This window comes from Durio zibethinus, chromosome 18, assembly GCF_047325235.1.
Source record: "Durio zibethinus cultivar Kanyao isolate XHJ-2024 chromosome 18, ASM4732523v1, whole genome shotgun sequence".
Taxonomy (NCBI): domain Eukaryota; kingdom Viridiplantae; phylum Streptophyta; class Magnoliopsida; order Malvales; family Malvaceae; genus Durio; species Durio zibethinus.
Window position 1 is genome coordinate 3,588,400 of NC_143179.1, and position 72,089 is coordinate 3,660,488.

Below are 72,089 nucleotides of genomic sequence, written 5' to 3' on the forward strand. Positions count from 1 at the left end.
ATCAATATCTGAGGACTTATTGTCACACTGTTGAATTAGAGAAGAGTGACTTGGTTGTGGTAATTTTCTTTCTAATGCCTATAGTTGTTTAGTTGCATGCAGAGTTTTGTTTAATGAATCTAGTAAGCAACAGTGATCAAGTTCAATAAATGTTTCTGGCCTAGAGTCAGTCTAGCTTGGCTGCAAAATAGTTTTACCTCCAAGTTGTATGCTAGCTCAAGTTTGGAAATCTGCATAAAATTATGTTTTACAATCAGAACAGTAAAAATGATGAAGATTGATCCTCTATTTGGTTGATGCTTTTGCTTTTTTATTTTTTTGTTTTGAATATAGAAACCAAAAAGCAAAAAGTAAAAATGAATAGAAAACAAGATACAAATAGCAAAAAGTTAAAAAGCATCAACAAAACGAAGCCTAAGTATTTTGCCCATTGGAACTAGGGCAGTGTTTAGAGTGGAATGCAACTGCTACGTTTTTTCAGTCCTTTCTATTCTCTTTCCTGTCTTTCCATATATTGTGCTTTGGCCTTTATTGTGTGGCCCATTTGTCTAAGAAATATTCACCCTAAGCTTCAAATTTGTACTATTATAGGGTTTTTGAGGTTTAAATTTAAAGATTTTTGCAACCAAATTTTGGTATCTAATATCAGATTATCATATAGCTTCAATTTGCTTCAGATTTTAGGTTGTCATGATGATTTGTTGTGGCAGTTTTTTTAATAGGATTTTGTTACCACTTGGAAAAGAAGAGCATAACTGAAAATCTAGAGTTTGTCATTGCCAACAAACCATTTGATTGTTTATTAATGAAGTTTATTAAGAATGAAGCGCAGGCATAAATAAACATAAAAAAGATGTTCTGTAACCATGAGAAACTCCTGCTTTTGATATTGTTTCAATATTTCTAAAAATTCAAACCACTCATGTGCACAGTATTCTGGATTAGCCAACGAAGTTTGCAGTGGACGTGGGAAAGTACCAGTTGCAGATTATAAGGTTGTGCAGTATGTTAGTGATAAGGATGAAGATTCACCTTTCAAGTTGGAGTCTACAAGTCGTAGTTGTTATTCTTTCTGCATGTGCCCTGGTGGGCAGGTATGTTTGTCCTTTTGTTTATCTTATTCTTTCTGCATGTGCCCTGGTGGGCAGGAATGCTGTCCTTTTGTTTATCTTATTTGCTGATTGTTTTTAACGTCCTTAAATGGTGATATTTTTGCTTCTTATTTCACCTGTAAATGTATAGTCTAAGTATTGTATAATTGTTCCTCCTTGACAAATTAATACCTCTGTCCACAAAGGACATAATTGATGCCATTCCGGCTCAATACTTCAATATGTATCCAAAATCTAACAATACTTTGTAGACAGTAATGGATACATTAAACATGTGTTAAGATATAGGTCAAGAATGAGTTTATGGATAAAGTTAAGAAAGAGAATATCATAGAAGTTGTAGCTCATTTATGAGAAGGAAGTTTCACGAAATTAGTGTATAATATACTTTCAACTGAATGTGTACTTTTAATAGACAATAGGCTTTAATTTAATGAAAATTCTGTGTATGTTTAATTAAACAATCCATCTTGTGTTTTATCTTTAATCCTATATGTGCTTCATAACTCTTGATGGCCGGTTTTATAAATAATAACTTTTGAACTTTCTGATTAACTATGTTCTTGAGGAATTTGTAGTCCAATCAGTTAAAAGCCATGTAGGGCAGATTAGCATAATCTAATTAGATAGGTTTCACATACAGGCGGGAAGAGTTAGGAAGTCATCATAAATATTAGAAACTTTACTGAAATATCTGCTGATGGATTCACATATATTGGGAGTTGCAGGTTGTTCTCACTAGCACAAACCCATCGGAGGTCTGTATTAATGGGATGTCATTTTCTCGCCGTGCATCTAGGTGGGCAAATGCTGCCCTTGTTGTGACTGTTTCAACAAAGGATTTTGATGCATTGAATTTCCATGGACCTCTTGCTGGGGTTGAATTTCAGGTAGCCTTTCTGCCCTTACCTTTGTTATTTAAAGGAGTCAAGCTCCATGTAGGCACAATTTTGTGTTTGGCTTAACAAAAATGTTGAGAGCATCTGATATTTTTATCGGACTCTTCTTTCACCTCTATGGAGAGTTTTACTCTTCCATGGATGATAAAAGTACAAATGACACTATTTATTGAGTTACCTTTCACCTACTTATAGTCTGGAACTTCCATGAAAATTAAAGGATACAAAGATTGAGGCCTTATTTAAAATTCTCTAAATCTGTTTTATCATTTCATTGTTCAGAGGGAATTTGAGCGAAAAGCAGCTATAATGGGAGGGGGAAATTTTGTGGTGCCTGTGCAGACAGTTACTGATTTTATGGAAAATAAAGTATCAGGTAACATTATTTTTTGTCGATTTCTGCATTTGTTTTTGTCAAAGGTAGTGAATTCGAGAAAAAGTAGAGAGACAATGGTAGTCTCTCCGTGTATTTATATTAGAACAATAAGTGCATAGGACTAATATACCCCTTAACCTAAATGTTTAACAGTTTTGCTTTTACTTTTCCTAAGACTTGCCTTATTTTTTCAGTAACATCTATGCCACCATCGAGCTACCGGCTAGGAGTGAAGGCAGCAAGTCTCCATGAATTGTTCCCTGTATACATGACAGATGCTTTATGCTATTCTATCTCAATGTTTGATAAAGAGGTCTTTTATATTTCCCCAATTTATTATTCATCTTTCCAATTACCATGCCCATTTGATAATATCCAAACTAAACTCAAGAAGCTTTTCTTTTTCTCCAACCTTTGGAACTTTCAGCTACCTGGATTTATCTCCAAGGAGGCTCTTCTTCACGGAGTAGAGGTAACCATTTTTCTACTTACATGCTTCTCTCTCTTTTTTATGATGGAACTACACTTCTCTTTTATATTTAGTATTTTAGTAGGCATTTGATGTCAGATCAGATTCTTCTTCATATAATCCCTAAGCTCATCTTTTGGCTTTTTGTATGTTATATATTTTGCAAATGGATTATGGTCTCTTCGTACAAATTAATGTCCAACTCAAACTGATTGGGGTTTGCTACATGAACCTTCTTCCTATTTGGCCAGTCTAATATGGTCTCTCTGGCTCTCTGCAACTTGTCAATAAAATTAAATCCTTTTCACAACTTCCATCATAACATGGAATTTACATTTTCACCCTCCTCCCCACCACCACCCCAACTCATACACAATCATGCATTTGTCCGCAGCTTATTTATGTTCCTTCTGCACGGTGATTGATATGCTATTTAAGGTCAAAATTCAATTGAACTGTAGTTTCTTTGCATCAATTGTCTTTTCCACTTTTCTGTAAAATCTCGTTCTCTTTCTTTCAGACTAGAACTAGTTCTCCCATTCAGATTCCGCGCAATGGTGACACTTGTGAGAGCATATCTTTAAAAGGGCTCTACCCGGTTGGTGAAGGAGCAGGTTATGCTGGTGGGATTGTAAGCGCAGCAGTCGATGGCATGTACAGTGGTTTCTCTGTGGCAAAAAAATTTGATTTGTTTCATGGTGACATAGAGTCGGTTTTAGGAAAGGCTCAGAGTGCTGGATTGGTGAAGTACTAGAAGGGTTTTGGTTCCACTTATTTTATAAGCAATTCACTTCACATGAGTACTTACTCCATTATCATTTGGAGCTCTACAAAATCGAGGATGATGATGGGGGAACTTCAAATGCAACTCCAAATTTATTTCAGAAACTGTAAGTATGATTCATTTTACATTTGAATTAAAATCAGACAGTGATTCTTACTTCTTATCAATTACACTCCTCTCGTTTTTATGAATATGCAGCTAGATGAAAGGATAAGATTGCCATGCTTTGTTACCTTGTTGATCGTGAGCCTGTTCAAAACTGGTGTTTTTTCTGGGCACTCTCGTTAAACTGAACCTCAAGGGCAGCCATGGAAGAGCAAACAGAAGTCTATAGCGGTTAAACTAACCCAACATACTCTTTGTTTTCTAACTTGTTAATTAGAGGTAATTGATGGAAGAAAAAAATAAAAGGAAATTCACAATCATGCAGCCATTTATGAGACATCTAAAGGAAGAGCATAGCTGTGTTGCGGAATTAGTTTGAATTCTGGCATTTTAATCATGGAATTGTTTTTTCGGTTTTATTTAGCATGAAGGCAAATTTTAAGGTCTTTGGGGTTAGTATCCTGAAATGAAAAAGCATACGATGATCCAATATCAGACTTCTAGTTTTATAAGCTTTTGTACAATTGTAGAGAAGAAAGTTTTTCGATGGAGTTATATTTTCCATTTTTTAGATATCATATTCTAACAATCTTTATTCAGCCTGCTAGTAGAGTATCGGATTAGTTCATGTTGATAGGATTTTTAGTTTTAATGATTAAGATGGATTAGGAGTGTTGGTTGGATTTTTAATTTTTATGCTATATTTGGATGGATACTAATAAAAAAAAAAAAGTTTTTTAAGGGATACGTACTTTTTGTTTAAATGGTTAAAATTAATAAATAAATAAAATTTTAACATTGTTAAGATAAAGAATGGAAAGGAAAAGAAAATGATTTATTATAATATTTTTTTAAAAAATAACATATAATATAAAAAAATTTTATACTACTTTATATAAATAAATTATTTTTGTAATGACTATTCATTTATAATTGTTTATGATTTGCCATTAAATCTAAAGCGACTAGATGGTTTCGTGCAAAATCTAAAGTGACTTGATTGGTTTTATATTGTCAAAGTTATTTATGGTTAATTTTGAAATTTAATATTATTTTATTTATTCGTCATTGAACACATATAAACAAGGTACAATATATTTAACCTCGTTAATAATATATGCAATTTAGAAAGTTATACCAAATATGAAAGATTGAGATTTTTAAAATAAATCAAGCTTTAGCATTCATATAAAAATTATTAAATAAGAAAAAAAGTAATCACATAAAAATATTATATATTAACGAACTAAATAAAAACTAATAGCATATCACTATATAGTGTTTAACACAATTATTTTATCAACATAAAAAATAAATATTTTCATCCTAATAAAAAATTTATTTAAACGGATTAAAAACTTATGTAATAAAGATATTTTTGACAACTTTAATGATTAGATAAACCAAACACCAACCTTTCAATGACCTCTTTTTTTTTTATCCCATATGCATACAAATGTTGTTCTTATTTTCTCAAGATTATCAATAAAGTATAAGTTGTAAGTTAATTCGTATTTCTTCCAAAAGATTTCAATATTTTATTTTTTGAAATTTGATAAACATAAGGATTGAACTTTTCATAAATAGCATTTCTCACAATAAGTATATTAGCAACCATTTCAAATGCTTATCGAATAACTTTACCATCTTTGTTATCTTTTGATTTTTTAACTCTTATATTTGTTGAACTATTTGAAAGATCGAAAGGATTTTTAGAACAAGTCCCAAAGAATGTCATGAGATCAATGTCTCCTTACTCGAAATATCACAATTTTCAAATGTTACCTTATTTTGGGAGATTAAATTATCAATATCATCAATATTCTCTCTTTAACTCATCATCAATTCCAAAAGATATTGTTTCTTTCACTCATTTCTGCTACAGTCTCAACATGCTCCCAAGTGGCTCGATTATTATTATAAAGAATCGCCTTATTGTTATAATTTGAAATGAGTTTAGTCATACATTATTAGGCATGAGAATGTGCCTAAAATTTAATAAGTATTATATTGTGAGTATATAAATAATAAAATAATAATTAAAATTTTATTTTAATAAAATTAACCTCAATCAATTTTTGCTAAACTTCAAGTTTAGCACCCCATAATTGGTATTTGAATTTCAAGAAAATCCATTATCCTTGAGTGAACAAGTCATGATACTTTGATAAATCAGTTTTTATAGTCTTCCAACAATTTTTCACTTTTTCCTTCTTTGTTGATTTAAAAATACATCAACAAAAGCATTATCCATTATTAGTATTTGTGTCAAAACCTCATCCTTATTTGTCACTTCATCATTTTCAATAATGGTAATCACTTTTTTCTTTCTCTTCATAATTAAATTTACACAATAAAAAAGAAACATGTTAAAAATTTATAATAATAATTAAATATAATCATTGAAAAATAAATACTTTAGTTGTTCAAATGAAATAACATTTTATTTAATCAAAGAACTATATTTCTTTGAAATAAAGCAAATATAAATTCAAGAAAATACACAAATAATAATAACCATTTAAATTCTATAATCTATTCACATAGCATTAGCTATAGAATCTCTTAATTATTCTCCTCGAGCAGCATCTTCATTCTCATTTCTAAAAGCCTGATACTTTTGTTCAGTAGACCCAACATTTAGCTCACAATCAATCTCATCAATAAGAAAATCATTAGGATCTAGTGTTGTAAGTAATTAAGTAAAATACATTAAATTAAAATTATTACTTTTTGAGTTTAACTTCATATGTCGGTGCATTTGTGCCTGCTATAATGGGATTTTTTTTTTAGGATATCGAATACTCTTTCAATTGCATTATGCAAAAGATTGAATAATTCTTAAGAATTTTTTTATCAATTATTTTAATATTTTTTTCAAATCGTACTATACGCCTCTATACAGTGCAATTAATTCATTTGTCAACATAATCCCATCATCAATAAGATAATATTCACCTATTCAAAATTATAATCATATCACTATTTTGGTCTCATAAGTAACTAAATTAAATATAATATATTATATTCATTACCTTCTAGAATCATAAGTCTATTTTTTCTTGATAGTACATCTTTCATAATTCTTGAGTCAAAGGTAGTACCTTCTTACCATATAAGTGAATTTTAAATCAAATGAATATGTTGCCAATAAATTTTGTGTTGGATAATTTTTTCTACCATGATATTTCGGAGTATTTTTATTTGATACCTTTACTTAATGTGTTCTATTGATAGCTCTTACACAGTCTTAATATTGATTTTATATATTAATACTTAATAAATACAAACAATCTTGTGATTAAATTAAAGTAACTAATAATTTCTTACCTTAAAATATGCCTAGAATCTATTGTTTTATCTTATGATTAAATTAAAGTAACTAATGATTTCTTACCTTAAAATATGGGTAGAATATATTATTTTCAAGTATCTCAACTAGAATATTTGAGCCATTTGATTGTTTAAGGAATTTCTCCTCTAATTCTATTATAACTCTTAAAGCACGATGTAATGGCAACTTGTTTCTCCTGAACGTATAAATCAAAATTGTATCTCTCTATTTTTTGCATGATGAGATAATACATAAAAAGTTTTCGTAACTTGTTTTTCCATTGAAACTCGTCTTATTAGTTCTAGACCACCATATTTTGTAATATTGCAAATAAATGTAGAAAAGCTTTGGGTCTCATTCTTACAATATCTTTACCTTTCTCACTACTAACAATTTGACTCATTATTTTATCTTTAATCCGATGTCTTTCTAGACTCATATAATGATTAATAACTTTTCTTCATGATTTTCTTTTATGTACATACCAATAAATAGCTAAACAAATAATGTAGATGACTGCCCTTCGACAACTTTCTGTCCACAAATACTTAATCGTTGTCTCTTTTCTTTATTTATCCATCTATGATAGTAAAATATTAACAATAATTATTACTATCATAAAAATAAATACACTTAGACTTGTATATATATATATATATATATATTCTTGTATGTAAAAATAAATACATTTACAGTTGTATATATTCTTGTATGAAACAAATTAATAGTAGCATGCATTCATAAAATATAATGTGTTTATTTAATAGTTAACAACAAGTCAAAAATGAAATCAAATGTATAAGCATCCTAGAAAAATAAAATTATTTAATATAATTGAAACTAAATTTTCAACTTTGTTTAGTTTTATCAATTTTTTATAATTAAATTTTTATTACTAAAAATAAAATTAAATATAATATATTGTCTTAACCTCTTTGAAAATTTTCAATTACAAAATGATGAATATAACTTTTAGATATATTACAAATTGTTGCATGACTTTCTTTGAGTATTTTTTGCTTGTATGAAAGAAAAGAATATTGAAATTTCTCAATTTACTTTGTACTTCTTTTAGAAAGAGAGTTGACAAGAAAACTATTAGCTCTATAGTTGGTTTTTTTTAATGATTTTTCAAGTTAAAAACTAGTTCATTTATTACGATATTTGTCCATATCTTGTAGATCAAAATAATGTAACTTGATTGATATTCATCAGTCTATGTTACAACTTTGCTTAAGAATCTTGACAAATGTTGTTCATTGTCAAGAATATAGCCAAACTCTAAAGACCAATCTTCAATTTATCAAACATTAAAAACTCAAATAAACAAACTGTGTCTCTTTTATAGGTATTAGTTCAATTATCACATTCTTTGAATAAATTAAGAACTCATAAACGATTGATCTTTTTGGAAGAATACAACCTTTAGTAGTCAAATCTTGCTTTTATTTTGATTGGTCATTGAAATTTTAAAATTTTTTATTGATTTTACATGACTAATAAGAATACATTATGGTTCAACATTTAATCATCTCTTTTCTATTTGATAAAAAAGATTGAGTATTTTTTTATCAAGATAATTTTTTTTGACTAATACATCGATGGTATTTATATACCATTTTTTTGTATAACTAACATAAAAAAAGGTAAAAAATAAATATTCAAAAGATAAAAGTCGGTGAAGTTGTGAATAACTAGAAACAAGTACATGCACTTAAAAAAAGGTTATCTTATATACAGGGATCTAATATACTCAACACTTATATATGTCTAGATATGTCATCAAAAGTCAAATCACTAAAAAGATAAATCTATCAACAATCTAAAAATTAAAAAAGATATGTGAAATTTACTTAAAAAATAAATAATGAAAAAAAAATTACAAGATGATCATAAATGATACAGTTAAGTTTTTATTTAGGTAATGTTAATAAAAATATAGATATAATAATTTTTTTATAAAAATAAAATTTTTTCAACTATCATTTTCTAAACTTTTTCATCAAATTAAAGTATTAAAAAAGGTGAAATTAGAAGGGAAATGAAAAGTTATTAGGTCACTACCTATTTTTCATTTTTTAAATTAAAAATTTATCCAAATAAATTTTTTTTTTCTATTTTCTTTATGTTTCTCTATTTTCCTTCCTTTCTTTTTCTTTTCCTCCTTTCAATTCAAATGTACACTTAAGTTTAGTGATTAGGATGGATGAACCAAGTTGGTTAGATTTTTAATTTTAGAGGATAGAATTCAAATCATAATAATTTTCATTAAAAAAAAGTAAAGTTTAGTTGAAAACCATTAGTAGTCTTAAACTTTGTATCTATAGATAAATTGACTATGTAGCAATAATATTTGTACCTATAAAATAATAATACTCTTTCATTGGAAAATAATATATTAATTAGTATTTAAATACAAAACAATAATATTCACAACAACGTTTAACATCAATTAATGAAAATAACATCTTCCCCAATTTCGTGAACTTGATCTTTCTTTTTTCTTAATTTTTTTAATTGGTTATACTTTTGGAGTACATTCAATTATATGTTCAAAGACAGGTCAAAATTTTATTTACGGCTCATCGCTTTCTTTCCCATACACCACCATGTCCCTTTGTGGCCAAGTTTGCCATGGTATCCTATTTATGTCAAATAAAATTTTAATAAATTCCTCGAATAAAACAAAAATACATTCGGTGAGTCAATCAATGAGCATCAAAGGTTCATGGTACCTTTTCTGTCAACAGTCATGTAATTTTCTTAATAAAATGTTAAAATTTTAATTTTATTAACAAAAATTTAATTTCTAATAACCTCAAGCACTAAAAAATATATATTACCCTTTTTGTTTTTGAAATATATTTCTTCTAAATAAGAATAATTAAAAAAAACTTTTTAAATAAAAAATAATCTTAATCTATTAATTAAATTGTAAATTTTTTAATTATGAAAATTTTCTTACAAAATAAATTAATATTATTTCTATTATTTTGTAAAATATAAATAATATTTGATTGAATTATTGGTGCATGATTTATAAGCAAATAGTAAGATTTAAATTCTCATTTTTCAAATAAAAAATAACACTTAAATCTAGATTACATGTTTTCTTTCAAGTTTAGATACGAATGTTATTGTTTTAACTCAAAATTAACGCCATTTGTAGAAACAATAAATATCCAAAAATAATTGAAGAGATTGACACAAAATATAGAAAAACACAACAAACAAGTAGGACACCTCGTATCAGATTTTGCTTAGGAAAAACATTAAAATATAAATATAAAAACTATGAAAAAAAAAAAAGGACATGGTGAAGCACTGGCAAAACATGGAGGGGTATGGCACATGCATGAGGATTTATCACCATGATTATGTTGCATATTCTCGCACCTGATTGCCCATCATTTGATCTTTGAGTACATTCATTCGCAAACTAGTTCCTTCATATGATTCTCCACCATGTAATTGCATTTTTCTTTGTTATTACATATTTAAGTATTCCATAATAACATTTTTTTTCCAAAACCCTTGCGTTGGCTGCTCTTTGTGGTATAACTCAATGCTACAAATTAGTTTTATTTTTTTACAAAAGAATACACAACTTAAGAATAAACGAAAGAATTATAAATATTAAGATTTTAATTTAAACTACTAAAAATTCATAATTACATAAATATTTCCTTGGAATACAAAAAAAAATGTTGAAAACACATTGTACAATACCAACCAGGTTAGTTTTTCTAAACTTTTCTCTTTTATATTTCAAAGGGCATTCATTATCTTCTAATTATGATTATGTGCCATGTGATAAAAGACCCCATAATTAATAAAACGAAGTTAAAATAGCATCCATACTCATTAATTCATCATTTTTAATATAATCATATTCTCATTATCTTAAATTTTCCTTTATCTCAAATAAAAATAACCCAAGTTCATTATGGTAAAATGGCACAATATTTCGAACTACTTATTAATAATAATAGTAAGATAAAATATCTTATACATAAAATTTAATATCTTATATACCGACGATAAATATCAAATTAGAACTAGTGGTTCAATTCACTGTTTAGCATTTTATTACAGGAGAATGCTGTGGTCCAAAAAATTATAGGTTGCAAATGTATAGACGGTAACATAAGAATAAATTTTTGTCAGCTTTTAAGATAAAAAGTTTGTCTTAGCCCGCCAATTCCATGTAATTTATTAATAAAATATTAAATTTTTAATTTTAATGATCAAAATTTAAATTCTAATAATTATATATATATATAAACTTGTCCTAGCTCAGGACTCCATTGTAGTTCATTTTACTTCAAGTTCCAGCCGAAAGCTGTGGTCCATAAAAGTGTGCAAAGCCATCATCAAAGGGTAAAGGGACTCATGTCATGTGCAATGAATCATGGGGACCTTAAGGACACATTCATCTTTTGCCCTTAAACAAATAATGGATCGACCACATATGCCATAAACCTGTGTCTCATGGTTGCCTGGTTTGGCATGCATGATTATGATATTAATTGTCTTCTTGTAGTGTTTGAGATTGTTATAGATCGAAATCTGTTCACTGAAATTGATATTATCATTTAAAAAAAAAAAGAGAATCATTGCTTCTTTATACAATTGCTTGTTTCCTTTTTTCATATGAAACTGAGTTTATAAAGACATTTAGATTTTTTCCATTACTTTTTTATTCATTATTTTTCAATACCTTTGTTATTATCATTCACGTATGTGAAATCTGATCATTAACCGTAAACTTCAAATATATGAATGCTGATGATGAGTTTATCTAAAAAATAATATCAGCAATTGAACCCGATGATAACGAGTAGGAGCTTGAGTTGAGTTTTTTTTTTTTTTTTTAATAAATTTTAGTTGATATCTTAAAATTGAATCAATATGCTATCTCTTTTCTGGATAAAAAATCAATTAGACAAGTTATGAGTATTGGGTAATTAATGATAGATATTTAGGGATTAGTTAGGTATTGGATGAGTTATAAATGATGATTATAAATGATAATTAGCTAATGGATTCGATTATAGGGATTTTTTGTAGTTTAAAGGATAATAAGACATAATTAGAATTCATGATTTCATTCAATTGGTTCATACAATATAAGGTTCAAATCTTGTACCTACAACTTTTTTTTCTTTATCCTCGACTTGATCTTTTATTAAAAAAAAAAGCCACAATTATAGAACTTTGTTTGTGGATCTTTTTCTTATCAACGATAATGCTTATCAATCATATATTTAATGCGTGTCTTTATAATAAATTGTGAATGCACTTTATATTGCTTAAAGAGTTAAAAGGAAAAATAAACAACAAAAGAGGAAAAAGTGAAATGGCAAAATGATGCATTTGTCAATGAAAAATGATGTTTGTCTTTAATTTTTCCAAATTGTTTGTTAGTAATAAAGCTAGAAATGGACACTCTTAAAGCAAAATAATCAATTGGTAGCAAACACTTTCATGTAATTAGAAAGAGTAGGAGGCGAAGAAAAGTCCATATATGTCCCTTTGCTCGTAAGCATATTGCTTGGCTTTAATTTGTTTCAAAAAGTCTTCAATTTGCTATTATTAAAAGTTTCGTGCACGTAACTCAAGTCAACAAGACCATTTATTTAAATTTAATCATTTAGGGTTAAATATAACCTTCAATTTCATACATATAGCAAAATTCTAACACATTTTTTTTATAATGTAGTGAGGGATATCCCAAACTTTTGTTAGAAATAATTTCAAAATATGAAAATAATTTGATTAAGTAAAAACCTAATCATAAGAAAAATCATATTTAAATCTCTTTAAGGTAAGGAAATGTTCCATGACAAAAAAAAATATTGATTCTAAATTTAAAGAGTCAATGAAAGATGGTATATCATAGGAGCAATCGATTGACTTAGTAAGAGTAGCCAACTACCATGTTCTTACTTAGAGGAGCAATCGACTGGCTATGATAAAAGAGTCAATTGCTATGTATTCCCGAAAGATACCAAGTCTTGGTATAAAACTTGACAATGTAGTAGTCGATTATCTACCCTAGGGAATCAACTATTATCTTTAGAATCGATTGTTCTATAGATTGTTATTAGTTTTGAGTATTCTAGAATTAAGGAAAATCGACTGTCCTAAGGCAACAATTGATTACCCTACATCATGGAGCATTTTGGAAATAAAAAATATAAAAAGACAATAGATTGCCTTTTGGGAGTACTCAACTGCCCTAGTGAAAATTTATAATTTCTTGAAACATGAAAAATTATTTTTATTGGAATAAAAAGAATGATAATTCAAGTGAAACAATTTGTCCGTTATTATTCAAGAAAGTATCTTTTTGATTAAGAGAAGTGATCTTTGAATGTAACAACACAATCAAAGAGTCACAACCTTAGGTTTTAATATTTATAAATAGAAATTGTGATTGCTCATTTGTAAATGTTCAAGAAGTTCAAGAATTCAGAAATCATTATCTCGTTTCTCACATTCTTTCACAAATAAATGCTAGTTACTTTGACATTATTTATGTAAAAACTAATGTTCAAAGTTAGATATTTTCTTTTTACATCAAGGGTTGTTTAGTGATTTGATGTCACAAGTAAAAGGTGAAACCAAACAAGGGTTCATTGTATCTTGGAGGTATTTTGGTTATATCTTTTTTGCATATCATAAATGATAGGGATGAAATAAGTCTTTAAGGAAGCTGGCATTTGCAGCATGCCTTGAAGCCATTTTATTTGTTCTTTGAAGACTCCATCTTAGGTTCAAACAAGGCTTAAAAGGAAATACTACAACCAAAGTCACAAATGGAAGATCATCATCAACTATAAGTTTATAAAGAAGCAAGTCTTGGAACTAACTATCTTAAGGCTTAATTCGTTCATTCAAACTTAAAATGGAAAGGTTCAAAGGCATATAAAAATGATTTTAGAGTTCCAGAAATTGGAACAATATTAATGAAGATATTTGTAAGAAGAGAAAATGATTCACATATGAAGGTATACAAAAAGAGGAAAAGGAATGTTTTTACCAAAGCATGATTATAATGGTTTTAACCAAAAATCATATGTATTATCCTTTTTTTTTATGCATGATTTATGTTCATATTATTTGTTGTTGCATTTATTTATAAAATGTAACAATTTTGAATGGTTATTTAAGATGAATTTTCTTAAATCCATTTTTGTTCTCATAATTCATGTATTTCCATCATAATGAAGTTAAATTTTCAAGGTCATTTTTATAAAATGAAAGGTAATTCTTGAAACCATTATGTGTAATCTTCAAATAAGAAGATTGGTAATGTAAGGAACATAAGAAAGTATAAAGACTATTATAGTCCATTTTTCATGATATGGAGTTAAGTTAGTCTTATTCAAAGGAAAAACTTTAAGTTAATATCATAATGGTGAATGGTTTATAGAAATAAGTCATAAAATGACTATTACATCTTCTTAAAGGAAGAATATTACACTTGTAACAAGTTTAAACTTGTTACAATTTTGTAAGGAACAGTCGATTGCTTGTATAAAGGAGTCAGCTACCTAAGCTTTTGAGAATAATGTTGGCTTTTTGTTTGAAAAGAAGTCGACTGATCTATACTAGGCAGTCAATTATCCTACTTTTAAATTCAAATAATCAGCTTCGGAATGAAAACAATCGACCACTTGACCAAAGAAATCAATTGCCCTTTATGAAAATTATTCTGAAAGAAAATTTTACAATATCTAAATGGTATGTAACGCATGGTAGATAAAGTTAAGTACTACAATATATAGTAGCAAGAAATGTTCAAAACATTTCAATTAAATATAAAGAATGAAATGTGAATATAAATTATAATTTATAATATGTTAAATAAGATTGGTTTCATGATAATATTGATAACAAAAGCAAAATTGTTTTGTTTAAATATGAATATAATCTAAAAAGAAATATGCTTTAAATAAAACTATATATAAAAAAGAAAAATTAAAAACATTGTTTGCTTTAATTTTTTGTTAAATAGTTTGGCATGATTACTATGATAGATGAATCTATAAAGCATATTTTTATGATTTTATGATTAAGCATGATTAATTGATATATTTAACAAATTACATCCTTAATAAGATATCTAAGAGTTTATTTTTTAAAAGTAGAATCATGTTCTAATATGCCTTATTTGATTTATAATAAAGATTTCTATAACAATTGACAAATGCTATGGTTATGTTATGGTTTTAAAAAAAATGTGACTTTTATTGATTACTATGATACTTATTTGCATAATCTTTGATTAATAGTAGGAAAAATGATTATATAACTACTATTATGAAAATATATGTGCAATGATTATTCATGTTGAAATATTTGACTTTTGAATCATGAGATTTTTTAATCATAACACTTGAAGCACATGCAAGTGTTCATCTAAGACAAGAACTTATTTTCTCAAAAGTGCTTACAAAATCAAAATATGACCTAGAGAAAGTTAAGATCGCCCTCGATTGGCTACTACACCTTTATGTCTTAATATTTGTACTTTGATCTTATTTTGGACTTGTTTAATTTCTACACTCTGGGTGCCTAATCTACCTTTATACTTAGCTTTTTGAAACTCATGTGGACCTCAATTGAGAAAGAAATAAATTGGAAGGTAACTTAGGATCCATCGAATATTTCATGATATGATGCTTTCTTGCAAGAACTTTTGGATTTTTTTTAATTTTTTTGGAGTACTCTTTATTCGTGAAATAATGAGATGTCATGAAAAAAATTATATACATGAAGATGCATTGATGAATGAACAATGTGACTAGTATAAAATACAAGGATATTTACAAGAGCAATAATGCATATTATTTATGAATGCAATAATCTTTTACATAAGTGATAAAACATGCTAATATGAAAATGTGCATAACATGCTACATGAATGATGATACCTATTTACATGACATGAAAATGTATGCAAAATGTAAATCTAATTGAAATTATGTTATTTGCAAGTGTATGTTCATAAAATGTAATGTCCTATTACAAGGGTGATGAAACGTGTTCATATGAAATACAATTTGTACGATATTAAGTATCATAAAAATCACATTATTTATAAATATATATACATGAAACACAATAACATATTACTCGACTAATAAGATGTATGTACATGAATGATTAAACCTACTTACATGAAATGCGTTAACATATTACATGCATGATGGAATATGTTAACATGAAAAATAGCATGTTATTTATGAATGTGAAGTATGATTAAATAAAAAGAGAGAGAGAGAAAGAGAGATAGAAAATCAAACATCATGTCATGAGTAAAATAACATTTAAAGTCAAAATTTTCTCTTTTATTTTTCATTTTTTTTAAGAAAGAAATGACAATTCAAGAAAAACATATCTTATGAAAAGTGAATAAAACAAAAAATATCTAATGTTTTTATGATAAAATGAAACTAAACATTTTTTGGTTTTTTTTTCTTTTTATTTTGAAAAAGAAAGCAATAAAAATTATTTATTTTTTAGAAAAAAGTTTAGAGAAAATGAAAAGGTTATTCTTTCTTTGAAGGATGGAGCAATGAAAGAAAATTATTTTTAATTTTTTTAAAAAATGGAAAAGTAATTTTTTTGTTTTTTTAAACGTCAATTAAAATGAAATCATATTTTATATTTTTGAAAAAAAGATAGGAATGAAAGAAAAAATTTCCTTTTTTTTATATTTTCCTTGCAAACAACTTTTCTTTTCATTCTTTATAAAGGTGAATCATAAATCAAACTTATCCAACAATCAGGTTGCCTGTCCAAATCTGAAAGCCTATCCAAAAGTTGAAAATGTTTAAACATAAATTTTAGACTTTTTACATGGGTCTGAACTTGAAATTTGGCATAAGATTTAAGGCCCAAAAGGCCGACACAAATAACTTATATATATTTTAATATTTATAATTATGTTACATAAAAACAAACATGTAATTAAATAATATATGTGTTCACATTAATAACATGTGTGTATATATACCACTTCCATCCAAATATCAAATTAAATTAACAAAGTCATTTTTTAAAACTTTATTTTGTTGGTTATTTATTTTTTTATAATTAATATTTATTATAAATGGCTAAGGTCTTTTGTGCTTCATTTAAAGGTTCTTCCTTTGGTTAAAGGGCTAACCACTTTCTTAACCCCAGCCTCTGTACATGCCAAATCGGTCGCACCTTCTTCAACAACCTCCCATAGCCCGGTGTTCACCAAACCCTAACAAAACCCATGTATCAGTACCATAATCACCTGTTGACCAACCTACACCTAGTCACACTACTCCCTTGGCACAGTCCTTGATTCCCCAAACCCACTAGCATTACACCTAATGACCCTAGCACCTATTATGCCAAGTCTCATCTATCGAACCACCATAGCCCCATAATCATCATCGTCAACTACCAAACTTGAAAAAAAAAAACCCCTAACCACCCATTAAAACAACCTCCATTCAATCGAATGTAGACACCCCAATCTGTCCGGGGGTTTACATTTGATTTTTGCTAATAAAAAATTAAGATATAAAAAATGAAAAAACTAAAATAGAAAATGGCTAGTTGAGTTTGATTAGGATTATGTGTTTGAATTTGAGCTGAAATTGAAGGTTGAAAAGAATTGGAATTTCTATTCGGATTAAGGTTCTCTGATCCTATAAATACCCACACAGAAACACATAACAGAAAAATAGATTACATACAATAAAGCATCTATCATAGCTGTAGTAATGCCGATTCCAAGACCAGTGTAGGCTTGTTTCGCCTAAGCTACACAAGCTAGGTTCAAGCTTTCAAGCAGAAAGGCAACCAAGATGATCATTATAATACGATACTAGCACTTAATTAGCAAGAAAAGCTTTCCTTAGTACATTGGTTTGGTGAATCCTAGAGGTTACGTCAACTTTGGTACTTTTACTTACTTTTTATTTAGTTTTTTTTTGTATAAATTCTTTAATTATTCGGTACTTTTTTTTTCTTATTTTTTTATTCTTTAATTGATTGTTTATTCATTTGTTTTGTTTTATGCATAATTTTTTATTTATTCACTGTGTTTTATGGTTTTCATTATTAGATATTAAATAAAATAATAATAAAAAACATAAAATAAAAAATATTTTTTTGAGAATACGTATTAATTATCCAATGATGAAATTTATAGAAATTTCAAATAGTAAATTTTTATAAAATTCTTAGGTGAGAAATTTTGTCTAAATTTGTCTCAAATGGTGGAATGATTTAGATGAAATTTCAATAAAAGTAATTGTGTTCTTTTCCAAATAAAATTTTGGTTAAAAATATGTGATGATTATCTAATGATGAGATTCTTAGAAATTTCAAATGAGAAATTCTTAAAAAATCTCTAGGTGAGAAATTTCTTTAAATTTGTCACAAATTATGAAAGAATTTAAATGAAATTTCAATAAAAAAATAATTGTCATATTATTTTCTTTCCAAAATAAAAAAAAAAAGAATTTTTAAATTGACCCAAATGGTAAAAAATTTAAAAATTTTAAAAATAATAAATAATGAGAGTTTCTAAATAGGCCTAAATGGTAAAAAATTTAGAAATTCCAAAAAAGAAAATATTTTTAATTTGGCTCAAATGGTGGAATAATTAGATATATTTTTAAAATAAAATACAAAGATCAAAAAATAAATAAACATTTTCTCGATGATGGAGCCTTTTCAAAGAAACAAATAAGATTTTTGAATACTCCTGAGATAAAAAAATATTTTTAAGAGTTCTACTAGATTGATGAAGAATCTTAAGAATTATTTTCAATATTCAACATAAAATTTAAGACCATTAGAATCATGACTATAGGATAAATTTAAAATAAATGGTACCATCATTCGGATGGGCATGTAGGAGTGTTATAAACTTCTTCATATGTAATCGAATTCCCAAACTTATTCTTTTATGGACCCTTAGTCAAGCTTAGGAGCTTCTTAAAATGATAGATTCCTTAGGTAGCTAATCACACCTAGTAAAAAATATTGGTGGCGACTTTTTAATTTATTAAGTCTAATTATATATTTACGAATCTATATGTTATGACAATTTGGCGACTCTACTGGGGCTGCTATAGAGATTCAAGCCATAACCTTTAAATTTATCCTATCTTTTGATCTAATGATTTTAAATTGTAATTATTTGTTTACTAACGTTTTCTCTTTTTTTACTTTTATTTGATTTTTTGGGGCATGAAACTTATATGTTCCTTCACATATACTATCACCTGCATTTGCATTATATGAGTTCTATACCTGAGCTCCATCCCTCTTAAGAGAGAGTAAAGTACTTACATTCTCACGAGATGATAAACTTTATAATAGCTAGCGAAATACTTCCATTCAAATTGAATCTTTCCATTAATAGCCTGTGATGGGTGAGGATTGGATTGCCTTACTAGTCTGTGATGGACAAAGATATAAAAAATAATTTGGAAACTTTTAATGGTCAAAGTCACCTAACCCTGCATATAGTGTACACTTAAGAAGCTAGCCTTAAGATAAAGCCCTTCTACCCATTGATAGACCTAACCCAAAGATAAGACACAAGAAGGAACAATTTGTGATCTAACCATTTTGTTTATTTGACTTTATGCATTTGTATTATCATTATCATTATCATACATCATCTTTATTGTCATATGTAACATCGTGCAGCTACATCATTTTTATTTCATCCATGAAAATGTACATTTCATTCATACATCAATATATCATGCATAAAGCATAATATTTTTTATCATAATTATGGTACTCAAGGTTCAAAAATAGCTCTATCAACCAAGAATCCCACACAATCAACTCACCAATATAATACAAGAGCTCGACCCAAATAAATGAAACAAAAAAATTTTAATCACCTCGAAAGGATAAAGAAAGCTCAAGAAAAGCTAAAAGGGAAATTGAATAGGATTTTAGAGACTTTGAACAAATTGAACAAGGGAAAAGAAATAAAAAGGAATACTAACCAGCATGATTATCTATCACAAGAGGTGACTGACCCTCTATACCCTTCTGACTTTGAGCCTCATCAAGCCTAGTTCACATAAGATCCACCACAGTAATTCTCATATCTTGTAAGGTATACATACCCTAAAATACCATCGACTTCAAACTCAAGGTAATACCAAAGTTATGTAAATTCTGTCTTTACTAAGAAGAAAATAGAACCAGTACCAATCCCTAACTCGAATGATCCAGAAGAGAAACTGAAGCCTAAGGAGAAGGAAACTTAAAAGTTGAACAGAAGATGAACTTGTTAAAGGAAATGTTATAGGCCATAGAAAGCATTGGTTTTTATGGTTCAATGGATGCTACTGGGCTCTGTTTAGTCTTAGATATAGTTATTCCTTTAAAGTTCAAAGCTTCAGAATTCAAAAAGTATGATGGTATAAAGTACCCAAAGACCTATATTACCATTTATTGTAGAAAGATGGCTGCTCATGCTCATAATGAAAAGCTATTAATGCATGTATTTCAAGATAGCCTTATGGGCTCTGCTACTAAGTGGTATATCTAGCTGGATAAAACTTATATTCGTTCTTGGAGTGATATGACTTATGATTTCATTAATCAATATCGGTATATCATAACTTAGCCCTTGATCATCTTTCTTTGTAAAATATGAAAAAGAAGGCATCTAAATCCTTCAAAGATTACACCCAGAGGTGGATAGACGTAGCTTTTCAAGTGCAGCCTTCTTTAACTGAGAAAAAAACTATAGTGTTATTTGTCAACACTTTAAAATCTCTCTATTATGAAAAGATGATAAAAAATGCAACAAAAAATTTTGTCGATATAATGATCTTAGGCGAAATCATTGAAAATGCCATTAAAAATTACAAGTTGAAAGGAGGAAAAACAAAAAAGGCATCAAAGAAGAAATAGATCAAAGTTCAAGCTATAAGCTTTGGCAGACAGTTTAGAGGATATCAACCCTATCCACCACAAGGTTACTCCTTATACTATCTTGCTGTGAATAATTTCTCATCCTATCCATATCAACTTTTTCCACAGCCATCTTATCCATCAACATACCAACCTGTTTTCAACCTCCAAGCTCTCACATACAGCCTTAAATTTAACTTTTCGTAAAACTCCAAATTCATCTTACTAGCCCAGTAAATGGTTAATGAGAGTAATGAATTACTCAAGAAAAACCTATATTTGATCCAATCCGTATGACTTATACGGAGTTATATTGAGAGCTCTATAATAACCACTTGATTGCCTCCAACCATGTGAAGTCGCTCAAGCCACCCTATCTTAAGTGGTATGATCTTACAGCTCATTGTGACTATTATTATGAAATTGCTAGCCATTTCATAGAGAATTGCACTATTCTAAAGCATAAGGTACAACGATTGATCAAGGATGGAATGATAAACTTTGATCAAAGAAAAGCAATAACACCTAATGTTAGTGACAATCTATTGCCCAATCATAATGTCAATGCTCTAAATGAGAATCAAGAACATGTTGATCTGAAATGACCTAGAAAGCTACAATGAATATGGAAACTAGATGTTAAAAAAGATCCTTCACTTGATCATATAGGGACATAAATTTTGGAAGGAAATAAGATGTTAAGGCTAATTGGAAATTGCTTGTTATTTTAGAATTTCCTTTAAAGTAATGTTAGGATTTTTTTTATGCAATAGGATTTTATTTGTTATCATAAAAGGCAAGTTAATGATTTCATTACATTTTTTTTTTCATTCAACCACTATTCCATGCTTTGTTACCTTTCATAACTTTTCATTTCCATGCTCAAAATTTGGATAGTGAATATTTAGACAATGATAACAATAATTCTAAAATTTAATTTTGAGAACTCGTTCACATTATTCTGAATAGACCATTTAAGTAAAGAGGCCAACTACTAATAGATATGGAATAGATATATCTTGAAGATATACAGTTTGTTTTGATTCAATAAATGATTTTTAAAGAAAATATTCACATTTGAGATGAAAAATGACCATCTTTCTTTTACCATTTAAAAAACCATTCATTGCTATCTTTTTTAGCTTATTACGATTTTTTTTTCTAAAAAACCCTGACCAAATATCACCATCCACATTGGTAATTTTTGAAAAGAAAAAAAGGTAAAAGATCACAATAGGTTTCAAAGATAGAAAAAAAAAGAAAAAAAAGAAAAAAAAGCAAAAGAAAAAAAAAGAAAAAAATGAATGCCACACATGATTTTAGGTAAAATAATTAGAGTTCTTTTGTGAAAAATGTGAATAAAAAAGGAAAAAGTAATGAAATGATGTGGGGCAAAATGCCAAGTTACATCAAATGATAAGAAATGATCTTTTGATTTTGAACCTTTTAAACATATATTTTGAGCCTATTTTATCCATTTCTTTCATGACCCCTTATCATGGCCTACGTTATAACCTTTAAAAGTTCATTTAGATTAAGTGTGAGTGCTTGAATTAAATGATCATACGTTGGGCTAAGGCATGCTCGTGATGGAATAGTGAAATCATGCCATATTGTTATAGAGATTAATGGGTGAGAGATATCACTAATGGATGAAAAATAAGAAGAGAAAAAAAATAAAAAATGAGAAAAGAAAAAAAAAGAAGAGAAAAAAATGAAAAAATGAAAAAATGAAAAAGGAAAAATGAAAAGTGAAAAAATGAAAAAATGAAAAAAAATGAGAAAACTGAAAAGGGAAAAAACGGAAGACTCAAATTGAAAACCTGAAAGGGCGATTTAGGTAGAAAAATCATTGAGTTGAGAGTTGGATAAATAGTTCACATGAATGAAGGGCAAAGACATATGAAGATCTTTCAAAGCTAAAGCAAAGTTCAATAAGCTCAAAATGATTTCGACAGTCAATGGAATGAGTTTTTGAAAAAAAAATATTGGATTAATGTTTAGAATTGTTTGAATATTCATTGTTTGGATATATCATTCATCCCAATGACATGCATCCAACTTGTTTCTTTTCCTATTTATTTTTATACCAAACTCGTTCCTCATTAATTACCTTTCTCTCAATTCACTTTGTGCTCTCTTATTATTGTATCTTCAGAATAAATCGAGAAAATGTATGATTGCATTATATTTTTCACGATTTGAAATGATAATAATGAATGAACATGTGCTTAAAAGATTCTTGCATTCCTTTGAAAATAAATCCAGGATGATAGGGGTAAAAAAAAATAGAAACTTGAAAAGATAATTTGAAAGGACACATGCTGTGACTAAGTAATGAATGTAGTGATGGATTGGTCGACATAGTTTATGAAAGATAATCAAATGATAAGGATCAATGGACAAAATTCATTTTGAAATCGCTAGTACTGAAAAGCTTGTCAATGGTGATCAAATGCTGAACATAATGTGGATTAGAGGACAAAATTCATTCTATAATGGTTAATGCTGAAAAGCTTGCGAATGGTGATTAAGTGATGAACATAATTTGGATCAATTGATAGAATTTATTTTGAGATTGCTAATGTTGAAAAGCCTATGATTATATGATATAGGCCAATGGATGAAATTTATTCTGAATTACTAGTGCTGAAAGGCCTGTGAATTACGGTCAAGTATCAATTGACAAAACTTGTTTTAAATGGTTAGTGCTGAGAAAGTTGAAAAAGAAATATGAGAGATGGTGGAGTCTTGAGAACCATATTACCATAATTATTAGAATTTCATGGTATGGACATCCGCATTTCATGCATTACATTTGCATTATTGTTCGGAGAATCTTTGAAACTTTGGTTTGGCTATGCATTTACATTATGTAGTAAATATTTGAATCATAGTTGAGAATATGACATTGTGAGAATCTAGATTGTTGTATTTGCATCATTAAGAAAGCATTTACATCATTGATCATACATATATACAATATTTTGATTTTGATAAAAGTTTGAAAGTCATCTAAAAAACATTTTAAATCTTTGGATGAAGTTTTAACTGAGAATCTTTAAGTTTTAAATGAGAATATTTAAGTTTCAAATGAGAATCTTTGAGTTTTAAATGAGAATCTTTGAGATGTGAAACCTTAAAATTTATTGCATGTGAGCCTTTAAACTTGAATAAGAAACTTTAAATTTTTGGATGTAAATCTCCAAAATTCGAATGAAAAAGCTTAAACTTTGTTTATGTGAACTCCAAATTTGTCAAATGTGAACCTTTGAACTTGAATGAGAAGCTTTGAACTTTGGATGTGAATCTCCAAAATTCAAATGAGAATCTTTAAATGTTGGATATGAGTCTTGCAATTTGCAAATGCGAATCTTGAGATCTTGTAAATTTAAATTCTTGTGAAACTAAAATTTTGAGAATCAAATTGCAATGAATTCTTTGAAACTGAAAGGTTATTGCGAATTTGAACCTTTGAATTTCGAACTCAAATTGTGAATATTTGAGTTTTCATTACAAATTTCATCAAATCTAATCTACGACTCCTAGACATGATTGTCAAAGAGCTTTTTATTTTTTCAAAAGTTATTGTACCTCTATTTAGAAGAGCTTTTTATTTTTCAAAAGTTATTGTACCTCTATTTAGATGAGTTTTTTATTTTTTAAAGTTATTGTACATCTATTTAAATGAGCCTTTTATTTTTAAAAGTTATTGTACCTCTATTTAGATGAGCCTTTTATTTTTCAAAAGTTGTTGCGCTTCTGTTTAGATGAGCCTTTTATTTTTCAAAAGTTGTTGCGCTTCTGTTTAGATGAGCCTTTTATTTTTCAAAGTTGTTATGCCTCTATTTAAAAGAGCTTTTTATTTTTCAAAGTTATTGTGCCTCTACTTAGAGAAGCCTTTTATTTTTCAAAGTCGTTGTGCCTCTATTTAGATGAGCATTTTATTTTTCAAAGTCATTGAGCCTTTGTATAGAGGAGCCTTTTATTTTTTAAAATCATTGAACCTCTGTATAGAGGAGCCTTTTATCTTTTAAAGTTGTTGTGCCTCTATTTAATGAGCCTTTTATTTTTCAAAATTGTTGAGCTTTTATTTAGAGAAGCTTTTTATTTTTCAAAGTTGTTGTGCCTCTGTTTAGAGGAGCTTTTTATTTTTCAAAGTCGTTGAGCCTCTATTTAAAGAAGCTTTTTTTTTTCAAAGTTGTTGTGCCTCTATTTAGATGAGCCTTTTATTTTCCAAAGTTGTTATGCTTCTGTTTAGATGAGCCTTTTATTTTTCAAAGTTATTGAACCTCCACTTAGAAGAGCATTTATGTTTCAAAGTCATTGAGCCTCTTATTATAGGAGCATTATTTATTTCTAAAAGTCATTGAGCCTCTAGTTAGAGGAGCTTTGTTTACTTTTTCAAAGTAATGGAGTCTCTGTTTAGAGGAGTTTTATGAAAAAAGTCTAAGTAAAAAAAAACACAAAAAAAAATGTTGAGTTGATTGGGTTGTCTACGTCTTTACATAATTCCTGTTTCATATAAAATGTGCAAAGGGGGTAGCTGTAGACACCCCAATCTATCCGGGGGGTCTACATTTGATTTTTGCTAATAAAAAATAAGAAACAAAAAATGGAAAAACTAAAAAAAAAATGACAAATGGGTAGTTGAGTTTGATTGGGATTATATGTTTGAATTTGAGCTGAAATTAAAGGTTGAAAGGAATTGGAATTTTTGTTCGGATTAGGTTTCTCTGATCCTATAAATACCCAAACAAAAACACAAAGCAAAAAAAAATAGATTACACACAATAGAGCATCTATCATAACTGTGGTAATACCGATTCCAAGACCAGTGTAGGCTTGTTTCGCCTAGGCTACACAAGCTAGGTTCAAGCTTTCAAGCAAAAAAGTAGACGGGATAATCATTCTAATATAATGCTAGCACCTGATTAACAAGAAAAGCTTTCCTTAGCACATTGGTTTGGTGAATCCTAGAGGTTACGTCAACTTTGGTACTTTTACTTAATTTTTATTTTTATTTTTTTTGATAAATTCTTTAATTGTTTGGTACATGTTTTTTTTTTGTTTTTTTATTCTTTAATTGATTGTTTATTCATTTGTTTTGTTTTTATGCATAATTGTTTATTTATTCACTTTGTTTTATGGTTTTCATTATTTGATATTAAATAAAATAATAAAATAAAAACATAAAATAAAAAATATTTTTTTGAGAATAAGTATTAATTATCCAATGATGGAATTTATAGAAATTTCAAATAGTAACTTTTTATAAAATTCTTAGGTGAGAAATTTTATCTAAATTTGTCCCAAATGGTGGAATGATTTAGATAAAGTTTTAATAACAATAATTAATATTTATTTTTAAAACAAAAAAAAATTTTGAAATTAAATACAAATTACCCAATGATGAAATTTTTAGAAATTTCAAATGATAATTCTTACGAAATCTCTAGGTAAAAATTTTTTTCTAACTTTATCCCAAATGGTAGAATAATTTAGATAAAATTTTAATAAATGTAATTGTATTCTTTTTCAAATAAAATTCTGATTGAAAATATGTGATAATTATCCAATAATGAGATTCTTAAAAATTTCAAATGATAAATTCTTAAGAAATCTCTAGGTAAGAAATTTCTTTAAATTTGTCCCAAATTGTGAAAAAATTCAAATGAAATTTCAATAAAAGAATAATTGTCATATTATTTTCTTTCTAAAATTAAAAAAAAAAAGAATTTCTAAATTGATCCAAATAGTAAAAAATTTAGAAATTTTGAAAATAATAAATAGAGAATTTCTAAATAGGCCCAAATGGTGAAAAATTTAGAAATTTGAAAAGAGAAAATATTTTTAATTTGATCTAAATAGTGAAATAATTAGATATATTTTTAAAATAAAATATAAAGATCAAAAAATAAATAAACATTTTTTTCAATGACAGAGCCTCTTCAAGGAAACAAATGTGATTCTTGAATACTCTTGAGGTGAGAAAGTATTTTTAAGAGTTTTACCAGATTGATGGAGAATCTTAAGAATTATTTCTAATATTCAACATAAAATTTAAGACCATTAGAATCAAGACCATAGGATAAATTTAAAATAAATGGTACCATCCTTCAGATGAGCATATGAGGGTACTTAACCTTCTCCATATGTAACCGAACTCTCAAACATATTCTTTTAAGGACTCTTGGTCAAACTTAGGAGCTTCCTTAAAAGGATAGATTTCTTAACTAGCCAATCATACCTAGTAAAACAGATTGATGGTGACTCCTTAATTTGTTAAATCTAGTTATATATATTTACGAATCTATATGTTATGACATCAAATAGCCCACCAAATCCCTTAACCATCAATACCATCAACCTAAAAGAAAACCCACCATACACAACCCTTTTAACACAAAAAAGCAAAAAAAAAAAAAAAAAAACCCACAGCTAAAAACCAAAATTAAAAAAAAATTAAGTCAAAATCACAGTCCTCCCATACGGACAAACCTTTGCACCAAGCTTTCCCACAAAAACAAAAAAATAAAAATAAAAATCAATCATAACTTACAAAAAAAAAAAAGAGAAAGGAAAAAAGAACAAAGAAAGGGAAATGGCAGCCAAAGAAATGGGAGCGATAGCTGGCAACAAGAAAGATGGCGATGCGATGAGCTAATGTTGAAAACTGTGTATGGCTGAGGGGGTTTGGCTTGTTATCTCTTTTGGAAAGGATTTTTTTTTTGTAAAATAAAGAATGGGAATGAATAAAAAATATATATATGTTGCTTTTATAGTCATTCAAAAAAAAAAATTTAATGACCCACATGGGAACCCAACCTTCATGTGCCTGACCCGGTTCCCACTCCCTTTCAGCAACTTTAGACTGATCTAGTCAGACTACCCCTGAACTAGCTACGAATTGACCAAACCATCCAAACTGATAGTGAACATCTCTAGAACCATTTATTGGCTTTGATTGTTCTTTATTAGGCAATTTTTTTAGTATTTTTTTATATATTACTGCTAAATTATTTATTTGTTCATTTATGCACATTAAAATTTTTAAATAAATATATTAAAGAAGGGTGTTCAAAAAAATCTTTAAAATAAAAATAAGTAAAAATAAAAGAAAAAAATTTTGATGATGAGACTCCAAGAAATTTGAATAGCAATTCCTGAAAATATTTTAAGTAAGAAAATACTTTTAAAAATTGTCAAAGTATTGGAATATTTAGAAACTCTTTTCAATACAAAAATTTTTATTAATTTGACTTTTTTTAGAGATAAAAATATAAAATATTTATAAGAGCATGCATTTTTTAAGAAATAAATCTATTTTTAGATAATTATATTATTATATAACTTTTATAATTAATAATGAAATTAATTAAATGAAACTTTTCGATGATGGGACTCCGAAAAGTCCAAGTAATGATTCTCGAAAACTTTCTAAGTGAGAGAACTTAAAAAAAAAATTGCCAAATAATTGGAATATGTAGAATGATTCTCAATGCAAAAAAATTCCCATTTATTTCTCATTTCTAAAAAACAAACTTTCATGCAATAGCATCACGAATTAACATGGGCATTTTTTTATATCGATTATAAAAGTAAATAAAATTTTTGATAATGAGATCCTAAAGAAGTTCGAGTAGCAATTTTTTATAAAGTTCAAGTAGTGATTTTTTAGAAATCTCTAGGTGAAGAAATTTATCTAAAAAATCGTCGATGTATTGGGGCAATTAGTGAAATTTTTTATAAAGGTTTCTCATTTTTTTAGGAATTGATTTTTTATTATAAACATCATATTTTACTATATGTATTATAAATATAGATTTTGATAATAAATATAAACTGTCAATAATAAGATTTTTGAGAATTCTGAGTAGAGATTTTTAAGAATTCCTTAGGTGAGAAAGTTTCTATTAATATTGTCAAAGTATTAGAATATTTTCGAAATTTTTCAATATGTGAAGTTATCATTAATTTTTCAAAAATAAAAAAATACTAAAAGAAAATGAAAAAATAAAAATATTTTTTTACAATAAAAAAAATTAAAAAAATTAAATTTTAAATACCAAAATTAAGATCTATTTTGTCAAAATTAAAGGATAACACATAATTAATTGAAATTGTTTTAAATGGGCACCATAAATGTGCTAATTCTTCTCCACAAGTAACATACTCCTGAACCCAAACTATTTTCACAGACTCAAAAAATTATCTTTTTGATAAAAATTTAATTAATTTAAATTTTTTATTAAAAATATAAATTTTAATAAATGATCAATCGTACTTAATCAAAAAAGATTATGACAACTTATTTTTGTATTCAAATTCATCTAGCGAATCGAAAAATCGTTACAACACTAATATTTTTTTTTCAAAAAATTCAAATAAAATTAAATATTTACAACTACATATGATAAAGTAGTCAATTGCTATGTATTCCAAAAATGTACCAAATCACAGTACAAAACTTAACAATGTAGCAGTCAACTGCCTACCCTAAGAAATCAACTGTTATGGCTAGAATCGATTGTTCTAATGATTGCTATTAGTTTTAAGTGTTCTAGAATTAAGAGAAATCAATTTCCTAAAGGTAGAAGTCAACTGTCCTCCTTCATGGAGCATTTTTGGAACAAAAATTACAAAGAGGCAATCAACTGCTTTTTTGGAGTAATCGACTGCTCTAATGAAAAATTATAATTTTTTGCAACATGAAAAATAATTTTTATTAGAATAAAAAAATAATCCTTAAAGTGAACCAATTTTTCTAATATTATTCAAGAAAATATTTTTCTAATTAAAAGAAGTAATCTTTGATTGTAACAACACAATTAAAGAGTCATAATTTTAAGTTTTAATCTTTATAAATAGATATTGTGAGTGTTTATTTATAAATGTTCAAAAAATTCAAAAATTCAAATTTCACTTGTTTTTCTCCCATTATTTCTATTAAAATTAATGTTCAAAGTTACATGTTTTCGTTTCTCATCAAAAGATGTTCAATAGTTTGATATCACAAATGTAAAGTGACATCAAACAAAACTTATTTTAATCTTGAATGTCAATTATATATCTTTTGCATATCATAAAAATGAAGATAAAATAAATCTTACAAAAATGACATTTGCAACACATCTTAAAACCATTTTATTTATTCTTTGAAGACTCCATCATAGGTTCAATCAAGGCTTGAATCATCATCAACAACAAATTTGTGAAAAAACAAATCTTAAAATTAACAACTTTTTAAGGCCTAAATTTTTTTAGCTGATTTGAAAAGTGTTGTCCTTCACATCAACTTAATACAGTTAAGATTTTACGTACTTCTCACAATGATTGAACCCATTTAACAAAAAAATATTTTCCTTCCCCATTGAACTAATCTTTGTAAATTATTTTCAGATTGTTTGCATTCTTTATTAGTGCAACATCCTTTATATTCTTTTTAGTTTCTCTTCGATAATATCATTATTTAAGATTTTCTTTTTTATTTAATTAAACTCTTATTTATCTAACAAATTTTAGTAATTTGTGTAAAAAATAACTTAATTAAGCAAAAATAATGTTTTAAAAAATTAATTTGAGACAAGAAAAGGTTTTTTTTTTTTTTTTTTTTTTTTGCAAAATTTGAAAAGTATGGAGGCTATTTAATATTTTAACAAATCGTTGATCAGGTCTTAATTTAATGGTAAATAGAGGATTTTACAACTTCGAGATTTTAACTTTAAGTTTTTTTATGTGTGAGTTTGATTTAATTTTTGTTGAAGTGTTTTAATTATATTTTAATTTGTTGATTAATTATTCAGTGATTTTTAATATATAGTTAGAAATATTTGATTATAATTATAATTTTTTCTATACTTATAATTTCATAAAAAAATAAAATAAATTAATAAAATTCAAAATTGAAATACTTCATTTATAAAACTTAGATTGAATTCATGCTACCATTAAAATAACAAAAATAAAAGTCGGCTCAGAAACCAACCTCAATTAACAAAACATTTCAACCCTTTCCTAAGCGTGCGGAGAAAAGCCACTTACTGTATGACTGTGTTCGTCAACTGCGCTACGGATTTTGCGAATGAGAAGGATAACATCTATCAATAATAATTAATCCCTTGGTCAACAACATAAAATTAAGAGCAAAATTTTATTTTAATATATCTTATATAAAATTTTTTTAACATATAATTAATGTTTTATAATTTCATAAAAATTCTTTTAAATATAAAAAATTTGAAATGTTTAAAACATATATAATTTTAAAATATATAAATAAAAAATAAATACGATCACATTACAAATGCTTTATTTGGATGAAGTATAGGACGAATTTTGATTTAGCATCAAAACGACATTTCGATTGGGTGAGTATTCCTCCTATTATCCATCCAAACGACACCCGATCACATTTGGTACTTTGATTTTTTGACTAATTTGTAAAGTGGGAAATAATCAATGGTCCCTGCCATGCTGTTATGTGGCCACCTACACACCAAACACAAACTTTTACAAGGAAAAAATAGTGGGAAAGTGAGATAAATTTTGGGTCAAATTAAAAAAATTGAAAAATAAATAAGACTTGTTTGATTGGTCAAAATTAGGAAAATAATTCAACTAGTACATGTTTGACTTTGTATTTAGAATTTTTTATGTCAAAGGATTAAAAAAAAAAAGGGATTGGATAAATGAGTTTTAAATTGGTTCGAAAACTTAAATTTAAAACCATATTTGTATTTCATATTTAATAGAAACTATGTTATAGAAACTATTAAAATATATTCTTCATAATTAAAATTAAAATTAAAATTCATGTATTTGTTTGATTTCCATTTTGTAGAGTTCAGAATGAGTTTTTAGAGGTTTATAAAAATGAAAATTTGATTATGGAGTTATAGAAATTAAGGAATTAAAATTTGAAGTAAAATTTTTTTTATGAAGTTATAAGTAAAAGAGTTATTACAAATATAATTTAAAAAATAGAATCACAATTAAAATAAAGTATTAAATTCATATCAAAATCACTTAATTAAATCATACAAACAAATTAACTAACAAATCAATATATAATTAGATAAATTAAACACAAAATTAGATCAAATTCATTTATGATAAGACTTGACCTATAATCTCAAAATTTTGAAATTCTTTCTTTATTATTACAAAAATCTCATTTTAAAAAGTTGAATTTACCTTTAAGTCAGTTAGTTTTGGAGGATTTTGAAAAATAATTTGATAGGGTAACAGTTAGGAATAAAATTTCCTTACTATCTATTACAAAGTTGGGCGTGTAATACTCTGATTTATGTTAGACCTTAAGCAATAAATACAATAATACAGAAACAATCTCATTCTCTTCATATAAATTATTTATGCTCATAAATCAAATGACATAATTTTTTTATATTTGATATGTATTATTTCCCTTTTTAAATTGTAGAGATTAATATAAATAATAACAAACTAAATTCCAATATTTTTCGAAGTTGAATAGCTTAAAAGCCTATCAATTTGACTTATCACACAAAATTTTGAATTAATTAGATAACATTATAGACCAAATTATATATATATATATGCACGTGTCACGGACTTAAGAAAAAGTCTTGAATCTCACATCGAATATAATAGAAGGGTCATTAGGGTATAAAAAGGTTCACACCATCTCTGTCTTGTGAGGCACCTTTTGTAGGACAAAATCATGAGGTCAGGGGGACTAGAGCGGATAATACCTCATAAGGGTGTGAACTGTGACGGTTAGGCTGATCTGAGATGTCGAATGAGTGGATGCCCGGGTCTCGAAACAACGCGGGTTCGAAGCTTAAGTCTCGACTCGTGACAAGTGGTATTAAAGCTAGTCCTAAACCGTTCGACCCACGCCAAGCGTCTCGAGGGAAGTAGGCAGGGTGACCAGCTTCCGTGATGATGGCGTCATAAGATTGGGTGGGAGAGAATGTTATGAACCTAAAGAAGAGTCCTGAATCTCACATCAAACATAATAGGAGGGTCACTGGGGTATAAAAGGGTTCACATTATCTCTACCTTGTGAGGTGGCTTTTGTAGGATAAAACTGTGAGATCGGAGGGGTCAGAGCGGACAATACCTCATAATATTGTGAACCATGACAGAAAGGTTGATCTGGGAGGCCAGATGAGTGGATGCCCGGATCCCAAAGTCATGTTGGTTCAGAGCTTAAATCTCAACCCATGACACACGCACACGCATCCTTGAACATGATGTTATACATGTATGCTTAATTCAATTCCCAAAAACTAATTAAAGCCAATATCGGTCCCACAAAGTAAAAGTTAGGTTAGGGTTGGGTGGTTTGATTTGAAATTATGATTGTCTTTTACAACTAAGTTCTAAAGTAAACATGATTAGAGGATTAGTTAAGGGTGAACAATATATGTAACAAATGAGGCACATTAATGATTATATTTATCCAAAAATAATAATTTCACAAATTCTATATATTGAGAGCTACTAAATTCACTTTATGCCCTGAATTTTTTAATTTTTTATAAGCGAAATTATTTAATTATTCTTTTTATAAATTTTTGGAGATTTATAACTTTTTGAAAATAGATTTTTGAAAAATTATATAATTTTTCACAAATAAATTTTTGGAAAGTCATATGATTGAGTAATAAAAATTTAAGAAAAATTACAAAAAGTGAAAATTTTTTAAAATTTTTATTAATTAGTTTAATTAAAAAATAATTAATAAAAATCATAAATTTTAAAATTTATAAAGAAATTAATTTTACTATTTTTATTTTTTTATAAAATTAAAATTTATATTTTTTAATAAATATTTTTCTTGATATCAATTATTAAAATTTTATAATAGTTCTAACTAAACTAAATTGCTTGAAAAAATCTCTCCATTCACTTATCACAATTGATTTTTTCAGGTAGTATATTAGATTTTAACAAAATTGTGTAGTATTAAGTAATATTATTTGTACAACTTTTAAGAGTTTCAATTTTAAGATGTTAATCAGACTTGATAATTTCTTCATTATCGCTTGTAATATCAAGAGATGAAATGTTTAATTAGGATTTCATTAAATTTTATTTTTTTTAGGTCAAAGTAGTAAAATCAACTTATTTTTTATTAGTTTTAAAATTTATAATTTTTTAAAATAATTTTTTATTACATTAATTAATAAAAATTTTTAATAAAATTTCTTTTTTTTTTGTAATTTTTCATAAATTTTCACTACCTCTTAATTTTCCAAAATTTTAAAAAAGGATTATAATTTTTTGCAAAATTTATTTCTAGAAACTTCTGTGAAAGAAAAAAAAAGATAATTAAATAATTTAACTTACAAAAAAATTAAAATAAAAAAAGTTAGAGTGTGAAGAAGAAATGCTAGTGTACAATTAGTCCCTCTCTAGATATATTTCTATGATTCAAGCTTATGGCATAGATTTACCTAAATAGGACGGATCCAAAAGACACAGTTGGATGTTTATGAATATCTTTAAAAATTAAAATTTTAAAAAAATTCTTTAGATATTGTTATACTTTTTTTCTGAATTTTTTTATTAATAAAATTAATAAATTCATCAATAATTGTTTTTATATATATTATAAATAAATATTTTTATGAACAATTTTAAATCCACCTAAAACGAACCTAACCTATGAGCATGACTCGAGATCCGCCTCACAATTTGAGACCAAAAGGACAAATTAAATAGGTTAATTGATCAGCCAGAGAAAACAGACGAAATTTGAATCCCTTTCAGCTGCATGCATGTCACATCCAGCTAGCTACCACAGCAGAAAAAAAATATTACAAAGTACAATCCAATTTAATCATAATGGATTAGTTGATATATTGGTTAACCTTATTCTTAAAAAATTCGTATACTATACTTGTTAAATTGTCAATTTAACTAAAAAAAAAAGGGTAATATTGATAATGAAAAATTTTAACTCTACAAATATATTTATAATTGCTCATTCATTCATGTGGCATGCATTTAAAGTCACTTATAGATCTCATTTGAAGGGGTTAAATTCATGTTGTCGGTTGGGACTGTTGTTCGGTGAAAACCCTTTTTCAAGTACTGCATCGTCCATTCATAAGGATACTTAATCATTAATGATTGCAATTACTTAAAAAAAAAAAGAAAAGAAAATAATTCAATGTACTAATTAGCTGAACAGTTTTGTGAAAACTTTGAGATGCAAAAAATTTGGCCTATGTACTTTGCTTGCTAAAGCTCATTGTTTTCCTAATAAGGTTTGGAAATCCAAATCAAATGGTTTCAAGCTGGTTGAAGAGTCTTCCTCTTTTGAAGATCTTTAAATGGGTATTAAATTCATTTTCAAGATTTGGGTCATCTATAAACAACAAAGTTTCTTAATTTTGGGGACAGTTTGGTTCAAGTGGAAACATAATCTAAATGAGCGATTAATGCAATTTCAATGTTATAGCTGGTGATATGAATGCAACTTAAGAATATTATACAATAATATTTTTTTTTCTTGTAAAAAGCATGTTTTTCATTATACCATAAGAATAATATGTGACTAAATTACTAAAGTTAATCTAAAATTTCAATTCTTGATTAACTAGGGTAACCTAGAAAATCCCTAATAATTATATTTACACTCTTATATTTTAAGGTTACAACTTTTCCACCGACATGTCCTAAATAATTGTACACAATTTTAAAAGATCAATTAAGCAAGCAAGTACATATGTTTCATAATTCAAAATTTGAACATAAATTAACTTATATAATTAAGCATGATTAAATCTTAATTAATTATATCTATACTAAAATATAATGCAACTTAATAAATTGTTGTCAGTGTCGCCATATTTTTTTTCTTATTGAGTAGTTCACTTTTTTTTTTTTTTTTGTCAAATGAGAACTTAACTTTTGCTTATTATATATTCTCACATTTGCGTACACTCTATTTTCGAATAAAGTTAGATTGTACCTGCCACTTTTCCTATTTTGCCTTATTGTTTCAAATTGTTCATTAATTCACTCTATCATTCCGTAGTTTACAACATGAAGTAACAAGTACAAGCGTTTACAATGATGATTCCTTTGGTTGCGCGGTAAAAAGAGATTTTCATCGTAACAGAATTTTATTTTATTTTATTATTTTTTAAAGTTATATTTATAATTAATTATTATATCATTAAATAATTAATTAATAAATTATAATTTAATTGAACAACTAAATTCACATCTTGAATCTAAAATTTTAAAATTTTAAAATCTCCTCTTTATTATTAAATATTATTATTAAATCTCTAAAAATTAGATGATAAAAAAAATATACAAACGATTGACGATGCAATAAATTTGGCAACTTACAAATTTGCTGATATTTAAAATATTAAAAAATTTATAAATTATTTTATTTTTCTTAAATAAAATTTTATATTTTTATTATATTTAAATAATCCCTTACCATTTGATTTATGTCAAAATAATTTCTTATTTTAAAAGAAAGATTTATTTAAGTATATATTAAAAATTAAATTTTATTTAAATATAAATTAAAAATTTATTTTGATATAATAAAAATATAAAAATTTATTTAAATAAAATGATAGAATTTAAAAAATTTTTATTTTAGTCTTTATTTGATAAAGTATTACATTTTTAATTTTAAAGACGAAATTTTAAATTTTGATAAAAAAAAATTTTAAAAATTTAATAAAAAATAATAAATTCTTTTTAAAAAGAAGGTTAACAGTTGCCAAAACAAAACTTCTACTCTTCCTCTAGAACTTGTAAGTACTAAAAGCCCAATAAAGTAGGTGGCGCGGAAACAGCGTCCTTCTCACTCCCTCTCAACTGAAAAACCGGTTTTTTTTTTAACTCTTCCTTTCGCTTTTATATTCCCTTCGTCTTTATTTCTTTTCTTCCTCGAAGCTATCTCTCTCTCTCTCTCTCGCTCACTTTTTTTTTAATCTCTCCTCCTTTTGTTTCCCTCTCGTTTCTCTCATAAATAAAAAATATAAAAACAAAAAAAAACCCCAATCGGTTTCATTTCCCGCCGGAATATTTGCTCTCCGACCATTCTCAGACGATCTTTCCTTTCCTCTCGGCGATCACCCTCTCGGTTCCTTATTATCTTGAATTTCAAAGAGTTTACGAATTTCTTAGGGCTAATTTTTGTGATTGAATCGTTTTGGAAGATTTTATAGCTCGATAAAGGTGAGAATTTTTTTTCTATAAAATAATTTCTTTCTTCTTTATCCTGAGATTTATGTTGCAATTAATTTTCAGCCTTCTGCTTTGATCTTACTTTGTAGATCACGGAATTAGGCTAACAATAAGTTAGTTTAAAGTGATTTTGTGTTGCTATTTTTAGCAATTGGATTCAATGAACAATCTCTGCAACTTTCTCATAGAGATTTACATGAACAGTTTTTTATATTTCACTGTATTTTTGTCTTCAATTTTAGAGACATAACCCTGTCAAATACAGACATGATTATGATTTTGGATTCTTTTCGTTAAAATAATTAAAGCCCATTTTAATCATTGCAATTTTAATCAAATTTTAATTTTAAAAGCTGTCATCTTTACTGTGGTTTCCATCGATTTTCGTTCCTCAATCTGGAAATACAAAATAAAAAATTCCCAGATGGTCAATTCAGAGAAAATTTTTTGATTCAAGAACGATATTTCTAGGAATAACAACTATGTTTTTATCTGTATTATTATGGTACAAATTTTTAATTTATATAAAAAATTTTAAACTATTATTTAATGTTTTTAGTGTAATTCATGGGGATGGACAATGATCTTCCTTGGACGTGGTCCTTCATTTCTCTTCCCGTATCTTCAACAACATTAGCACTGCAAAACTTCAATCTTCTTCTTTTTTTTTCCAATTATTTTAAATGTTTATTTCCTAATTTGTTAATTGCATTTTAAGTTTTTAATTATTGTGTTAATTTTACTGTCATTTAGTTAATCAAACATATGATCCCGAGGTAAAAATCCCATGTGATCAAATTTTTCTTTTTTCTTATTGGAAGATAGTATTTTTTAAAAAAAATTTTGCTGCAATTGTTTGTTGGTATCATTTTCATTGAATTCCCTTTCATGGAAGAGAATGAAAGGAAGAGAAGAAGCCAGAGTGGGGCTGTGTATTTGTTTTTGTGAGTGAAAATCAGTGAACCCCATTGTGTTTTTTTTTTTTTTTCAGCCCAACCGACCATGGCATTCCCGTGAGAAGGACAAAAGAGAAATATTAACATTAAACAATTTGTGACCTTTAGAGCGAGAAGGGTCTCTCTCTCTCTCTCTCTCTCTCACACACACACACACACACACACACACCCCCAAACTTATCCTACGCATCTTTCTTCTAGCTGTCTTCTTATCCTGCACCTCACCACCATGAACCAAAAAACCAGTACATACATAGCAGTATAGTTTCTCAAGTCTTCGCTTAGGGGACCCCTTAGCACATTGCATTTGCAATTTTATGTGAGATTTAACCAAAAGCAAACGTAGAGATGACCGTTAATGTATGTTGGATAAAATTCTACTGAAATTTCTCAAGGACTCCACATTGTACCTGATGCTGTTTTATCACTTCTTAGCCTCATTATTAAGGCTTGATCTGCTTGGATTTGGGCTTTTCTTGATGAATAACCTATGCCTATTTCAGTCATTGCTTGTAATTCTCTAATTCTTCATCAGTTGGATCTGGGAATCTGTAAAGACGTATTCTTTTTTCAGTTTATTCTTTATTCTACGGTGTTTATAATTATTCCTTCGCTTTCTGCCATTCTGTAAGCATCTAACTTTTGGTTTGTGCATTTGTGGCAGATTTATTGCAGGGAAAAGCATCTTCTTTTTGTGCAGCTGGTGTTATTCCAATTACATGCGGGATACATGTAAGGTTAGGCTGTTAAATGTAGTTTAGTTTTCTGTTTCCAAAATCCCATCAATGTGGTCTACTTTGGAGAGTTTGGATGGATGTATGTGAATCAGAGCAACGATTGCACAAGCTTGCTGTTGTGGTTACCAAAAGGCCACCCCTTTTTCTTGCTGAAAAAAACAATGCACCACTCACTTCCCCACTGCCTCGAACAAGGGAAGTTAGTTCGAGGTATAAATCACCCACTTCATCAACACCTTCTAGTCCCAGGCGTTGCCCATCTCCAAACCTTGCTAGAACATCCTCTAAACATTCCCAGTTGATGCAAAAGAGAGCTGCATCGGCTGAGAGGAAACGCCCCTCAACACCACCTTCACCTCGAAGTCCATTTATGCCGGTTCATGATTCATCAATAGCTGTGCAGATATCATCTAGAAGGCTATCAACCGGCCGTATACCTGAAAGTTTATGGCCTTCTACTATGAGAAGTCTTAGTGTTTCATTTCAGTCTGATATTATTTCAATTCCTGTTAGCAAAAAGGAAAAAGAAAAACCGGTTAGTAATATTTCCTTGGACCGCACTTTGAGACCTTCTTCAAATGTGGCCCATAGACAACAGTCTGAGAAAGCTACCTTATCACGGAAGTCTACTCCAGAGAGAAAGAGAATTCCTCTTAAAGGGAAGAATGCACCTGATCAATCTGAAAATGCAAAACCAGTTGATGGTTTGCCTAGCCGATTGATAGATCAGCATCGATGGCCTAGTAGAAATGGTGAGAAATTATCTTCCAATTCATTGAATAGAAAAGTGGATCTGGGTGATAATAAGAATGTTAAATGTTTATCTACATCAGTTCCAGGAATGGGGTTATCTTCACCGAAGAGAATGCCTATGTCTGATAGTTTGGGTAAACCTCTACAGAAATCTGCTAGTGATGCTGCTAGGTTGTTATCACTTGTTGATATTGGTCGAGTAGGGCCTAAGGCAATTTCAATTGATGATAAGTCCCTGCGGGTATCTGGACCTGCTAGGCTCCTTTCTGCAAGTCCAGTGGACAAAATGATACTAACAACTCATGCGGTAAAATCTCAGTCGTTATCTGCTCCCAGATCACGACCTCAGTCACCAAATAGGACCTCTGTTTCTAGGGGTGTCAGTCCGTCTCGGGCAAGAACTTCCACTCCACCTCCACGAGGAGCCAGTCCAACTCCAAGGGCAGTCAGTCCATCTCGGATGAGGACATGCACGTCATCTAGTCAATCCCATAGCTCAACTTCAGTTCTCAGTTTTATTGCAGATTTTAAGAAGGGGAGAAAAAGTGCGAGCTACATAGAGGATGCTCATCAACTGCGCCTTCTTTACAATTGTTATTTGCAGTGGCGATTTGCTAATGCCCGGGCAGAAACTGTACTGTATATTCAGAAAGTAATTGTGGAGGTAGATTTCTTCTCTAACTGAACAACTCTGTGTCGACAAATATTAGCATATGTTTTGGTAAGGGAGATAATCTTTCATGGTTTGAATAGGAAAATTCTACTTCCATGATGCATTTCTGGAATCATTGAATAAAAAATTTCCATATTGTTTGCTTTGCATCACAGTCCACAATGATCTCTTTCCTCCTGTGATGAATTTCATGACAGTGTCATATGCAGATCCTGCACTTAGAGCTCTAGAAATGACATGGACACTGAATTTCCTCTTGTATAGTATGTTAAATCTTTTATCAAAGAAAAGTTTGATCTGTTATTCCAGGAAACTTTGTACAATGTCTGGAATGCTACTTTGAGTCTGTGGGATGCCGTGCTAAAACAAAAGATCAATCTCCAACAGTTGAAGTTAGAGCTCAAGCTGAACTCAGTTTTGAATGATCAAGTAATGCCTCTCTCTATAATAACATTGTCCTTTCATAGAAAACTTTTATTCCCCTCATACATGTTTAATGTTAGAAATGCTTTTATATTTTAAGTTTGACGTTATGATAATAGTTTATATGCACTTTTAATTGTGCAACTCCTGGTGACGACACAAGGAGGTATTCAGTGCTTACTTATGTATCTTCTTAATATCTGTAGGTCTAAATTGTTATATTTTAGGGAAAGGAGGATTCAAACTTGAGTCCTTTTGGAGGAAAGGTGGATGTCACTAAGCTATGCCTTGGTGCACTCTATACGTCTAAATTTTATAGTAATAGAATATTTATTATCGTATTGGCATAGCTTTTGGAAGCATCATTTAGATGAATAGAGGGCCTACTTTATCATTACATGGTTATAGGTAATGATATATAGCATTGTTGTCAGCCTCTGTCAGCCTCCAAGCTTCTTAAATTGGTGGAGATACTGACTAGAATGAACTTAGGGGACGTAGAATTGTAAATAATAATTTTCTAGTCATGCTAGCCTTTTAATGGGAGGAGGAAAGTCAAATCTAATAGATACTTGGAAAAGCCTTGACTGGAGGCTCATTCTGCAGTGTGCGTTTTGCCCCAAATTTCAGCATTTGAGGAATTAGAGGGGTTTCTACATTCGGATCCAGTCCATGTTTTGGTGCTATCAGACAAAAAGTACTAGTAATTTACTCCTGACATCTAATGCCAATTTGATCGGCACTAAAAAATATTTCATGTTTGAACTTTTCCATCTTGTTTGGTCCTAGGAACCTTATTAGATTCAAATATATTCTGCATCCCCATATTTAAAATGCTTACACATTGAGCAAGTTTCAATGGATAAGACAAACCATAAAATTTTAAGATCTAAAAAGATTGGAGGGGGGTTGGAGGGAAAAAGTTTCCATTAATGCCATAAATTATCGCAACTGACTCTCTGTTGCATAAACATGGAAGGTATATAAAAACATGAGGTGTCAAGTGTGCATCTGGTACTTTTGACTGTTAAAATTACATTACAACATGATTTCGAAGTGGCCTTGGCTTGATAACTATTATTTTTTTCTTCTAATTATTACTGTTAAAATGACATTACAGTTACGATTTTAGATGAACATTTTTTTGTCAAACTTTTGTATGGTGATTAATATTGAATTGATGGAAGAGAGAAACAATTTATTATCTACATGAATGATATATTTCATGTCTTATATTTGGGACAATTGCTTATGATCAACTGCATATGTCTCCAAAAATTAGATATAAGGAGTTATCTTTCATCCTCATGGAAATATCTTCTCATTTAAAAGTTGGAAGAATTAAATAAGCTATCTCAATCATTCAAGAAAACTTTCTGACATGTGCAAAAAGAAGAATATTTTTTGAAAATCTGCATATCAGTTTAGATTTTTTCCACTGAGCAAAAATTTGCAGGCTTTCCCTTCTAAGCATTTTGCATTAGAGTATAGGTGTACCAATATTTGCTGTTAGAGGTATATCTGGATTGGATTGCTGAAGTTGTACTGGCTTGTACATCTACAAAATATTGCAGCTAAATCATAATGGAGCTCTGAGTTTGATGCCATTCCTTTTTTTTTTTTTTTTTTTACTTTTAATAATAATAATAATAATAATAATAATATTATTATTATTATTATTATTATTATTTAACAAAGTGAGCAATGGAGGACCATTTCTCTCTTTCCCCTCTTCTTCCTCTCTTTACCTTTTTCCTTTTGTGTGCTGCTTCATTGCGACCTACACTTTCTTTCTTGAGAATCTAGTAATGCTATATTTTCCTTTCCCATCTAAACAACTTATGGCTTTTAGCATGGTCTTTAGAACTCTGTTCCTGAGTTGGATTGTATATTGAAATTGTAGATGTTTTAACATCACTCCATCTGTCTAGGAAAAAAGGATGTAGTCAATGACAAAGAAAACAACAATAAACTATTTCATTTCCTTTCTAATCTATCAAAAGAGAGAAATAAATTCCAAGCACGCCTTTGGGCTTAGATGAGAAAATATTTGCGCAGAAATATGTTCAACTTTCAGTCATTCTTTTGAATACCAATTTATAGTTTTCTTGTGTCAGTCCAGAGAATTTCCACTATCTAAATGCATGTGTATACATGATTCATGCAGATGGGATACCTCAACAATTGGGCATTACTTGAAGGAGATCATATAAGTTCTTTAGCTGGAGCAGTAGAAGATCTGGAGGCAAGCACTCTCCTTCTTCCCATAACTGGAGGGGCAAGGGTAAGTTAGTTTACAAAAGTACTTTGGATTGATATCTGAAAAGAGAAACCTTGACATCATTACTGGATTTTGTACTCATCAGGCAGACATTGAATCATTGAAAGCTGCTATTTGCTCTGCTGTTGACGTGATGCAGGCTATGGGATCCTCCATTTGTTCTTTACTCTCAAAGGTATTTAGCTTCCCAAGCCACTTTTTTCCCCTGTTTTTGGACATAGATGCCTGACATTATAAGCAGAAAGAACAAATATCAATGCTGTAGTCTTTACTTCCCACTATTATTTTTGATTGAATGTCTATCAAAATATCCTGCTTTTTATTCCTTCTGCTTAATCCTGTAATGCTTTGATGTTTTCTATTATCTGATATTGAAATTTAAGATGCCAGCTGCTGGTATATTTTCCAAGAAAAATGAATTTTGGTAGAAGTAGAAGTTCTGTTTCTGTGTATTTTACTTTAAGGTCTTGAGGCAAGTGTTTCTTGTAATTTCAGCTTAGACGATATATATCTGAATTTTGAAAAGATTTTTGTTTCTTACCCTTCTTTTGTGTCTAATGCTCTGGCGAGAGCAATATCCCTGCTGCCAAATAAATTTCACATTGACAACTTGGGTTTTGGTCCTTTGCTGCTCCAATGTGCTACAGACTCTGGATTCTGATATTAGCATGCAGTCCTCTTGCTGATATATCTTTTTATATCTTGATTTCAATTCTGGATGCTTTAACTGTATTTCAATATCATATGCGTTGTAGGTAGAAGGAATAAACAATTTGGTTTCTGAGCTTGCTGCAACAGCTGCAGAAGAGAAAAACATGCTTGACCAATGTGAAGCTCTCTTGGCTTCAACAGCAGCTATGGAGGTTAGGACACCTTAAATTTGCAGAACTTTGAATTCTTGGATTAAATATGACTATAACTAGCATTGACAAACAATTAACCATAATTTTTTGCCTTGACCTGGAACTATCATTTGCATGGATCAAAGTTTAACCCATAGGATGATGAGAGAATTGACTTCTGAAACCGTGAATGGTATTTGTAATGGGTTAATTCATTACCATTAAATTAAATAGATACAAGCTTTTAGAATTAATGAACTTTCAAATATATGCTCATAAGTCACCATCTAAGCCTGCCTCAAAAAAAAGATATTTCTTCCAGTGTTTACCTATTAAACTCCTCCAAAGTAATTATGTGATGTTTATTTACCTATTGTGCTGAAGCGGAAATTTATTTCATTTGTTTGTGGGGACAGGTAAGAGTTTTCAGTATGAAGCTAATGTGTAATAGTGGCATGCTCAAACATTCATGCCATGTGGTTATTGTAGGTCAGGTTTTTCCATATTTGCTTGAAACTTACCCTACTTAGACTTGGGTGTACAATCAGTTATTAACTGGTTAAATGTTTTAGCCCTTTCCTACTTATAAGTTAAACATTAACCTGGTTAAATTTTGAAGTGTTATAGAGCCAATTAATGCTGGCTGTCAGTGATTCACCATTCTCTCTTCATTTTTTATGCACTTGGTCTTTTTTAATTCAATTGCTATAAATGTAGCCAATCCATGCCGATATGCCATCCCTATCAAACTGGCTGGCTAATGTCAGCTCATTGCTTATTTGTGCCATATGAGCTGGCTAAAATAGATTGTTCAATTTCAACGTTTTGTTTCTATTTTCATAATGCATATATTTACTTTGTCTTTTTTCTTAATGTCTATATTTGACAATGTTTTGCTGTTGCTATTGAACAGTTAGAAGAGTACAGCCTTAGGTCTCATCTCATACAAACAAAACAACCTTTGGAGAGGAATAAGCAGCCGAAACATTTCCATGGCCCTGAGCAGCTGGTGTGCTAACAATCTGCCAATATATCATTTAAGTGAGATAAATTAAAAAAAAAAAAAAAAATCTGCTTGGTTCCCAGCAAATATAAAAATCTTAATTTAATGGTAATTTTTTCTTTAATATTTTTCCCTTTCAAAAGATAGAGCTATTGAGATAGAGCTATTGGCTTCATTTTTCTACGTGTAATTTTTGTATCACACATTTGAAAAGAAAAATCCAAAGGAAGCAAAGGATTTGATAATCAATGTAAAGAAAACTTAAGAGCGAAAAAAATGTAATAAAAAAGAGTTTTAAGAAGGAAAAAAAAAGATGTGGGGCTAAGTTTACATGTAGACTAGAATGGAAGTTTTTGTTGTGTACCCAGATAGAGAAACTGGCTAAACTATCATTTATCGATGTTAGATGTCACAACATTTGCACACCCAATGGTCAAAGTAGAGATTCTGGAGAGAAACAAAGCAATTTTGTAGTTTAGCTGAAAAAAAAAAAAATATATAAGTACCTGAACTATTAATCTATCATACCGGTGGCTCTGGGCCATTAACTCTTGGACTATTGCCCTTAACCCGAGTATTCCCCAACTTCCATTTTGTGGATGTTGGATGCTTTTTTACAGGTGATATTGATCCGATTGGATTAAATTTAATTCAGATTTTTTATATTAAATATTATTATAAATTTTTAAAATTTAAATCTAAATATGAATCAAATCTTTTAATTGAATTGAATTGAATTTTATTAATTTAGATTGTTTGGATTTTTTAATTTAAAATTTTATTTTTTATATTTTTATATAATATATTAATATAAAATTTTAATATATTTAAGTAGATTTTGATATAAATTTATTATTTTTATTTTATAAAAATTTTAAAAATATATAAAAATCAATAAATCTATGTAATTCGATTTGATTTTTATTTAATTTTTTATTTTTTGATTCAAAATTTGGTTCAAATTTAATATACATATTTAATATCTAAACTCAATCCAAATCAAATAAAAAAAATCAATATAAACTAATCAGAACATAATGGTTTTGAATCGATTTTTAATTTTTTTAATTTTTTTTCTCATCTCTACTTTTTTAATAAGATTATTTTTACAAAATCTAATCTGAAATTAATATAAATCAAATAAAAAAAATCGATTTAAATTAAATCGAACATTATGGTTTTAAATTAATTTTTTATTTTTTATTCTTTTTTTCACCCCTATTTTTCTAACGGGACTTCTTTTGCAAGATCAAACGACCACCGTGAGTTTTTCCTAATGTTTGCCCTGTAACGCTCAGGATAGCATATTGAAAAAAGAGAGTAGAAAGAAAGCATATTAGAGAATCTTACAAGAGAAGGGAGAAATTCTATTGATGAGAGGTATACTGCCGGCTAGCCTTGTATTGGAGGAGCAATTCCCAGAAACGGTTATTGATCTATCTCAAGATGGCCATTATGGTCGCAGAACCATGCGAATAATAGTGAATCAAAGAGGATGGGACGCATGTCCCTTGCTTTGGTATTTAACTTGAACCATGCGCCTAATAAGTATGATTTTCAAAATTTAGTTTAGCTCGACAAGTTTAAATTTCAACGGCTTCAAACTGCGACTTTTTTATAAAAAAAAAGCTATATTTTCAACATATTTTTCTTTTTATAAAGATTCATATAAAATTATATGGATTCCACGCAGATCACAATTACAGATAATAATTTATAATTGTATACAATTTTAATTGTACTAAAATGAAGTCCATAAAAAAAAATTAGCACGATGAAAAATTTCAGTACGAGCGTAACTAAAATAACAAGGTCTTGGTCCAAGCCCATCCTGGCCCGACTTGGATTATCATTTCTAATCAAGTCCTCCGGTGTTTATATGCCCCAAACCCGGCCATGCACACATCTTGTTCTGTACTTTGACCTCTCTGTCTGCCGCGATTTTTAGCCGTACCTCAGGTATGACTGACGTAAATGGGTTAATGTCCAAAGGGCAAAGCCGTTGATTACTTGTTTTAAGCATTTGCCATGCCTACCTTAAGCATACCCTTTCTCATAGATGGCATTACAGGCATTTGGTCTACATACTATCCTTTGCTACCCACACTGATCATTGGGCATTAACCCAACCAAACTATTCTTTAAAGGTAAAGAGTTACTTAAAAGTTAATGGTTTAATGAATCTGAAACTTTACTCGATTAATTTATACAATTATTTTTAAAGATGACATACAAATAATTTGATATTCAAATTCAAAGATGCCAGAATGAGAACATGCAAATTTAGCTATTAAAAGTAGAGCTATTTTCAATTCAATGACAAAACTTGGTATAATGCATATAACTACACAAAAATCTTCACTCTAATTTTATTCTTTCTTGTGCATCTCCATTTTGTTTGTTCGTACATCACATACTTGTAAGAGTAAAGAATGTACATGTATAATCTTGAGAACCACGCATCAAAGAAGAAAGGGAAAACAAATTCTTCAGCAGTTGATGCCGCATCGTGTGGTGTCTGGTCCCTTGGTTTTCAACACAAATGGGTCAATTCGGACCCAAAGCAGGGAGAAGATTGAAGCCAATAGCACTGACCATATAACAACAATGGTTGGTGTCCTGTTCTGCCTCCCCATTAGACCTTTAAGGAATGGATAGAGATGGACAATCACCCAGAAGGAGAAGAAGAGCTTTCCAAAGAGAGGTCCCCAAGATTGGTATCCATTGTTTATAGCATCTGAGATGCCTGCAACAACTCCAACTAGGTTGATGATTAAGACAGTGGTTGGAGGAATCAGGAGGGTTGTCCATTTGAAGGCATACAATTCTCCAAACTCCTCATCATCCGTTGCCTTGGATGTGACGGTGAAATTTGTGTCAATGCCGGCTAGAACCTTCAGCAGACCTTGGACAACAGCAAACAGATGTGCTGAAATACCACCAATGACCCAAAATTGCTCATTTCTCCACCATTCCTCAATGCTCACTCCACTCCACCTTAGCTCAAGAATACCGGTTGCAAAGATTGAAAGAAACAAGGAAATGAAGAATAGACTTGCAAAGGTGCTTATCTGTCATAGGAGAGAATTCGACAAAAGTTAAATTTGCAGGTAAGTTTTCTAAATTCAGTTATGTGACATCCATATTATAACACTCCAATATCACATTGAGATATTTTGAATATCATAACAAATCTTCAAAATATCCTGATGTGGGATTTGAAAGCCACAAACGATTAAATGAGAATCATTTATTTACCGGTGGCATGATGAATTTATCTGTAAGCAAACAGATTGCTGGAAGGGTACAATAGGCAAGGAGTGGTAAGGCCGTGAACGGGTAGATGGTTGTATTGACATATGCAAATCGCTCAAGCCACCTAAGATTTCCTCCCTTGAAGCCATACCATGCAGGGCAGTGACGACTAAAGAAAATTTCAACAGAACCAAGCGCCCACCGAAGAACTTGGTTGAGACGATCTGATAGATTGATGGGAGCTGAACCCTTAAATGCAGCCAACTCTGGCATGCAGTAAATTGACCTCCATCCACGGCAGTGCATCTTGAAACCTGTTAGGATATCCTCTGTGATTGAGCCATAAATCCAGCCAAGCTGCACGTACAGAAGGCACAAAAATCTTCAGATTATTAATTTTTAAACTTAAAAACCCAACTGTAAGAAGGTCGAGTGAAATTTCTAGCGGCTGGCATTACCTCGCTACCCCATTCCGTTTTGTCTTCATAGCCACAACTAATTACATGAATGGCTTCTTTAAGCAGAGCTGCAGGGCTTGAGGAAGGAGGGACACCACCTTCTTCCATCAGGGTTGATGTTACAAAAATGGCTGACTGTCCAAATTTCTTTTCAAAGTTCATATGGGACATCAGCAACTCCTTATCATCGTCGGTTGCTGTTCATATAAAAAAAAAAAAAAAAACAGAATTTAAGTTGGGTGAGGTGAAGGAACAATATCTATGGAAGCAGCTCAAGTGGAATCTTAAACACCTTCCAGGCTTGGCCCATTTTCATTTCCACCATTCTTAGAATACTTTCTATCCTTTCTGCGGCGTCCAAAGCACGGGCAGCAATCACAGCTTACCATCTTTGGGCGCTTAGGGCCCTTGGGAGGTTCATAACCATAGAGAGCTTGCCTTCTGAAAACACACCCTGTGCCGACATATACAGGGCCTTGAATACCATCTAGACCTTTCATGTTAATCTGCAGAAACCACGGAAAAAGAATTAAAAAAACACCATTTGGCCATCTCAAACAGTGGGAATATGGATTTTTTTGCTGCCCTTACATCAAAGAAAACTGTGTTTCTATTGGCATATCGATCATGCCTGTCAATACCATCGAATCTTTGAGGGAATTGAACATAGCAGACCTTTCTTCCAATTTGAGGGTCCATCAAGAAACACATAGCCTCTCTTACAGCCTTGCTGTTGTTCACATAATGGTCACAATCCAAGTTCAACATAAAGGGAGCATTTGTAAGCACTCCAGAGACACGAACCTGAAATTTTGCACAGAATTAACATAATTATTATCACATAAAGCAGGGCTAGAGAGAAGGGAACTTGAATGAAACAAAAATTATCAAGTGCTTAAGATCTTTACCAGGGCATTCATGGCACCGGCTTTCTTGTGATGCAGAAAACCAGGTCTTTTCTCTCGAGATACATAAACAAGGCGAGGAAGCTCGTTTCCTTCGGTATCATGGCCTCCACTTTGACCAAGAAATACTTGAATCATACCAGGGTGATCTTTAGTATTGTTTCCTGGCCATGGTGTCCCATCTTGCATGATCCACCCCTCTGGTGGAACCTTCTGAGCTTTTGCAACAAGTGCATTTATCCTAACCTTGAATTCTTCATATTCTCTCTGTTAAACACCAAGAAAAATTGAACTTTAAACAAGTTAGCTAACTGCAGCTTAAACTCCGAGTTGTGTCTTCATGAGTTCATATATACAAACCTTCATAGCTCGACGCTCCTTAACAAATGTGGGCTGGACTTTGTCCTTGAGGTAATCAACCTTTAAAGTAAAGTACATCTCAGGAGCTCGGGGCTCTATAACAAATTTCTTACAGAATGGCACCCATTTTCTAGCAAATTCAGCTGTTTCCGACGATGCTTCAAATGTGAGCATGGAAGAACCATCATCAGAAATGTAGCAAGAGATTTTATCCACTGGATAGTCCATGGCCAAGATCGATAGAACTGTATTAGCTGTAACAAGAGGGGGTTCCTTCATGGGATCCACTGTACTGACAAAGATATCTACTGGAGCAAGCATATTGGGCTCACCTTCCCTCTCATACCTGCATCAACCATTATGCGTTTGATCATGGGGAAAAAATAACTAAACTTTAGATGAATTGATGATTGCAGTCATTATAAAAGATGTTCTTGAAGCATGTAGTTTTAGAAGATTAATTATAAATATTCTCTGAAGGTGTAAAATTTGATCAGTTCCGCATCAAAGCTGTTTCAATACTTTAGGTACTTCACTAGAATATTGCAAAATCTGTATACCTGAGGGAAAGGCGATCAAGATACGTCTCACGATCAATAGGGAACCACTTAGGGAACTGATCAAGTATCCATGAAAAGGCAAACCAGACTTCACAGATCACAGAAGTTAGCCACAGCCCAATTGCATCGTGCACAGGGTTCAAAATTCGATAGCGGAGGAAGAAAGCCAGAATAACTAGACGAGCAACAATCACCATACGATAAGGATTGATCTTGCTAGATGCAATTGGCACCTTCCTTGACAGTGGTTGCCTAGCTTCATCAAGCCTGTAAGAAGTTTACATGAGAAAACACATACTTGTTAACAGACTGACTCAGGCACATGCAAGTTTTGCACATGCCGAGTACTTCAAAAGCAATTAAGTACTTACACGGCCATGTCAGGGTCATTGGCATCATCAGTTTCAGGACCCAGATTCCCTTGCTGCATTTTCCAATCATCCATCCTTTCTTTCCATCCTCCCTCTTTCTTTTCATCCCATCTTGCGCTTTCTTTTGTTCACAAGTATATTCAGTGCAAAACAAATAGTGAGACATTATTTTTCTCTTTCGATATGTTGATTAGCCAATTTGCACTACTTGGAAGGGAAAATTATGGTCATATATACTGATCACAGACATAAAAATAAATAAAGAAAAGAAAAGTTGATTTTGAAACCACCCAAAGCTTGAAAACTTAGACGCAGTTTTATGGTTAACATTTAAGAAATCAGCTGAAAGTGTGCAGAAGGTCACAAACTTGAAAAAAATTCAATAATACAAGATTAAAAAGCATACCAGGTTCAGACATTGGATATGGGTGCACTCGTTTATGAAAGGAAGAATTTGACATGTGTTCCCCATAAGCAAGAGCGCCTCCTATAGGGAATTCCCCACTCACCTATAACAACAGAAAAAAGAAACTATTACTAAAGAACTTTCTAATGCAACAGGAAAATGTTTTCAGTTGTACTAAATCTTAATGACAAACGAAGAACTTTGCTTACCGGTCTTGATCGGCCACCAGTTATAACTGGTGGAATTTGAGGGCTTTCGTCATCTTCCGGACCTCTTCCATAGCTCATTTTCCCATGAAGCATCGATTCTGCCAGATTCCTATGCTTGTTCTGTTCATCATCAATGTTAAATTCATGTTCGATGTCATCCACATCCTCCTCATCTTCATCTCCCTCCACCCTTGGACTACCTTCACGACATAATTCAAACAAAAAATGTCAGTTCATCACTTCTTACAAGAATTACTGGCTGCTACAGCAAGCATGTTTTGGGGGTTTCGGCAATACCTTTGAGACGCTTGTATCTAGTTTTGCACTGAGGACACTGTTGAGTCCCTTCCCTCCTTTCATACTCATAGCAAGGCCTACAAACAGGAAAACCACACTCGTTGCAGGCCACAAAAAGATCTCCATCTACTGTCAGCCCAATCTCATCACCACAAATCTCACAAACTTGACCATCCAGGTTCTTCAGAGGTTTAGGCTGCACGTATCGAAAAGCAATAAAAACACATTTATCAAGCAAAACAAATATGGGGTTACACTGTTTCATAAAATTATAGCTTCTTATTTTTCTTTCTTTCTGTGTATACCTCTTCATGGCCATGAATGACAACAAGTTCATTGCGGTTGTGAGAGCCGGCCACAAGTCCAGCGCTGGCTTCCATTGGGGGAGGGTGGGAGCGGAGGAGGAATAAGGCAATGAAGAGGGTAGAGAGGGAATGTTTTAAGAACGAGAAGTATAATAGATTGGGAGCTGAACTTGTGGCTCTCTCACCTAATGTGTCCACATAAGGGATGGTGTCGTTGGTTGCAGAGTCTCCATTGCCTTGAAGCTAAGCTTTCGTCAGTTTTTTCCAACCACCAATGCCCCTTTTCTCCCGGCTTTTACAAGTTTCAAGCTTCAACGACCTCCTATCTCTCTATTTTCATATTTTATTTTTCTTCTTTGCCTCAATTATCTTAATTCTTAATTTTACTCCCATAAAGAAATCATGCTTGTCAAAGCCTTTCTCGACCTCACTTTGTCTATTTCTTTTCATTTAAAAATTTTTATGCCCGTTATTCAAAAACACTTTCAATATATTTTTTTTGGTACTCCTACTAAGTATTCTCATTGAATTACTTAGACTCATTTGCATACCATCGCATCCCATGGTATTTGTGTATTTTTTGTCCACAATTACATTTGGATAGCACTCTAGTACTGCAATTAGAGGCTTTCAACCTCATTATCTCTCCAGACTAGAAGGGGAAGTCTTTGATCACGAATAAGACTACCTCATTTTCAAATATAGTAGTCAATAATTTGGTAGACATTCCACTGATATTCAATTTTATTGATATTATTACATTTATATTAAAATACATATTTTTATTAGTTAATTTAATTTTATCAGTACTCAATATCATATCTATAATTATTGATTTTGTCATTATTATTGTTTTTAATATTACTAAAATTAATATCCCTGTTTATCTAGATAAATTTTTAATATGTAATAAATCATTTTATAAAAGGATAATTCTAGTGGATATTAAAATTTGAATGGTGTAGAAGTGAAATAATCAAAAGTGATGTGACAGACTAATCATCAAAATTCTAGTGACCCCAAACAATCTTACGATGGCATAAAATTTTGGATTATAATGAACGCAGCAATAGCAGGGCTTTCCCTTCGTCATTTATTGTTGCTTATATAAAATTTTCAAGATAAATATTTCAACATTGCAAAAGTCTAGGCGAGTAAGCTAGGAGACCATTTTCAACTCAAATTCAATACTGCTGGACCATGAAGGAAAACATTTGTTTCTCCAATTTTGTTCTTATTTTTTTCAAGGAAAACTTGCATTCATCAAGGTAGAAATGTAATCTTTCTACAAGTGAAGGTATAGTTTCGTGGGGATTGGGAAAAGAATTTTACACAAGCAAAGCTCTAAAGACTACCTGCTATGCTAGTATTTCAATACTAGTATAGTAATCTATCGTAGAGGGAAGGTGTTAGCAGATATCCAGGCAGGTGCTTCGCATGAAAATTAAAATGCAAGTAAAATTGGATAGTGAGAGGCCTGATGTACAATAGAAGTAAAATCTATTGCTTTATTTGGTGGTGAAAATGGTGATAAAAGAAGAAAAGGGAAAAAAAAACGTGAGAAGTATGCTTGGAAAGGAAGAAATTTAAAACGAAAGCTACATCGTTTGGTAGATATGTTGAAATCTCTCCATCTTCTAGACAGCTTAGTCTTTCCCAACATTTATATATTGACTGAAAATCTGCAAAAAAAATCAAGCCCCTGTTTCGAGCACATCAGACTTAACACTAACACCAGTGCGACATAACATTTTTTTTTTCTTGAGGGGAGATATCTTACATCTCAAATTTCAGGTTTATCAACTCTGATAGTTTCTTCTAGCTTGGAAAAGTATGCTTCACTCACCAGCGCCATCCATTGTTAGTTTTGGAGGGCTTCCATATGTTCTTACCACGTGCATAGTGGCAGATGCAAAAATAAGTTATCTTCAGATCTTACAATTTTTATATCATTGTGATGTCTATTTCTTGTAAATATATATAAAATACAAAAAAAAAAAAAAATTCTTGTCACAATTTGTTCGACACGTCAAACACATTTTTTTTTTTTTCTAAACTGATACGGTTTTCGCCGTCAGTGTTTAAAATTCTCAAGCCTCATCTTTAGTCTTTCCTTTTTCTTCCCCTTTTCCAAGGCTGTTGCAAAGCAAATACCTAGGCTTCTCGAAGTCACTCTCCAAATAAAGGCTTAAAAGCCAAGATGAGTCGCTTCAACACTGGCATATAGTCCTCTTCACCACAGTTTTCTCCCCGAGCCTTACTATCATGCAGCAAAACTCCCATATAAGTGCTGTGCTTGCAGAGATGGGCGATGCATCAAGTCCCAAGGACCATCCAATTGATTTACCCTTTCGGCTGGCATTGCACATCAGTACCGAATTCATTTGAAACAAAAGGAGGGAGGCTAAGAGAAATTCGATTTTGGTGCTATAAAATGTTACAAGTAAAAAAGGTTGCTTCTCTTACTAAAATCTAATAAACATTTGATACAGGTAGTGAGTTGTGACGCACTAAAATAGTATACAAGACTTCTAAGGACACAGCCTATGCCCCATATAGCTGAAGAAATAATTCTACCTGCTGATTCTTATACTGCCAAAAACACTTTCTCTTCGAGATTTGGTGCTTGCTCAGACACCAGCTGAGGCTTCATTTTTGGTTGGTTTCTTTTTTCTTTCCTGGATCTTGAGCTTTTTGTAGAACAACCTTATTGCCAAAGCTATGAATATATTCCTGTCTTTGAAGTTTTTGCTCTCCCCAGTTGCAAGCTGCAGAAAAGGATTGAGAAGCTTTCAAAAGCTCCTGTCAAAGGATTGAGAACCAAAGCCCGATCAGCTTTCTAATGATTCTTGGAGCTCAAAAAATCTAAAATTTTCAAATATATATTAAAATATTAAATTTTTAAATATATTTGTGAATTAAAATTAAATTTAAAATATTTTCTATTAATAATTAAAATTTCCAAATTAAGTTGGTTTCGAGCTTGAAAATTCCTGTTCAAAATTTAATCCGAATCCACCCCGGAGCACCATAGCATGTTGGGACTGAGGGGGGACATACTGGACGTAACCACTCCCTTGGTTGGGGGCTGTGCCACTCTTCCTTGCGATCGATACACGGTTGAGTAGGCCGATCACGAACGCTACAGGTGTGGGAGCCATCCTGGTCAGGGAATGTGAGTAGGGTAGAGCACAGACCGGATCTAGTTGGGAGAAAAAATAGATTAAAAATTTCAAGAAAAAAAATACTAATATAATAGTTGTAAAAGAGATTTTTGTATTTAACCGATATGCTAATTTAATTAGTATGCATATGAATATATGATTGTTAGTTAAATTTGGGAGGCCGATTGCCTGCCACTCATCGATCTTAAGTCTTGAAATTCATACTTTTTAAGATAATATTTTAATTTTAACTATTGAAAGTCTCCTTTAAAAACAGTCATAAGCTTTTACTCATAAAATACGTAGATAGCATGTGATACTATAGGGTGATTACATCCCCAAATTTGGAAGTTTTGTTGTAGTAAGGTCTTATATTTGGAAAATTTATGATGACTTCTACATGTCAATTATCTTAAGTCACTATAAAATTATTAAATCATTGTTACATTAAGCAATAATATGTACATTAATAAGTCAAATTACTTAAATTCAAATCGATGAATTCTTTAAAAGGTAAATTACATAAATACACTTTGAGATTTAACATAATTTGAGTTTGTCTCATGAAATTTAAAAAGTGATACTTAATCACTCTGAGCTTTATATTCATGACATCCCATTAGTATTCTTTGGGTACCTTTTGTCATAAAATGATAAGAATACCCTTGTTGCTATTAAACCCCTTGCTTGTTCTCGAAGTATTTGAAACAAAAAGCAAAACTTTGTTACTTACAATTAAATCATCTCATCTGAAAGTAATCAAATGTTTTCATTCAAGGATCAAATAAAAAAAACCTTTCAATTTTGATTAAAAGGAGTTTTTTAAGGTTAGGTTTAGGCAAAAATCAATCAAAAATTAGTTGAAAATGCAGTGTTTAAAGCATTTTAGGCACCATTCTGCAAAGAAGCGATGAGGCAATATTATTGTGTATTGAGCAAACTTTCACAATCTAACAAGGTATGTTAATTCTCACTTCCATTTCATTAAGGTTGGTTGAAATCTTCTGTTTAGGGTTTATTAAATTTAAGAAATTTAGAGTTTTTCTATTCTGAATAACTAACTTACAGATATGTTGTAGAGTTTTTATACAATGGTTATTTTTTGTTAAGTTTAGAGTCCTTTATGACCATAATAGCTTAGAATACATCATGATACAATAGCTTCATTGATGCTGTACTATAAGTAATAGTTTAACATTCATGTAAAATCTATAAATTTTTGCACTTTAAGATTGAGAGTATTCTAGTTTGCACAAAAATAAAGAAAAAAATTATAATTAAAATGCCTAAGGAAAAGATGATGATAGCTATGAGTAGTGTTGCATTTCTAATTTTTTACTGTCAACAATGTTTAAATATGCATTTTTGAAATATACTTCAAAATTGAGAAAAGTAAAAATTTGTTTTTACAAATGCATGTCATTTTTCATGATGGGTCATTTGTTTGTATTCATCACAAAGTTTGGGTAGGAAGGGATATTACATGGGTTGATGATTTTTCCTTAGACTGATCATTTTTTCAAGTGCAAAAGTGGGTTATAAAATTAGGCCGAGTCCACTAGTGAAATGTATTATTGTGTTCCTAAGCTATTTTTAGATAATAAATTAAAAAAAATTTGTTCAAATAGAGATGTTGAAGCTATGGTTCATAGTCATAAAGACAAAAGAACAATCGTATTTATGTTGTAGCTAATGAACCTCATTTTTCTATTATTTATCTATGTGCACCAGATGTGAATGAAAAAGAAGTAGAAAATGGTCAACCTAGTGTTGTTAATTTTGATGAAAGTGCAAATGAAGTTAAAAATGTTGATAAGAAAGTTAAAAATATAGATAAGAAAGATAAGGTTAATGGAGGTAGTGATGAGGTTAGTGAACATAATGATGAAGATAGTGATGAGAATGATAGTTATTATTAGGTAGAAAGTGATGGTTATTCTAGTAGTGACCCCAATTGATCAAATGAAGGGTTTTCAAATTCTTATGATATTTTTTAGGATGAAAAGCTATTGGTGGTTTTAACCAAAAGGAAAAGAAAAAGGCTAATATTAGAGAACATAGTCTAGATCTAATGGTTCAAATTAATGATGTAGAGGAGGAGTTTAGGGATAATGTGATAAAAGATGGTGATCTACACAATGTTCATGAATATGATGATAATAGAGAGTAATATACTATGTTTAATGAAGAGATTGATATGAAAAATCCAGAGTTAGAGATTAGAATGAAGCTTATTAGTGCCTTTGTTTATAGGAAGGCAATAAAAGAGTATTGTGTGAGCAAAAGTTTTGACTATAAGTTCAAAAGAAATGATGAGGAAAAGATTAGTGCTTCATATATTAAGGATTATTGATGAAAAATATATGCTTCTAAGATGATGGAGGATTGAAGCTTTCAAATTAAGACTTTTAATCTAAAAAATAGTTGTCCAGTGGATTTTAAGATTAACCAGGTTATTGCACCTTATTTGGCGAAGGAATTCTTTGATGACTTAAAAAATTATCCTAATTTAAAAATATAGAAGATCAAAAGAAAGATATTTAAAGAGTTGAAAGTTGATGTATATATCTCTTTAGTGTATAGAGCTTAAAGAAAAGTCAGAGAAATGATGAAAAAGAATGTTATGTTGTAGTATGCCAAATTATAGGATTACTGTGACATGATTCAATAGATAAATCTAAGGAACTCTGCATTGATGAAATTAGAATCTCAAAATTTTGATGATGAAACTGGTGTTCTTAGAGATTTTGTTCCTATATTTGAAAAGTCTTCATTATGTTTGTGCACAGAATAAGGGATTCATTAATGGATGTAGAAGATTGATAGGGCTGAATGGTTGTCATTTGAAATATCATTTTAGAGGACAATTACTCAATGCTATTGCTCAAAAATAGGAATGAAAATTTTTTCCTAATTTTTTATGCAATAGTTGAATAGGAGAATAAAAAAACATGGTCTTAGTCTTTTGATCTGTTACATGAAGAACTTGGCAATTTTTATGAACTGGGATTAGAATTCATGTTTGATCAATAGAAGGTATAAAATTTCTTGTTCTATTTATCTAATATTTTTTATGTTTTGATTTCTAACAATATTATTTTATTTTTTTTATTTAGTACATACTAAAGCAAACGTTTCAAGAAGTATACCTTAAGATCGAGTATAGGTTCTGTTTGAGGTACTTATACAAAATTTCAAAGAACAGTTCAAGGAAAAAGAGTACAAACTAGCTTTATGAAAAGCAACAAGTGTTAGGTCGATCAAATAATGAGAAAAAGTCATATTGCATCTCAAAAAACTTAATAAAATAGGCTAGGTCTATGCTTAGGTAAATAGATTGAACTCATCTAAGTTGGTAAGATCTCATTTTAGCACAAGAACTAAGAGTGATTTATTGGTTAATAATCTTAGTAAGTCATTTAATGCATACATCTTACAAGTTAGGGATTTGCCTATACTGAACATGTTAAAATGGATTAGGAAAAGATTGATAAAAATGTTTCATGCTAAAAGGGTTGGAATAAAGTCATATAAAGACCTTATCTATTCAGATGTTCAAGATAAACTTGAAGAATAAAAAAAAGCTCATTCAATTATTTTTCAGTTCCAACTTGTAGGTATATTTTGAAGTTGAATGTGGTACAATTAGCCATGTTGTGAACTTGACAAAACATTGTACTTGCAAGTATTGAGATTTGATTGGAATCCCTTATAAATATGCTATTTCAGCTATTTTTGTGAATTCGTGCATACTTTGTTCTTCCATTTCTTTTTTTCTAACCTATTCTTTGCTTTGAATTCTTCGTTTTGTCTTTATTTTATCTCTTTATTCATTCAATTCAGAGTTAAAGATGAAACAGAAGAACTTATATTCTTCTATTGGAATCCATATCTAAATCCACAGTAGTAAAATGGATTAGATATATTTTGGAATCCTTTATAAGTATGCTATTTCAACTATTTTTAAGAACAGAGAGAAACCAGAAGGTTATGTCCATTTTTATTACTCTAAGAAGACCTACATAAAGATATATGATACTATAATTAACCTTATTCTAGGACAATATGAATGGGTTGCAAATAACTATCCTTTAGCCCTTCCAATCATTTATAAGCCATTTGACAAACCAAAAAAATTAAAAAGGAGAGTGGCTGATAAATCTTAAAATCCTTTCAAATTATCTAAGAGGAACAAACCAGAAATATGAAAATTATGGTAAAAAAGGAAACAATATGAGATGTTGTAAAGCATCAATGGTATGAGAGATTTCATAGTAAAGAAAAATAAGGTTGAAGGGGTTAAAGATCCATACTCGAGTAATAGTTTTTATTGTTTTTGCTGTGTAAGATTAAGGTTGTTTCTGCTTTTTTTTATCATATTATTTCATGCTATTTTTGTTTTCATGTTGTTTTATGAGCTTACTATTTTTTGTTTCATACTGTTTTTGTTTATCTCATTGTATCAGATTGTTTTTGTTTATCTAATTATATCAATTATAATTTTTAAGTATTTGATTATATTAGTATTTATCTATTTCTACTATTTTTGTTTATCAGATTATTTATCTTTTTATTTAAATTGTATCAAATTATTTTTAGTGTGATATTTTGTAATCTTTATGTAGTTATTTTGATAGGTTGCTTAGAATTTTGCATCTTTTTCAGGGATAAGTTTAAGAGGAATGGGTGGAGGCGAATCCAAAGGAATACAAATATAAAAAAGCATATCTAAAAAAATGCTTCTTGATACTGTAGAGAAAGAAATGATGGCAATATTAGTATGAAAAGAAAATCTATTGTAATGTTGCTCTAAAAGGAAAAACTAATCCTAATGCTAGTACAAGAGAAAAAGGTATTGCAAATGTTGATACAAAAGTTTCAACTACTGCTATAACTTTAAATTTTGACATAAGTCCAATGGAAAGAGCTGCTGTAAATGTTACTAGAAGAAAAGAAACTTTTAGGCAAAAAATTACTCTAATTAGAGGAAAGAATAGGCCTACTGTTAATGGTAACCATGCATCTGGTAGCCAATTAGTTGGTAATTACACTACTCACAGAAATTAAGAAATTAGCAACCAAAGAGCTTACAACTAAGCAACTAGTAGCCAAGGAGTTTAAGTGCAATATGGGAACGATTCTTACATTTTATTTTGATGATGTATGTTGATGTATAGTTATTGTTAGGTGGAAGTTAGGAATCAGTTTAGGTTATACTTATTTTTTGTATGAAAGCCTACTATTGGTATAAGTTTTTTTGGGTGAATGTGGTATAGTTCTTTTTAGGTGAATATGAATGAACCATTTTAGGGTATATTTATTTTTTATTTATAGCCAATATCTTTACAGATTTCATTATGTACAATGTTGCTAATATTAGTATGAATTTTTTACCTTCATGTTCTTTGTTATGTTTCTTAATCAAACAATTTTGATGATAAAAATGTGATTGTTTGTAAATGTAGTTCTTGGGTGTTAGGAAATGTTGCAGTTGATGGAAATATGGCTTTTTATAGGTTTATTAGTTGTGTCATAAATCAAATAACATAGCTACAATAGAATAAATTTGTATATATTAATTACAAAGTTTATAGGATCATTTTCACGAACATTTGGTACATTTAAAGCATTAGCTCCTTCGTACTAACATCAACATTGGAATTCAATTCTTCGATTCCAAAATTTGGCTTCTACAACTTTTTAAATTAAAGTGATCATACAAAATTACCTTCAATAAAACTAGAACACTTGAACAAATAAAAACACCTTTTTTTTTTCTTTTATTTTGAATGTTAACAAGTTCTTCCTTCAATTTCAGTTCTTTTTTTTTTTTTATTTCAACTAATTATTTTTACAAACTTATCTTTTTTGTTGAAACTAAAACTAAAACAAATTCTTCAAATAATTTTTGTTTGTTTAAATTTGATGTGAAAATCTCATATTTTACTTTCCTGAGTATTTTTTTCAATTTAACTTTTTTTTTTGTTTGTAGAAATCACATGACATTTTATCCTTCCACAAGAAGAAATCACATTTTCAACTTCCCTAACAATAAATGTAAGATTAAAAAAGTTATTTCAATTATCCTATAAGCTATTTCAAGATTAAATGAAGTATATCTCACCTCAAATTTGACACCCATAAATTTTTTGCACATGATTATTCCTTATTCCAAATGTTTTTACAAGTGTTACATCACAATAGCATAGTTTTTAATATTTTATCCCCCACTTCCTGAAGATTGTGAAAAATTCATGCTTCTAGCCCAATTTTTTTTTGAAAAGTTTGAATACGAAAAATAGAAAACAAAAAAAAAAATTTGGGGAAAGAGCTAAGGTTTATTAATTAGGTATTAACAGCATTAACAAAAATCAACGAAATATCATAGATACAAAGTTCAGAGTGGTTAAATGTCACTTTTTAAATCTCAAGAGACAAACTTAAATCGTGTTAAACTTAGGGTATATTTATTTAATTTACCTTTCTTTAAATCAATTAGTTCACTGGTAAGTTGAGGTTTGAGTTTTGTAACACTCAACTCAAATGGCTAGGAGACTTTATCAAATCTTTAAACTTTTTAATACTATATAAATATAAATATAATATTTATTTATATATTTTAAATTTTTATTTATATTTATTTCAATCTTAAGCTCAAGCTTTTTATATAAATTGATAATAATCCAATCAAGCTTGAGAGTAGCTCAATTTTAGAGCTGACTTTAAGTACAAAAAATTATATAACTTCATCAAGCTTAAGCATCAATTTTTTTTTTTAATTCAATCAAGCTCAATCCTAATTTATATTAGCTTACCTTAACTTGATTACACCTTTAAGTAAAAATCTAAATCTCATTTAATAAGGTGAAAATTTCAAATTGATATATAGTGATTTTGGGAAATTAAAGTTTTAGACAATTTTACCTTTTAATATTTGCATAAAAAATTTGCTTCATTCACAACATATTTCAAAAATATTTTATATACCTTTTTTTTTCTATTAATCTTTTTGTTATATAGAATATATACCCTATTCAAAGGTGTATTACATTTTTCAAAAAAAATTAATTATTACTTTAAGAGATCTAATTTCATTTTCTCATTCAATTTTTTTTTATTGATTTCATTTAAAAAAATTAAAGGTTACTTATTTTATTAAAGATGTTGAGAAATTTTTTTTTATTTTTTTTATTATGTAATTAAGTTAATTATACTTTATCAACATATGATAAACCATTTTCTCTATTTTATATTAATATTAAATAAATTTTGATTTTCATTTAATACTAGCTAAATGCTCAATTTAGAATTAAATATTTAGATTGTTGTTAAATTCAAAATTAAACATTTTATTTTATATGACTAAAGATTAAACAATATCAATTTGCAACAATATAAGATTTTTTAGACAAATAAATTTGGATAAAATAAACATATGGTAATATAGCATTAAAAGCTTAATGTCAAGTTGACATGACTTTTTTTTTTTTTGGCTAGTTGGTTATCTAGGTGACCTAAATGGTTTTTTACTTTCATTTTGTTCTCACTTTTCTCTCTCTCACACTTCACTCTCTTTCTCTCACACCTACTCTCCCTTGTTTTTCAAATCTCATTTCTCCAAAACTATCAAATATGAAATCTGAACATAGATGGGAGTAATGCGTATACTTTTGTTATAGATGATTGTTACAATTAACTAATTAGCTTTTGAAAGAAAACAAAAATCTAAAGTTTATATGTTAGAGAAATTTTTATTTGAAAAAAAATTTTTCATTCACTTTCTCATAGTATGCACCAAAGGAAGTAAACCCAAAAAATAGCAATTAATTTTTTTGTAGAATTTGGGACAAGAATTAGAGATTTCATTCTCTAATGTTTTCTTGGCAAACTATTTAAAGTAAAATTTCTCTAGCTACTTTTTTTTTAAACATGTATATAAAATATTTAGTCAAAATTTGGATCAAATCTCCACTACACATAGAACATAGAAAAAAAAAGGAAAATGGCAAAGCTTGGTGGCATTCTATTAGTTATCTCCCTAGTTACAATAATTTTATAAATTAAAAATTTGTAGAGATTTAACCTATAAAGTTTAAAGTTAAATAAGAGACAATTGTCGATATTCAATTCTACTCTCACAACACAATCAATAGTAACTAGTATTAACCCAAGTTTTATTTTCGTGGTTTAAGCCTCTGACTTTAAAAAATATCTTACTTCAACTTTACTAATGATGAATAATCACTAAGTCATAATCCTAACTCTAAGTTGGAGAATTCATATTTGAAACTTGAAAGGCATTCGGGTTTAGGAAATGATTTGTTTAATTTTTTTCAAATCTAAAATTTTTTAACCCTAAATGTCAAAGAAAGAATAGAGAAAAGACACTCTTGAAAATGAGAAAAAAATAAGGAAAAGATAATTTTTTATAAAAATAATATAAACTAGCATAATGCCTTTATGTTGCTACTAGGATTTAGTTGCAAATGTATGATAATAGTATTATTTTTTTTAAAACTTTATATCTACTAATATAATATAACCATGATGGACATATAAACTGTAAAATCTAGCAATTTTTTATAAATAACAACTAATAAACTATATAAAACCACAATAGTTGTTTGAAAACTTAACCAGTAGTAGTTCTAATAGAAAAAATATGCAGCCATATGAAATATAATTTTACAAAAGTATTCCAACAACACAACACCAAATTAATATAATATGAAACCAAATGTATTTGGTGTTGTATTAACTGGAATTAGGCTTTAGCTTATGTTTTATGATTACTTTCTTGTGCAAAAATTTAAAGCTTAAATACACATTAAAAGTATAAGGTGAGACCTATTATCATAACAAGTAAAAATATGTTAGTGTAAAAAATTTATGTAAAAAATTTATCATAATTTTACAATAGATAGCCACATTTTTTAAATAGAAGTTTATTAATTATTATCTGAAAAGTGACAACTTTTCAAATGCTATGAGTTTGAAATCTAAAAGTTTGGTAAAAGAACTTAATTACTTTAAAAAGTAAGCTACAAATTACTTATTGAGCTTAAAATTACCTAAAAAAAGTAATTTACTTACACCAACATTTTCACATTACTAAAAAAAGTAAACAAGTTATTTGAAAGTTTAGTGAATGAGCTTTATGACCCAAATGAAAAAAAAAAAAGAAAAAAAAAGAAGGCAGTTATCCTTACAAAACAACATTTTCACAAAAATCAGCATCATTACAAGATCATCCTAAAAGTTATAAAAATAACAAAACAATCTTACAAAATTTTCATAAACACTGTTGATATGTGTTAATAATAATAATTTGTAAATAGTTCATGTCTTGAATTTAAATTTGAAATGATAATGATTAATAAAGTTTAAATAATAAGAACAAAATTCATTTGCATTAATCATTTCATGCTAACATCCAATCTAAAAAAAAAAAATTCACTAAACTAAACAAATGTTAATGTAAAACTCTAATATATTTAAATTACAATATATATTTTATGATTATAAATCCTCTTTTGTTAAACGTGCTTAATTTTAAAGTATTGTACCTAAGAAAAAAGGAAAAATAATTAAATCGAAAGTTTTAAAATTATCTAATTGTGCATTAAAGGTTACAACACACAAAAAAATGATAATGTAAGTGCAAGGAACAAAATGTGTTGAAGCAATATTTTTCATGAATTTTAAGCTTTGCAGAGCTCAAATGTGAGCTAGAGGATTTGTTCTAAATGGGAATCCAACATTTGTTGAAAGTTTCAATAATACATAGCATAAAAGACCTTATAATAGGGAATATAATATCTTTCTTTGTAAATGGGTACATCATTTTGCTTATTATATTCACGAAAATAAAAGTTAGAAAAACATTAGCACAGGTCTGAGTATTATAAGTTAAGAGGAACAAATACAACTAATTCAAGTAAAAGGGTTAAAAAACCTAACAACTATTTTACTAAATTGAAAGCATGTTTTTTAATGCAATTAAATTAAGTGTTACTCAAAGAAGAGTGAAAATTATCAGTGTATATTCATCGAAACAAATAGAAATGAGCATCAGTAGTTTTTTTGTCATTTGAAAATCTCATCCTACTAGTTAAATTTTTTCAATGAATTGTTTTAGTGGTGTTAACATGTTTCTTTTATTTATATTTGTCACACTTCTATGTGACTTACTTATGGGTGAGGTTAAAACAAAATACCTCCAAGCTTGAGTAACCAATCTATTTCTATAAGAAACATCCCCTCTGTTTTATAAAATTATAGTTAGAAAGCAAAGTATATGTTACAATAAGAAGCTATGCTTGCCTATTTATTAATTATAGATAGGTACATGCTCAATGCATTAAGATAACACATACTTCTAATAGTATCACTTTAGATGATTCAAGCTATATGTATTATACTTTTTTTTTTCTTTTTGAAAGCTTAAAGAGAAAATACCAAACTAAGTGACTACGAAAAAAAAAGAATAAATGAACATCAAGTCGTCCACCAAGATATTAGAAAAGAAACATTATAACCTAACTGTTTTTTCAATTTAAGATTGGGATATTGACATTATACCTTTTTCTAAAAATTTCTAGATTATCAAGAAATAACAAAAAAAAAAAAAAAACCTTGTTCCCTAACTTATCTCATAAAAATAATGAAAATCAATGTATTCATAGATATAAGTAAGCAATAAGCCTTTGCATGTTGGCTACTATGGAGTCAAGCATTTTACATCATTAAGTCCCTAAATGTAAGTCAAATTAATTAAAGTTAACCCCTAAATACCAAAAACTAGAATTAGTGAGGGACTAATATAATTTATTTTAGTTTAATAAACAAACTATAATTTTTAAAGTTGTGGATAAGTTTGGCTTGAAATTCAAAGTTTTAACTTTTCATACCTCAAATTTTTCTATCAAACCTACCTTGGACAAAAGGATTTTGTTTTTGATATCTATAGGTAATTTATTACTGCATTATGATCAAATTTTCTTATACGTATCATAAATTAATAGGTCATGCTAATGTTATTTTATATGTAGAGAGAAATTTTCAATATGTTTATTAATTGATGCTAAGGTATATATAATATTGCAAGAAAAAAAAATAAAAGATATTTATTTCCTCTGCATACTAAGAACAAAACTAAAGATGACTAATTGGTAGATTATACTATTATATATGATCTAATATATAATAAGATTATTGTTAGAAGGCTATTTCTTTTCAACATCATAAGGATTACTTATAATTAGGTTAATTATTTGACCATAATTTCAAAACTTGTTATAATTTGATTTCATATTGCAATTAATAGCTTGTTTTTAGTGCTATTTTTTGTTTAATTATAATGAATAGTGTTATGAAAAAGGAAAGTCAAGAATTTGGGTTAGGTTTAATTAATTAGTAGATTAAGATCACTGAAACTTGAAGTAATTAGATTATTAATTTTTCAAAACCAAAAATAAAAATTGATTGATAATTTGATAAGTTAGATGGGTAAATGAAAATACAAATCCAACGAATTACAATTGGTTTAATATACAAATTGATATCTATGACTAGCTTGTTATTGCATTTTTATATCTGTAAACAAACAAATGTCTTCATAAACAAATAAAAAAACCAAAAAAAAAAAGTTTCAGATAAGCCGGACAATTTTTGTCAATGACAGACGATGGTCGACAACGACAATAGCGACGATTCTCGACGATGAAAGGTTTTGGAAAATCTAAATTGGTAAAAACGAAACTTAAAAATGAAAAGCAAGGAGAGATGAGTAACATAGTCAACATTTAGATAGGTTTAGGTAGAAGAAATGGGTTTTTTATGTTTGAAACCTCAGTATTGAAGTTTAGATCTAGGTATTTTTTGTTCGATTTTGAAAAATCTAATCAAATAGATGTTAATAGGAAATTGATAGGAGTTAGCAAACATTTATTGATAAAATTTCATCACCGCCAGCAAGCGGGGATTGACAATAAGAGGTGGCAAAAGAAAGGCCATCGGTTTCTTGAAGAGAGGAAAGAGTTTAGAGAAAATGAGTAGGGAAAAATGAACCCAAAAAAATTTGGATTTTTATTTTTGCATTGAAACAAAGCAAAAATGGGGGAATTCGGGGAAAAATAAAAAGAAAAAAAGACCAATGGGTGGTCAACACATGGCAAGTCTTATAGATAAAAAATGACTAAAAGTAATAGTATGGATTATCTTAAATTATGCCTACGCATATATGTTAGTAGCCACATTGACACACATAATTGCCACCTTTTGCCATTAACCAATTTAACGGTTCGTGCTATTCATTCTCGCTAAAATATTTTAATTTAAGCAAGTCTGAAAATGTTTGGTTTTAAATTTTATTGAATGAAACATTTTATTTTTAATTGAAAATTACTTAAAGGTTAAATTTTAAATTGAACATTTATATAGCCTTTAATATCTCACATAATTTTTTTACACTTAACATTCTTAAGGTGTGTTTAGATAAGGTATTTGGAGAAGAGATTTCATTCAATCAAGATTTTCAAAAGTTTAAAAATAAATTTCCTTATTTGGGTGAAAATAAGAAAGCATTTCAAAATTTAGGTAGTGAGATGAGCACCTCAAATTCCTTCTTGAAATTCCACCTAAATAGGTGGTTTTTTAGAATTCTTTCAAATCATTTCTGTTCATTGCACATGACCTATCATAAAATAAAGATCATATCTCTCAAAAAATAAATATCATTTTATTTGATTGTAATATATATTTTATTTTTTATATTATTAATAATATCTATATACTTTTACAAATCTAATGATCTTTAAATTGCATATTTTATTTATACATATATATTTTTTATCTTTATTATTCTTTTTTGTAATTTTTTTATCTCATCAAATTCTATTAGGCTAAATTTCTTTCTAAAAAATATTTATCCAAACAATATAATTACAAATGCTAACATTTTGAAATGATGCATTTTAAAACGCTTTCATTTTGAATTTTTTCAAATTTTCAAAATTATCCATCCAAACCCATTTTTATAGATATTATGTCATAATTATTAAAATTGAGAGTCTATTCTATCTACATAACACAATTAATAAGCAATATCTCATATAATAATCTTTAATTACCATTTTTTGAGAAAATAAGATTTAAATTAATCAAGGAAAATCAGCCATACCCCTTATCAAACTCAGTAAAAAAGGCAAGACATTCCTCGACCTATTTATGTCATGACTTGTTTTACGGATCATTTAGATGTATTGTAAAATTGGTTTTGGTGAAATTAAAAATAATAATAAAAATGATATTAGTTACTATAATAATGAAATTGAATATTGTACTGATAAAATTAAAATTAATAATGAAATATGTATTTGGATACAAATACAATAATTACGATAAGTTGAAGTATAGTAAGAAGAAAAAATTATCATTAAGGATATTATATTAAAATTTATATATAATAAAATTTATAATATATATTTAATATTCATAAAATTAATAAATAATTAAAATTTAATAAATTTATTTTTATATCAAATAATACTTTTATAAATAAATATTTAAAAAATATTTATATATATTTTTTATTAAGTTCTATGGAGCCTAATTACTACTTTAATGCTAATTGTTCCTATACAGAATAAATACATGGATCAACCTTAATGATAAAGTTCATGTGAGGGTTGAAAAGAGATGATAAACTCTTCTCATGGGGGCGAAAGAGATGAACCTCGTAAAAAAATTTAATAAATAAATATTAAATAAAAATATTTTAAATTTTTTAGACGTATAACATATTTAAACTTCTCAACAAAATCAATCGAATACCTATTTAATGAAAAGTAGTCAAATGCCCTATGCTTAGTTTTAATTATGCGTGTCACTTTTCAAAAAGAATAATCGACTACTTAGTGCAGAGACTGATTTCCATTAATTTCCCGTCCAATGTATTCCCACTGAGCTACATCCTTGGCATCCAAATTCTAAACAAATGCCTTAGTGCGATTGAGGCCAAAAGTGCCCCAATTGCACTGTATCAAGGTCCCATTAGAATCCAAACAGGGCCTTATTGTACGAAGTTAAGCCCACCTAAGCTTGGCCCATAGTCTTATAGATACTAGACTCCATGGCCTATTCCCATGTATGTCCAATCACAAAAAACGTTGTAAATCATATTTACTTTAAAAAATATTTTAGTTTTTTTTAATAAAAGAGATCACGCAACCTAAAAATAAAAAAAAATTAAGAAATTAAAATTTTAAATTTGTTTGATGCTATTTTAAAAAGTAATTTAAATTAATTAAATTAAATATGAATTAAAAAATTTTTAATTTGAATATAATTTAAACAACCTCTAATTAAGTCGAATAACAAAATATCAATCAAAGAAAAGTTCAGATGTTTTTTCCTTAACCTTAAAGAACATAATTGCTTTTCAATGTTTTTTTTTTTTTACACATGCTAACATAGATTTTTTTTTTCTTTTACGCAATATGGCTTGTACATAAAATTAGGAATTGAATTGTTAAAAATAGGACAAAATTAAGCTTCTTTGGTCGGCAGCACTTTTGCTAATATTTATTTTTTCAAAAAGTAAAAATTAAATAGCAAGTTGTAAACACATTTAAAGCTTATTTACATAAGATAATGAAAATTTTGTTAAAATGGCTTGAAATTCTTTACCTTGCTTAATGTACGAGATTTATGAAAAATTTATATTTGATATATTATCAATATATATATTTTATATATTGTTAATAAATCATATAATATTATTTTATTAATAATCAAATATAATTTTCATTAGTTCTTAAGATCAATATACAATATTTAATTTTTTTTAAAAAATTTATTAATGAGTTCTCATTATTTAATTTACTAATAGCATATTAAATTTATATATTGACAATACATTAAATATAAATTCATTTATAAATCCATTTATCTTGATTTTTAACTACAATTTATATTTTAATAATTTTTAATTTTGCTTAACTATTTTCATAAATTATTGTTGTTTGTTTTTATGAAAAAAAAAAAAAGGAACATGCAGTAAGTACCATAAACAATTACAAATAAATAGAAAAAATTGAAATGTATTATATATTTGATTATTAAATTTAAAAAATTAACAAAAACAAAGTAACTGATGTACCAAAAATAAAAAAAGTTACTAACCTGTTATCTACCTAAGCCAAACGTAAAAAGTTACAAAAAATTTTATTTATTTTTTTTAGATTCTTATGATAAATCTTTTGTCTTTTAACTTTAACTCCTTTTCTTGTCATTTATTACATAATGCAAACTTATATGAACATTTATTTAATTTTTTTTATTTTGTAGGCATTTTTAGCTTTTTATTTTTATTTTTGATTCTTTTTCATTCAAGTAATTTTTTTTCTTAACTTTTTTTTTAATGTTTTTAATCTATTGTAAATCTACTTAGAATCTACATAAGTAAAAATCATTTTTATTATGATCTAAAAACAAAAAAAAAAAAAACTGAATAAATTTGTTTTATTTAAGTTAAATGTAATTAGCATAAAAATTCTCCTTTTTCTCTTTCCCTTATTGTTTCCTCTTTTTTTTTATTCTTTTCTATTTTTTTAATTTTGAATTAAAAATATATTTTTTAAAATTTTTTGAATTTTTATTTAAACTAATGTCACATCACATGCATTGCTGTGAGGTTCTAATATTATTTTTTATTGCATTGTTTTAACAGTTTGGAATGAAAAAAAAATGCATGAAAAAAAATATTTGTAATTTATAAATTTATTTCATAAAGATTATGTTCAAATAAATAATGTATAAGCAAAAGATAATGTAATTGTGTAGTTAATTTGCTATTAAAAACAAAATAATACTACTTATATGTTGTCTACATTTGCTATTGTAAGAGAGATTATGGTTTCAACAATTAAATCTTGCATTTTTTTAACTGCAATGCAGAGAAAAGACAAACAGTATTAGTAAGGTGAGCTTTTAGTTCTTAACTTAAGTGCAAATCAAGAAAATAAAATAATGAAAGAAAATAGATAGAACTTAAGATTTAAATTAAGTGTTTTTACTTGTAAAATGGAAGATATAAATTAGTAATTAAAAATGAAAAAAAAAAAAGAAAAAGAAAAAACATGGGTTTCTTTATGGTTTTAAACTTATAAAAACAAGTTTATAGTGTTCTTTAATTTAAAATGAATGCAAACTAAATAAAGATAACAAATAAAATGTATATTATGATTGAAATGTTCTAAAACATGAAGATTACTTCAATCAAAGAGAAACATAACAAACATTTAAACTTAATTGACTTAAAGAAAGAATCACATGCATTCACTTGTTTAAAGAGGAAAATTGGTTTTTACAATGCTTAACAGTCACATGAAAGGTTGTGCTAAAATTATCACAATCCGTAAGATTATACAGATTTTGACTGCATAACTTAAGGATCATTGTTTTGGTATCTTCCTTTAATAATGTTTGTGCATCTCTTATTTCCATCTTCATCAAGTATGTTATCATCAGCCTGCAATCTATTCCAACTAAATGTATCATTGTAATTTTGCTTAACAGGTACTAATGGTGTTTCTACATATTCAAGACTCCTCAAAAGATTATTTTTAAAACACTCTTTAAAAGATTATAGGTTACATGTGCCAAATTGAATTATATAATCGGAGTTACATAGGCAATCCACTAGATCTAGCTAATGACTTCCTGTTGCACAAATAAAAATAACAAACTTAAAACTTTGCAATAAACAAACATGAACTGTTGAAACAACCAACACTGAAAAATTACAACCTTAGAAATATATGGATAATACCACCAAAGCCTAAACAATTCCAACTTTAATTATAATTAATCCACAATAGAACAAACTTATTATGA

General features: G+C 28.7%; 2 protein-coding genes and 1 pseudogene across 4 annotated transcripts in view; 2 read left to right on the forward strand and 1 right to left on the reverse strand.

Moving 5' to 3' along the window:
- Positions 1-4,352, forward strand: part of PDE327 (FAD/NAD(P)-binding oxidoreductase family protein) — a 9,201-nt gene extending 4,849 nt beyond the window's left edge. The window contains exons 8-14 of one of the 2 annotated variants that reach the window (XM_089746999.1): positions 933-1,094; positions 1,841-2,002; positions 2,294-2,387; positions 2,582-2,700; positions 2,815-2,859; positions 3,377-3,746; positions 3,839-4,352. In XM_089746999.1, coding sequence (XP_089603125.1) covers positions 933-1,094; positions 1,841-2,002; positions 2,294-2,387; positions 2,582-2,700; positions 2,815-2,859; positions 3,377-3,610 — 816 coding nt within the window. In that variant the 3' untranslated portion in view covers positions 3,611-3,746; positions 3,839-4,352. Of the gene's footprint in view, positions 1-932; positions 1,095-1,840; positions 2,003-2,293; positions 2,388-2,581; positions 2,701-2,814; positions 2,860-3,107; positions 3,140-3,376; positions 3,747-3,838 lie in introns of those variants that run through there. The other variant, XM_022893758.2, reaches the window with a different exon arrangement.
- A 32,585-nt stretch (positions 4,353-36,937) lies between these two features.
- LOC111298972 (AUGMIN subunit 8-like) lies at positions 36,938-45,152 on the forward strand (annotated as a pseudogene). Its single transcript, XR_016329614.1, has 7 exons — positions 36,938-37,226; positions 38,856-40,345; positions 40,664-40,783; positions 42,945-43,061; positions 43,144-43,233; positions 43,814-43,921; positions 44,814-45,152. The product of XR_016329614.1 is annotated as an AUGMIN subunit 8-like (transcript).
- Positions 45,153-47,185: 2,033 nt separating this feature from the next.
- On the reverse strand, positions 47,186-52,197 carry LOC111298973 (cellulose synthase A catalytic subunit 7 [UDP-forming]). The gene is made up of 13 exons (XM_022893768.2): positions 52,030-52,197; positions 51,725-51,920; positions 51,428-51,627; positions 51,219-51,321; positions 50,813-50,933; positions 50,442-50,708; positions 49,882-50,227; positions 49,525-49,788; positions 49,208-49,420; positions 48,909-49,122; positions 48,617-48,813; positions 48,162-48,515; positions 47,186-47,974 (listed from the first exon to the last, which is right to left on the reverse strand). Exons 1-13 carry the CDS (start codon positions 52,102-52,104, stop codon positions 47,393-47,395), a joined length of 3,132 nt encoding a protein of 1,043 aa, XP_022749503.2. The 5' UTR covers positions 52,105-52,197; the 3' UTR covers positions 47,186-47,392.
- Between the last annotated feature and the right edge of the window lie 19,892 nt (positions 52,198-72,089).

Coding starts and splice junctions, on each gene's coding strand:
- LOC111298973 (XM_022893768.2), bottom strand. CDS start 52,104: ATGGAAGCCAGCGCTGGACTTGTGGCCGGCTCTCACAACCGCAATGAA. Junction 51,322..51,427: donor CTGGTGGCCGATCAAGACCG/GTAAGCAAAGTT, acceptor CTGTTGTTATAG/GTGAGTGGGGAATTCCCTAT. Junction 48,516..48,616: donor AAACGGAATGGGGTAGCGAG/GTAATGCCAGCC, acceptor CTGTACGTGCAG/CTTGGCTGGATTTATGGCTC.